General features: G+C 47.5%; 1 protein-coding gene and 1 long non-coding RNA gene across 5 annotated transcripts; both read right to left on the bottom strand.

The window, feature by feature from the left end:
* Nucleotides 1-6,080: 6,080 nt before the first annotated feature.
* On the bottom strand, nt 6,081-6,500 carry LOC138367266 (serine-rich 25 kDa antigen protein-like). The gene has a single exon (XM_069328681.1). It carries the CDS (start codon nt 6,498-6,500, stop codon nt 6,081-6,083), a length of 420 nt encoding a protein of 139 aa, XP_069184782.1.
* Nucleotides 6,501-46,854: 40,354 nt separating this feature from the next.
* LOC123760822 (uncharacterized) lies at nt 46,855-50,597 on the bottom strand. 4 transcript variants are annotated; one of them, XR_006773171.2, is made up of 6 exons: nt 48,949-49,106; nt 48,428-48,599; nt 48,110-48,273; nt 47,878-47,983; nt 47,570-47,667; nt 46,855-47,232 (listed from the first exon to the last, which is right to left on the bottom strand). It is a non-coding gene; the product is annotated as an uncharacterized lncRNA (long non-coding RNA). The 4 variants fall into 4 exon arrangements; XR_006773172.2 differs by having other exon boundaries at nt 47,575-47,667; XR_011229297.1 differs by lacking the exons at nt 46,855-47,232; nt 48,949-49,106 and adding an exon at nt 50,574-50,597 and having other exon boundaries at nt 47,476-47,667.
* Nucleotides 50,598-72,089: the final 21,492 nt, after the last annotated feature.

The following is a 72,089-nucleotide window of genomic DNA, read 5'->3' as shown; positions in this document are numbered from 1 at the left end:
AGTGGAATCATTTTTACCTTCCATGTTGACTCACGTATGGGAGCGACGCACGAATGATATTCGTTTATGCGTGTTTTGCTGATGAGTGTTCGTGGTGGAGGTACACCTCACCCGTGAGTCAGTGAGGGTGAGTCACCTCACCCGTGAGTCAGTGAGGGTGAGTCACCTCACCCGTGAGTCAGTGAGAGTGAGTCACTACACCCGTGAGTCAGTGAGAGTGAGTCACTACACCCGTTAGTCAGTGTGGGTGAGTCACCAGGCTCCCTCAGCACAAACGAGCAAGATAATCACCCAGCGAGCCGTACAAGCGGTATACGTATAATTGCCCGCGATGCTTCTCGGTCCATTAGGATCGGGCGGGCGGGCAGCGGGCACCGGTAACCGGTCTCTGAAATGTGCTCATTTGCATACCTGAAGGCCAACAGACTGGCACATGATAATATACACGCGGGAGGTGTCGGGGAGCTCCAGATGTGTCACAGTGAGCCTGTGGGTGATTTGACACCGGGGGCCCCGCTCCTAGGGTGTCAAAATATCGGGCCCCGCTCCCAGGGGTGTCAGGTTATCGGGTCCCGCTCCTAGGGTGTGTCAGGTTATCGGGTCACGCTCCTAGGGTGTGTCAGGTTATCGGGTCCCGCTCCTAGGGTGTGTCAGGTTAGTGGGCCCCGCTCCTAAGGTGTGTCAGGTTAGTGGGTCCCGCTCCTAGGGGTGTCAGGTTATCGGGTCCCGCTCCTAGGGGTGTCAGGTTATCGGGCCCCGCTCCTAGGGGTGTCAGGTTATCGGGTCCCGCTCCTAGGGGTGTCAGGTTATCGGGCCCCGCTCCTAGGGGTGTCAGGTTATCGGGCCCCGCTCCTAGGGGTGTCAGGTTATCGGGCCCCGCTCCTAGGGGTGTCAGGTTATCGGGCCCCGCTCCTAGGGTGTGTCAGGTTATCGGGTCCCGCTCCTAGGGTGTGTCAGGTTATCGGGCCCCGCTCCCAGGGGTGTCAGGTTATCGGGCCCCGCTCCCAGGGGTGTCAGGTTATCGGGCCCCGCTCCCAGGGGTGTCAGGTTATCGGGCCTCGCTCCCAGGGTGTGTCAGGTTATCGGGTCCCGCTCCTAGGGTGTGTCAGGTTATCGGGCCCCGCTCCCAGGGGTGTCAGGTTATCGGGCCCCGCTCCCAGGGTGTGTCAGGTTATCGGGTCCCGCTCCTAGGGTGTGTCAGGTTATCGGGCCCCGCTCCTAGGGTGTGTCAGGTTAGTGGGTCCCGCTCCTAGGGGTGTCAGGTTATCGGGCCCCGCTCCTAGGGGTGTGAGGTTATCGGGCCCCGCTCCTAGGGTGCTAGGTTATCGTACCCCGCTCCTAGGGTGTGTCAGGTTATCGGGCCCCGCTCCTAGGGTGCTAGGTTATCGGGCCCCGCTCCTAGGGTGCTAGGTTATCGGGCCCCGCTCCTAGGGTGCTAGGTTATCGGGCCCCGCTCCTAGGATAAAATGTCTACAACTGCGAAAACATTTTCATGAACTTTAATGTCATCGACTAAGTTTCTACTTAAAGGTAAGTCTTGTTGACATTTTCGGTCCAGTTGACCAAAGGTTACAGCAATTATCGCCACTAAAGGTGGCTGGAGGTAGAAAAGAAGAAGGGTAAGGGTGGGGGGGGGGGGTATGACAGCAGGTAGAAAGATGGTGAGGAAAAAGAATTGGAGAAGGACTGGAGGAGGAGGTGGTAGGAGGTTCTCAGGTGGTTCTCAGGTGGTTCACAGAGGTTCGCAGGAGGTCCGGCAGCCTCTCACAGGACGTTACAAAAAAGGTTCCAGACGGTAGAGGATGTGCTGTTTCTAACTAATCATTTTCTAAGGGTATTTTCATAATTAAACAGCGCAGGTAAATCAGGTGTGATATTTTTTAGATATTGACAATGTTTTCAAACCCAGACAAATATGTTAAACATAATTTTAAAAAATTAAGGGCAATTTCTTCGTACTAATTTTGTTATAATAGGTTGTGTTTTGTTACTTCAAGCTTCCAAAAAAGCTTACTGGGTAGCAAAGCTTAAACCAATTACATTAAATATTTTTAAGCTCTTCATCTAAGAACTTTCGAGTGAAAATTCGAAGAGCTCTTGAGATACTTGAAGACAAAAATAGAATGTGCTACATTATATCTGTTCACAGAGATATAATGAACATATAACAAATTTTTTGAAGCTTTCTGTAAACACTGTGTTAAAGAGAAAAATCTTCCTTAATAATTTAGATATCCAAAAATTTCCAGACATATATCATTTTCAGGCCCCATTGTGTATTTCATAGGTCACTAGATTATTATGTAATTGGTAAACAAAATCAGCTGAATTGACAATTTATGGCCAAATCAACCTATCTAAACCAGGCAATAATTTAAAGGATTTATATTAACAAACAAATTGCATATCAACAACTGCATCATGCACTTATTTGACAGCAATGGCGGTAGTGGATTTCACATTGACAGTCCAGAAGTCAGCAGGTAATACTCAAGTGTTCAAGTGCTTCTTGACCCTTTGTTATGGAGACACTGCTTTCCCCCCCTCCCTCTCCTCCCACATGTAATCTTCCTATATGTGGAAGTGTGGAAGCCTGCCTATATGTGTCTTTAAGAAGCCTTCCTAAGCCTGCCTATATGTGTGTCCTCCGCTGTACTGTACTGGTCAGTCTTCTGAAGGTGTGTTGATTGACAAGGAACTGTTCAAGTCATTTCTTATTTATTTTTTTCACTTCTTGGTTATACGATTTCACATTATTCAATACGTGTTAATGAATAATGTTGATTTGTCCGTGTTTTACACACACACACACACACACACACAAACACACACACAGTTTCGAGGTGGAAACTGAGTGCCCAAATGAGTCACAGAGATATTAGAAAGAACTTTTTTAGTGTCAGAGTGGTTGACAAATCTAATGCATTAAGCAGTGATGTGGTGGAGGCTGACTCCATACACAGTTTCAAGTGTAGATATGATAGAGCCCAATAGGCTCAGGAACCTGTACACCTGTTCATTGACAGTTGAGAGGCGGGACCAAAGAGCCAGAGCTCAACCCCCGCAAGCACAACTAGGTGAGTACAACTAGGTGAGTACACACCAGAGAGAGAGAGAGAGACAGACAGAGAGAGAGAGAGAGAGAGAGAGAGAGAGAGAGAGAGAGAGAGAGAGATAAGCAGTTACAACTCTTGCATGCAAGCTGCCCCATACTCACCAAACAAGAGAGGGAACAACAGTTACCCACTTAACTCCTTCCCCCCTCACAATATCAACAGATTAATACCAACTAAAATCATGCTAAAGTTGTAGGCAAAATTTGATTGGCTGAACCGGGAGGCAATTAACACACGACTCCTCTCGAAACACATTTTCTCCTACAAAAAAAAAAAAGACTCGTCTATACCACCCAGAAAATGACCGGTGATCAGACTAAATCCTGATTGTATTGTTGAGGGGTCACCTATATAAGCGCTTGGGGGGGGGGAGGGGCGGCGTCTGAACGGTGGCGATTGTCTGTTAGGTTTCAGGGGTAACGGACAACGGCAGAGAGGATGTTCTGTGAGCGAGGGAAAAGGGGGGGGGGATAGTTGGAGGATTTCAACGGGTGGGGGTTGGGGGGGATTCAACGATATAAAGAGTTTTACCCAGTGAGAGTTATTCTACTTTCCGGACCAGAAATTAAGAGGTCGGAGGAAGACGTGATGATGACGCTAGCATGACATGACGTGTCGTGACGCTAGCATGACGTCGTGACGTTACTTGAGTTACAGCGTGTTGAGTGCCAGAGAGTGTGCGCCACCATGTCATGGATTTCTGCGGTTTGTGTGGGAAGAAGTTAATGGAGGAACTTCGAGGCTGGAGAAGAAGTGTATGCTGGTAGAGCAGCGCTCCATAGTGAGGAGTTGAACAGTGTAGGGTAGCTACAAGTTTCTTTGTGGAGCCAGTGAAGGAGCCTCACTGATGTTGGAGTAGGACTTCGTTGTGCAGCAGATTGGGCAAACTGCAGACGTGCCTTTCCTGATTTTGGAGGACCTAGATATATGCATTGGTAGTGAGCCCCTATTAGCAGAACAGAGGATCATGTGGATACATTAATGTATGTGGAGAGTGCTTGAATGCTTATTGAACGCAGTGTAAGGTGAGAGATTGATTTCTTCTTATGTTGGGGGATACTTATGAAGATGTTCCAGGTATTTCTGCCCCAAGCAGTGAGGGTAATAGTAGGTTGTGAGCCAAGAGTTGTGCAGCCACTTGATATAAATAGTTGGTGAAGCCAGGATATGATATTGGAGTGCTACTGGAGTGCTATGATTGTGATTCTGTAAATCTTGGACAAACAGGAAAGTCCTTACAATTGTGGATGTCCCAACATGCTTATAGTATTAGAACTGCCCAAACGTCTAGTGCATTGTACCTACATACGAGTTTGTGTGATCACACTATTAAGTGGGATGGAGCGAAAAGCATTACTAATTGCGGTGGTTTCGTGGAACGGAATTTGATCGAGTCTGCCTTAATCAGTCAGTGTCCAAATTCAAATGTCTGGTGTTGACAACGGCTGTAAAACGGCCGAAACGTTCATCTTTTTTCTAATTTCTTTGTGGATTTTCCGCATATATATATATATATATATATATATATATATATATATATATATATATATATATATATATATATATATATATATATATATATATATATATATGTCGTACCTAGTAGCCAGAACGCACTTCTCAGCCTACTATACAAGGCCCGATTTGCCTAATAAGCCAAGTTTTCGTGAATTAATGTTTCTTCGACTACCTAACCTACCTAACCTAACCTAACCTAACTTTTTCGGCTACCTAACTGAACCTAACCTATAAAGATAGGTTAGGTTAGGTTAGGTAGGGTTGGTTAGGTTCGGTCATATATCTACGTTAGTTTTAACTCCAATAAAAAAAGATTGACCTCATACATAATGAAATGGGTAGCTTTATCATTTCATAAGAAAAAAATTAGAGAAAATATATTAATTCATGAAAACTTGGCTTATTAGGCAAATCGGGCCTTGCATAGTAGGCTGAGAAGCGCGTTCTGGCTACTAGGTACGACATATATATATATATATATATATATATATATATATATATATATATATATATATATATATATATATACATACATATATATATATACATACATATATATATATATATATATATATATATATATATATATATATATATATATATATATATATATATACATATATATATGTATATATATAATATATATATTATATACATAGTTCCATGATGCTCACAAGTCATGCTGGAAAGTTGGATGAAGCGTCGGGGCTCCGACCTTGGACTATCAGACATTCGTTAATTAACTGTTTAGTTAGGCCTAGAATAAGCTAGTAGGAGTGTTTGGTTAGTGTTGCCAAGTATTGGTCTGTAGTAACCCTTGGCGGCCACCCCGCCCCCAGGCAGCGGCCCGGCCTCTCCCCAAAGACACATTCATCAATTTAAACTCACTATGTATTCAGGATGTGGGTTTTGTTACAAAATATTATTATTATATAATTTCGTGTATAAATAGCCTGCGATTAGATTAGAGTAGGTGTTTATAAATAGATTATGTTGGCAATTATTTGTATATGCCAACCCGTCCTCGACTCAAGTCCATTACATCCAGCGGTCAACCCCACAGACGCATTCATAAATTTTAACATGCTGTTCATTCAAAACGGGAATTTTCTCAAGTATAAATTAATATTATAATATATTAGCATATTGTGTATATATAGGCATAGGTTAGGTTAGGTATTTAGGTTCTGTTGGCGATTATTTGTATTTGTAGTACGTGGGTGAAGCATTTACAGCGTTGTGGTTCGAACAAAAGTCGTCAGTGAAGCACTTGTTCCGGAAGTGTTCGGACGCCATCAGTTGTGTGTAAACCGTATTTCTTTCATAAACGGGGTTTGGCGGGTGCTGGGAATCGCTTTTGGCCTTTGTTGATGAGGACGGGCTGAATCCTTCCCGGCCAGGATACAAACCTGGGTCAAATCACTTGCGAAGCGCGGGGTGAGTGTGTTACTGCTGCGCCACTGGAGAGTTGTGAGGCACATGAAATATTGGAGACTCCTGGTTCAACCTGGACGAGGAGCGGACGTGTGGACGGCTCCTCCGCCTGGGAGCCCCAGGATCACCTTCTGGTTCACGATTTTGGTTTTGCTCCCCTGTGTGGGGCGGGCCGGTGCTTGTCGCCCTGGGGGACTCCTGGGGCGGGCCGGTGCTTGTCGCCCTGGGAGACTCCGGGGGCGGGCCGGTGCTTGTCGCCCTGGGGGACTCCTGGGGCGGGCCGGTGATTGTCGCCCTGGGGGACTCCTGGGGCGGGCCGGTGCTTGTCGCCCTGGGGGACTCCTGGGGCGGGCCGGTGCTTGTCGCCCTGGGGGACGCCTGGGGCGGGCCGGTGCTTGTCGCCCTGGGGGACTCCTGGGGATCCCCATTCATATGCCTGTCTGTGTGTTTAATGGCCGCGAGGCACATTACTTTCTGGTAATACGCGTCATTCGTTTCGTCATTAGGCTTTGTGATTAACCCTTTACGGGTACGGCGGGGCGCATCCGCTCCCACCAGCGTCGTCGCCCCTTAATTCACAACAATAACAATAACATGAAATGTTGTTTGTTTGTTTTAGATTCGGCTACTGGGAACAGAACGTTCCAAGTAGCACGGGTTATGGTGAGCCCGTGGTGGACATACCTGGCATAGGAACGGGGATGTATGTTCTGTCATGTGAAAAAGTTTTATATTCTTAAACAAAAGGGAGCGACTGTGTGGATTGTTGGCTTCACCATCACTAGTCACCACCAGACCAGCTCTCCCTGGCTTCACCATCACTAGTCACCACCAGACCAGCTCTCCCTGGATTCACCATCACTAGTCACCACCAGACCAGCTCTCCCTGGCCTCACAATCACTAGTCACCACCAGACCAGCTCTCCCTGGCTTCACAATCACTAGTCACCACCAGACCAGCTCTCCCTGGCTTCACCATCACTAGTCACCACCAGACCAGCTCTCCCTAGCTTCACCATCACTAGTCACCACCAGACCAGCTCTCCCTAGCTTCACAATCACTAGTCACCACCAGACCAGCTCTCCCTGGCTTCACAATCACTAGTCACCACCAGACCAGCTCTCCCTGGATTCACAATCACTAGTCACCACCAGACCAGCTCTCCCTAGCTTCACAATCACTAGTCACCACCAGACCAGCTCTCCCCGGCTTCACCATTACTAGTCACCACCAGACCAGCTCTGGGACTGGTTCTCTCCCCAGTCACAACACCACCTGACCAGTGTGAGGATGGGTGAGCAACACCACCTGACCACCAGGTGGTGCGAGGTCTCCCCCAGGGACCACCTGGGAGAGTTATACGCTCACTCTCAGGCGTCACTCTCTCTCTCTCTCTCTTTATTTCCACGCTTAAACGCTCTTTATCTGAAACCTTTTTCTTCACTGTGTCTAGGGGGAGGGAGGGAGGGAGGGGAGGGATGTACAGCTATGCTTAAAACAATGAATTACTATTTTTTTAAATAAATTCACAGTAAATCGTATATAATACCAAAAAAAGGAATATAATTTGTGAGATACGTGATAAAATTTATCAAGCATCTACCAGTACGTGGATGAACCATGGTCTTGTCTGCAGCTCTGATGAAATCATTCATCTCTAATCCACTTCCAATCATCCACATTTTGGCCTTAATGACTTACTTGCGTTTTCAGGGGTTGAGTCTTAGCTCAAAGGCCCCGCCTTTTAAGCTGTCGATTACTTATTGCAATGTGTTCGGTCTCTCTCTCTCTCTCTTGTCCTTTATCTTATCTGTATTTAAAGGAGTGTGTGTGTGTGTGTGTGTGTGTGTGTGTGTGTGTGTGTGTGTGTGTGTGTGTGTGTGTGTGTGTGTGTGTGTGTGTGTGTGTGTGTGTGTGTGTGTGTGTCTTCACTCACCCATAAATGTGCGTGTGCGCATATCTACTTACTCTTGGACAATGCACATGCATGTATACGCATCCACACACCTGTACACATGCGCTCACCTGTGTATGTGCGTGCATGGAGGCGCATGCACGTGCGAGAGCAGCAGCCGCCCCCTAGCGCCCGCCCACCACTCCTAGACACATCGTCATTCTTTCCATTGGCCAGTTAGGTTAATGGACCAGACCTGGCCACGACTCAATGACCTGATGCTCCTGTTTCCCAAACCTCGCCTCCCTTACATGCTCCACTCACCTAGTTGTGCTTGCAGGGGGTTGAGCTTTGGCTCTTTGGTCCCGCCTCTCAACCGTCAATCAACTGGTGTACAGATTCCTGAGCCTACTGGGCTCTCCTGAGCCTACTGGGCTCTCCTGAGCCTACTGGGCTGTGTGTGTGTGTGTGTGTGTGTGTGTGTGTGTGTGTGTGTGTGTGTGTGTGTAATCACCTAGTTGTGCTTGCGGGGGTTGGCTCTTTGTGTGTGTGTGTGTGTGTGTGTGTGTGTGTGTGCAATCACCTAGTTGTGCTTGCGGGGGTTGAGCTAGGGGCCTAGTAGCCTGGTGGATAGCGCGCAGGGCTCGTAATTCTGTGGCGCGGGTTCGATTCCCGCACCAGGCAGAAACAAATGGGCACAGTTTCTTTCACCCTGAATGCCCCTGTTAACTAGCAGTAAATTGGTACCTGGGAGTTAGTCAGCTGTCACGGGCTGCTTCCTGGGGTGTGTGTGTGTGTGTGGCGTGGAAAAAAAAGTCGTTAGTAAACAGTTGACTGACAGTTGAGAGGCGGGCCGAAAGAGCAAAGCTCAACCCCTGCAAACACAACTAGGTGAATACACACACACACACACACACACTGTGTGTGTGTGTGTGAGGAACAAAGACAAACTCTTTAACACGGGTGGAACACTCACAATGGGACACAGGTGGAAACTGAGTACCTAAATGAGCCACAGGGACGTTAGAAATTTTTTTTTCCAGTGTCAGAGTACACATAAATGGAATGCATTAGGCAGTGATGTGGTGGAGGCTGACTCCATACACAGTTTCAAATGTAGATATGATAGAGCCCAGTAGGCTCAGGAATCTACACACCAGTTGATTAACGGTTGAGAGGCGGGACCAAAGAGCTGAAGCTGTACCCCGTCAATCACAATTAGGTGAGTATACACAGTTGAAGAGGCAAGATCACTAAGAACACTTGCCCCGCCCCGTGGATCTGACATTTTAGGAATAGAACCCAGATTTACATATTTTTAAAACTGAAATAATTAACTGCTACAGAATTGGAAACTGGCGGGAAAAAAGCACCAGGGTGGTGTGTGTGTTTTTAAGAGTACGTTCACACTTTTGTTGACTCCATGAAAAAGATGGACTGGAAAATATTGGAATCAGTTATCTCGTGCGTGTGTGGGGGTGTGGGGTATTTTGAGTGCGTGTGTGGGGGTGTGGGGTATTTTGAGTGCGTGTGGGGGGTGGGGGATTCTTGAGTGTGGGAGATTGTTGGATGGGGGGGGGGATGTTGGGTGTGTGAGGGGGGTTGTTCTGTGTGGGTGGGGTTTAAGGGGGGGGGAGTTCTGGGTGGTGTATTTTTGGGGGGGTTTTAGGTGCCGGGGTTATGGGTGTGTAGGTTGTTGGGTCTGGGACGGGTGCGTCACAAGACATATGTAATAGTGAGCTTCTCTGGGTTGTACTCATGTGGGATCGAATTCATGGGTTTATGGGATTGTGGTCGTGTGTGGGTGTGGTCCCGCGGGGGGGTGGGGGGGAGGGTTATACGAGGGGAAACAAGGCGAGAATTCGATGCATTTTGTTAAGAATGATTCACAAGGTGACCTTTTACAATGATCTCGGTCATGATGTGTTTACCAGTCAGCTGATAATACTGTGAATGGGAGATATTGTGTATAACATCTGTTTTGTTGTGGTTATAATTACCTGTGGCTGACGCCCCTCTGAGAGAACATGATTGTGGCTGACGCTCCTCTGAGAGAACATGATTGTGGCTGACGCTCCTCTGAGAGAACATGATTGTGGCTGACGCTCCTGAGAGAACATGATTGTGGCTGACGCTCCTCTGAGAGAACATGATTGTGGCTGACGCTCCTGAGAGAACATGATTGTGGCTGACGCTCCTCTGAGAGAACATGATTGTGGCTGACGCTCCTCTGAGAGAACATGATTGTGGCTGACGCCCCTCTGAGAGAACATGATTGTGGCTGACGCCCCTCTGAGAGAACATGATTGTGGCTGACGCTCCTGAGAGAACATGATTGTGGCTGACGCTCCTCTGAGAGAACATGATTGTGGCTGACGCTCCTCTGAGAGAACATGATTGTGGCTGACGCTCCTCTGAGAGAACATGATTGTGGCTGACGCTCCTGAGAGAACATGATTGTGGCTGACGCTCCTGAGAGAACATGATTGTGGCTGACGCTCCTCTGAGAGAACATGATTGTGGCTGACGCTCCTGAGAGAACATGGTTGTGGCTGACGCTCCTGAGAGAACATGATTGTGGCTGACGCTCCTCTGAGAGAACATGCTTGTGGCTGACGCTCCTCTGAGAGAACATGATTGTGGCTGACGCTCCTCTGAGAGAACATGATTGTGGCTGACGCTCCTCTGAGAGAACATGATTGTGGCTGACGCTCCTCTGAGAGAACATGATTGTGGCTGACGCTCCTCTGAGAGAACATGATTGTGGCTGACGCTCCTGAGAGAACATGATTGTGGCTGACGCTCCTCTGAGAGAACATGATTGTGGCTGACGCTCCTCTGAGAGAACATGATTGTGGCTGACGCTCCTCTGAGAGAACATGATTGTGGCTGACGCTCCTCTGAGAGAACATGATTGTGGCTGACGCTCCTGAGAGAACATGATTGTGGCTGACGCTCCTCTGAGAGAACATGATTGTGGCTGACGCTCCTCTGAGAGAACATGATTGTGGCTGACGCTCCTCTGAGAGAACATGATTGTGGCTGACGCTCCTGAGAGAACATGATTGTGGCTGACGCTCCTCTGAGAGAACATGATTGTGGCTGACGCTCCTCTGAGAGAACATGATTGTGGCTGACGCTCCTCTGAGAGAACATGATTGTGGCTGACGCTCCTCTGAGAGAACATGATTGTGGCTGACGCTCCTGAGAGAACATGATTGTGGCTGACGCTCCTCTGAGAGAACATGATTGTGGCTGACGCTCCTCTGAGAGAACATGATTGAGGCTGACGCTCCTGAGAGAACATAATTGTGGCTGACGCTCCTCTGAGAGAACATGATTGTGGCTGACGCTCCTCTGAGAGGACATGATTGTGGCTGACGCTCCTCTGAGAGAACATGATTGTGGCTGACGCTCCTGAGAGAACATGATTGTGGCTGACGCTCCTCTGAGAGAACATGATTGTGGCTGACGCTCCTCTGAGAGAACATGATTGTGGCTGACGCTCCTCTGAGAGAACATGATTGTGGCTGACGCTCCTCTGAGAGAACATGATTGTGGCTGACGCTCTGGTGTCATACCGTCAGCAATTTAAAATCGTTGGTTTAAAATATAAAAAGTGTATGTTGAAAAAGTTTGGGGGCCTTGACGGCTGAGTGGACAGCGCTCGGGGTTCGTAGTCCTAAGGGTCCAGGTTCGATCCCCGGTGGAGGCGGAAATAAATGGGCAGAGTTTCTTTCACTCTGATGCATCTGTTTACCTAGCAGTAAATAGGTACATGGGAGTTAAACAGGTGCTACGGGCTGGTTCCTGGGGATGTGTGTGTGTGTGTGTGTGTGTGTGTGTGTGTGTGTGTGTGTGTGTGTGTGTGTGTGTGTGTGTGTGTGTGTGTGTGTGTGCGTGCGTGTGTGCGTGTGTGTGTGTGTGTGTGTAAATTAGGATTAAGGACTTGCCTGAAACGCTATGCGTACTAGTGACTGTAAACGAATGTTAGAACTCTTGTATATATAAATAAATTAAAAAATATAGTTTTCTTTGAAAAATTAGATTTTCTGTAAACGGAATTCGCGGGCAAATTGAAATAGTTTTCGAATTCCACATTTCACAGCATCGTCAATAGTACACCTATATTAAAGTAACAAAACATGATGAAACGTTACGTAATCTAATCAAACTTTAACCTAACCTAACCATGAATCGAGAGTAGATAATAGCACTAATTATGTAGTCATTCCCAATCCATTCCCTTGAGTGGCTCGCCTCCCAGAGGAGAGGTTGCAGGTATATACCTGTATATGTATCTCTGTACCTGTATATGTATCTCTGTACCTGTATATGTATCTCTGTACCTGTATATGTATCTCTGTACCTGTATATGTATCTCTGTACCTGTATATGTGTTAGTTTTAATACATTCCCATAGCATTCTGTGTACTGCTACACGACCAAAATGTACTTGGTATTATTTAACATTATCCATTGGGATTGCAGCTGTCCACTGTTTACCGTTGCAAATAAAGATTGATGGATTGGCTGGTTTTACAGCTCGTTTTTGCCCCATTTCGTGTTCCCATTTTCTTTTACAACATTTTGTCAAAATGCAAATAGCATTTCATACGTCGTTTCAGAATTTCATACAACGTTACAATAGCATTTCAGAAACGTTGATCACAACAGACAGACACAGACACAAAGTACTAATTACGTCCATAAGGGAGGGGGGTTAATTAATGGTAAATAATAATATATCATATTGAATTAGAGATTTGATTGAAAAATATTGTTTCGATGTTCCTATGGAAGCTTTGGTTAGTAATAGTACTTTGGTTGTGTGTCTGAAGAAGTCCTCTTGGCAAATAACTGTTCAATATACTTGAGAAGAATTTAATGCAAAATTAGAAGAAAAAGCATCCTAGTCCGGAAATATTTTGGATATTTAAAAAAAAATCCTGATGCGGAAATTATATAAAACAGCAGCCCGTAATTTTCTGATTAAGAAAATAATTTGGTGTAATATATATATAAAAAACTCAAAGATACCAGTTTAACCGAGAAATGTGAGTAAGAGCATTGTTGAGTATGTTGGTGAGGCAGTAATTTGACGTGCGCGCGGTTCATCCTTGACGACGGGCGTGTGGTTCATCCTTGACGACGGGCGTGTGGTTCATCCTTGACGACGGGCGTGTGGTTCATCCTTGACGACGGGCGTGTGGTTCATCCTTGACGACGGGCGTCTGGTTCATCCTTGACGACGTGCGCGCGGTTCATCCTTGACGACGGGCGTCAGAACACTTCAGGCATTTATCACCCGGGGTCACAGGTAAGTTGACAGGTTTTTTTTATCAGTTTTCCGTTTGGATCTTCTGGGGGACTGTGTCTAGCGCCAGCTTGCCCGACCACTGGGCGGGTGTCTAGCGCCAGCTTGCCCGACCACTGGGCGGGTGTCTAGCGCCAGCTTGCCCGACCACTGGGCGGGTGGTGGTTGACTCTTGGTGTGGTGGGCATCTGGCTCCGGCTCTAAGCGTCGCCGGAAGACAATTTTACCGTTTTTGCTCGACTGGGCTTGAGTTCAGAGGAAGTGAGATCATCGCGATTCTGTCGTTCGGCCGAGACGTGGTTCGACTGCTCAAGAATTCCCAAGACGCCCGACACCCTGTCGTGTGGGGTCTCTGGGTGTCGGTGGGCATCCGCCACACATGTTTCTCTGCCGGAAGACCTTGCGTTTTCCCCTTCACCTTCAGATTGAAAATCTGAAGGTGAAGATGGTGAAAATCTTCACCATCTTCATGTTTTGCTTGAGGGAAAGTTCTGTTAAGAGAATAATTTGTGTACGTGGAGGTGGTCAGGGTGGGCATGACATTACCCAGGGTGGGCATGACCTTACCCAGGGTGGGCATGACCTTACCCAGGGTGGGCATGACCTTACCCAGGGTGGGCATGACCTTACCCAGGGTGGGCATGACCTTACCCAGGGTGGGCATGACCTTACCCAGGGTGGGCGGGGCGGGCGGTGGATCAGCATGGGTGGAGGAGCGCCTCACCAGCAAGGTCTGGGGCGGGCGTGTTGTTGTTCCAGTGGAAATTAAAGATGAGGATATTGATGCGTGTCTCCACAGAGCAGCGTTGCGCAGGGCGCTCCAAGCATGGCTAGCAGGGAAGAGCTTGATTTATGCAGGGTTCGATTCTCTCCATGACTCCGCGTCACGCTGGATGGTTGGGGGGGGGGGGAGGGCAGAACGAATAATATTCTCTCAGGTCGCGTGTAGTAATTTGAATTATTTTCGCGCGTCATTCTCTAATGCGTTCCGTTGGATCTGCGTGTTCGGGACGTCACATTGCCTCCTGTTACGGGTTCGGTTCCCGGAGTTTGTCTCTTACGCGTTTCTAGCTGCCTTGGTCAATTACGGTTTCTTCTCGGGTTAGTCGATTCCCCGCTGGCCAATAGGAGTATCGAACGGGTGATCTAACTTCTTTTCCCGGGCTTCAAAATTAAATTTAGCCGTAACCGTTCTTTTTAGGTAACTTTAAATCTTGATTGTCAATATTCTTGGATTCAAAGTCTAATTCAGGTTACGCTAAATTGTCCAGTACTTTGACTTACAATTAAACGAGGTCGTGAGCACTCTCGGCAGCCACCAGTACTCTGTGCAGCCTCCAGTACTCTGGGCAGCCTCCAGTACTCTGGGCAGCCACCAGTACTCTGTGCAGCCTCCAGTACTCTGGGCAGCCTCCAGTACTCTGGGCAGCCTCCAGTACTCTGTGCAGCCTCCAGTACTCTGGGCAGCCTCCAGTACTCTGGGCAGTCCCCAGTACTCAATGCAGCCTCCAATGCTCTGGGAAGGCTCCAGTACTCTGGGCAGCCACCAGTACTCTGTGCAGCCTCCAGTACTCTGGGCAGCCACCAGTACTCTGTGCAGCCTCCAGTACTCTTAGCAGCCTCTAGTACTCTGGGCAGCCTCCAGTACTCTGGGCAGCCTCCAGTACTCTTAGCAGCCTCTAGTACTCTGGGCAGCCTCCAGTACTCTGGGCATCCACCAGTACTCTGAGCAGCCACCAGTACTCTGGGCAGTCCCCAGTACTCAATGCAGCCTCCAATGCTCTGGGAAGGCTCCAGTACTCTGGGCATCCACCAGTACTCCTAGCAACCTCCAGTACTCTGTGCAGCCTCCAGTACTCTGTGCAGCCTCCAGTACTCTGGGCATCCACCAGTACTCTGAGCAGCCACCAGTACTCTGGGCAGTCCCCAGTACTCAATGCAGCCTCCAGTACTCTGGGCAGCCTCCAGTACTCTGGGCAGCCTCCAGTACTCTGGACAGCCTCCAGTACTCTGTGCAGCCTCCACTACTCTGTGCAGCCTCCAGTACTCGGGGCAGCCCCCACTACTCTGGACAGCCCCCAGTACTCTAGGCAGCCCCAGTATTCTGGGCAGCCTCCAGTACTCTGGGCAGCCACCAGTACTCTCGGCAGCCACAAGTACTCTGGGCAGCCTCCAGTACTCTGGGCAGCCACCAGTACTCTCGGCAGCCACAAGTACTCTGGGCAGCCTCCAGTACTCTGGGCAGCCACCAGTACTCTGGGCAGCCTCCAGTACTCTGTGCAGCCTCCAGTACTCTGTGCAGCCTCCAGTACTCTGGGCAGCCACCAGTACTTTGGGCAGCCATCAGTACTCTGGGCAACCACCAGTTCTCTGTGCAGCCTCCAGTTCTCTGTGCAGCCTCCAGTACTCTGGGCAGCCTCCGGTACTCTGGGCAGCCTCCAGTACTCTGGGCAGTCACCAGTACTCTGGGCAGCTACCAGTACTCTGGGCAGCCTACAGTACTCTGTGCAGCCTCCAGTATTCTGGGCAGCCTCCAGTACTCTGGCCAGCGTCCAGTACTCTGGCCAGCCTCCAGTACTCTGGGCAGCCACCAGTACTCTGGGCAGCCTCCAGTACTCTGGGCAGCCACCAGTACTCTGGGCAGCCTCCAGTATTCTGGGCAGCCACCAGTACTCTGGGCAGCCACCAGTACTCTGGGCAGCCTCCAGTATTCTGGGCAGCCTCCAGTACTCTGGCCAGCGTCCAGTACTCTGGCCAGCCTCCAGTACTCTGGGCAGCCACCAGTACTCTGGGCAGCCCCCAGTACTCTGGGCAGCCACCAGTACTCTCGGGCAGCCACTAGTACTCTGGGCAGCCTCCAGTACTCTGGGCAGCCTCCAGTACTCTGGGCAGCCACCAGTACTCTGGGCAGCCACCAGTAATGTGGGCAGCCTCCAGTACTCTGTGCAGCCTCCAGTACTCTGGGCAGCCACCTGTACTCTGGGCAGCCACCTGTACTCTGTGCAGTCACCAGTACTCTGGGCAGCCACCTGTACTCTGGGCAGCCACCAGTACTCTGGGCAGCCACCAGTACTCTGTGCTGAACCATTACTCTGGGCAGCCACCAGTACTCTGGGCAGCCTCCAGTACTCTGTGCAGCCACCAGTACTCTGGGCAGTCACCAGTACTACGGGCAGCCTACAGTACTCCGTGCAGCCTCCAATACTCTGGGCAGCCACCAATATTCTGGGCAGCCTCCAGTACTCTGGGCAGCCTCCAGTACTTTGGGCAGCCTCTAGTACTCTGGGCAGTCTCTAGTACTCTGGGCAGCCTCCAGTACTCTGGGCAGCCTCCAGTACTCTGGGCAGCCTCCAGTACTCTGGGTAGCCTCCACTATTCTGGGCCGCCACAAGTACTCTGGGCAGCTACTATTACTCTGGGCAGCCTTCAGTATTTTGGGCAGAATCCAGTACTCTCGGCACTCTCCAGTACTCTGAGCATCCTCCAGAACTCTGAGCTGCCTCCAGTACTCCTGACAGCTATCAGTACTCTGGGCAGCCTCCAGTACTCTCGGCAGTCCCCAGTACGTTGGGCAGCCTTCAGTACTCTGGGCAGCCACCAGTACTCTGGGCAGCCTCCAGTACTCTGGGCAGCCACCAGTACTCTGGGCAGGCTCCAGTACTCTGGGCAGCCACCTGTACTCTGGGCAGGCTGCAGTATTCTGGGCAGCCTCCAGTACTCTGGCCAGCCTCCAGTACTCTGGGCAGCCCCAATAATCTGGGTAGGTCACAGTACTCTGGGCAGCCTCCAGTACTCTGTGCAGCCTCCAGTACTCTGTGCAGCCTAAAATACTCTGGGCAGACACAAGTACTCTGGCCAGCCTCCAGTACTCTAGGCAGCCCCAATAATCTGGGTAGGTCACAGTACTCTGGGCAGGCTCCAGTACTCTGTGCAGCCTCCAGTACTCTGTGCAGCCTCCAGTACTCTGGCCAGCCACCAGTACTCTGGCCAGCCACCAGTACTCTGGCCAGCCACCAGTCTTCTGGGCAGCCTCCAGTACTCTGGGCAGCCTCCAGTACTCTGGGCAGCCTCAGGTACTCTGGGCAGCCTCCAGTACTCTGGCCAGCCACCAGTCTTCTGGGCAGCCTCTAGTACTCTAGGCAGCCTCCAGTACTCTGGGCAGCCTCTTGTACTCTGCGCAGTCTCTAGTACTCTGGGCAGCCACTAATACTCAATTCTGCCTCCAGTACTCCTGCCAGCCATCAGTATTCTGGGCAGCTTTCAGTACTCTGAGCAGCCTTCAGTACTCTGGGCAGCCTCCAGTAATCTGGGCAGTCACCAGTACTCTGGGCAGCTTTCAGTACTCTGGGCAGCCTCCAGTACTCTGGGCAGCCTCCATTATTCTGGGCAGCCTCCAGTACTCTGGGCAGCTTTCAGTACTCTGGGCAGCCTCCAGTACTCTGGGCAGCCTCCAGTACTCTGGGCAGCCTCCAGTACTCTAGGCTGCCCCCCTCCCCCCCCCCCCCCCCCCCCCCGCGTATTCTGGGCAGCCACCAGTACTCTGTGCAGCTCCCAGCACTCTGAGCAGTGTCTAGTACTCTGGGCAGCCCCCTGTACTCTGTGCACCCTCCAGTACTCTGGGCAGCCAAAATACTCTGGGCATCCTCCAGTACTCTGGGCGGCCCCCAGTACTCCTGGTAGTCATCAGTACTCTGTGCAGCCTCCTGTACTCTAGGCAGCCACTAGTATTCTGGGTAGCCTCCAGTACTCTGGGCAGCCACCAGTACTCTGGTCAGCTACCAGTACTCTGGGGAACCTGAAGTACTCTAGGCAGCCCCTAGTACTCTGGGCATCCCCTAGTACTCTGGGCAGAAAATAGGCGCAGAGAGTCAGAATTCGGCTCAAAAATCACGCTCAGGAGTCAAATTTCCGACATTTCGGACATTTTGAAAACTGCATGGGGGGTTGGGCAAAATATGACCCATCGCCGTTTACAGTAATTAGCATATTTTCGGTATGAAACGTCGTAATTTGAAACTGAAAATAGGTGCAGAGAGTCAGAATTCGGCTCAAAAATCACGCTTAGGAGTCAAATTTCCGACATTTCAGACATTTTGAAAACTGCAGGGGGGTTTGGGCAAAATATGACCCATCGCCGTTTACAGTAATTGGCATATTTTCGGTATGAAACGTCGTAATTTGAAACTGAAAATAGGCGCAGAGAGTCAGAATTCGGCTCAAAAATCTCGCTCAGGAGTCAAATTTCCGACATTTCGGACATTTTGAAAACTGCATGGGGGGTTGGGCAAAATATGACCCATCGCCGTTTACAGTAATTAGCATATTTTCGGTATGAAACGTCGTAATTTGAAACTGAAAATAGGTGCAGAGAGTCAGAATTCGGCTCAAAAATCACGCTTAGGAGTCAAATTTCCGACATTTCAGACATTTTGAAAACTGCAGGGGGGTTTGGGCAAAATATGACCCATCGCCGTTTACAGTAATTGGCATATTTTCGGTATGAAACGTAATTTGAAACTGAAAATAGGCGCAGAGAGTCAGAATTCGGCTCAAAAATCTCGCTCAGGAGTCAAATTTCCGACATTTCAGACATTTTGAAAACTGCAGGGGGGTTTGGGCAAAATATGACCCATCGCCGTTTACAGTAATTGGTATATTTTCGGTATGAAACGTCGTAATTTGAAACTGAAAATAGGCGCAGAGAGTCAGAATTCGGCTCAAAAATCACGCTCAGGAGTCAAATTGCCGACATTTCGGACATTTTGAAAACTGCAGGGGGGGTTGGGCAAAATATGACCCATCGCCGTTTACAGTAATTAGCATATTTTCGGTATGAAACGTCGTAATTTGAAACTGAAAATAAGCGCAGAGAGTCAGAATTCGGCTCAAAAATCACGCTCAGGAGTCAAATTTCCGACATTTCGGACATTTTGAAAACTGCAGGGGGGTTTGGGCAAAATCTGACCCATCGCCGTTTAGAGTAATTGGCATATTTTCGGTATGAAACGTCGTAATTTGAAACTGAAAATAGACGCAGAGAGTCAGAATACGGCTCAAAAATCACGCTCAGGAGTCAAATTTCCGACATTTCAGACATTTTGAAAACTGCATGGGGGTTTGGGCAAAATATGACCCATCGCCGTTTTCAGTAATTGGCATATTTTCGGTATGAAACGTCGTAATTTGAAACTGAAAATAGGTGCAGAGAGTCAGAATTCGGCTCAAAAATCACGCTTAGGAGTCAAATTTCCGACATTTCAGACATTTTGAAAACTGCAGGGGGGTTTGGGCAAAATATGACCCATCGCCGTTTACAGTAATTGGCATATTTTCGGTATGAAACGTCGTAATTTGAAACTGAAAATAGGCGCAGAGAGTCAGAATACGGCTCAAAAATCACGCTCAGGAGTCAAATTTCAGACATTTCAGACATTTTGAAAACTGCAGGGGGGTTTGGGCAAAATATGACCCATCGCCGTTTACAGTAATTGGTATATTTTCGGTATGAAACGTCGTAATTTGAAACTGAAAATAGGCGCAGAGAGTCAGAATTCGGCTCAAAAATCACGCTCAGGAGTCAAATTTCCGACATTTCGGACATTTTGAAAACTGCAGGGGGGTTTGGGCAAAATATGACCCATCGCCGTTTACAGTAATTGGCATATTTTCGGTATGAAACGTCGTAATTTGAAACTGAAAATAGGCGCAGAGAGTCAGAATACGGCTCAAAAAATCACGCTCAGGAGTCAAATTTCAGACATTTCAGACATTTTGAAAACTGTAGGGGGGTTTGGGCAAAATATGACCCATCGCCGTTTTCAGTAATTGGCATATTTTCGGTATGAAACGTCGTAATTTGAAACTGAAAATAGGTGCAGAGAGTCAGAATTCGGCTCAAAAATCACGCTTAGGAGTCAAATTTCCGACATTTCAGACATTTTGAAAACTGCAGGGGGGTTTGGGCAAAATATGACCCATCGCCGTTTACAGTAATTGGCATATTTTCGGTATGAAACGTCGTAATTTGAAACTGAAAATAGGCGCAGAGAGTCAGAATACGGCTCAAAAATCACGCTCAGGAGTCAAATTTCAGACATTTCAGACATTTTGAAAACTGTAGGGGGGTTTGGGCAAAATATGACCCATCGCCGTTTTCAGTAATTGGCATATTTTCGGTATGAAACGTCGTAATTTGAAACTGAAAATAGGTGCAGAGAGTCAGAATTCGGCTCAAAAATCACGCTCAGGAGTCAAATTTCCGACATTTCGGACATTTTGAAAACTGCAGGGGGGTTTGGGCAAAATATGACCCATCGCCGTTTACAGTAATTGGCATATTTTCGGTATGAAACGTCGTAATTTGAAACTGAAAATAGGCGCAGAGAGTCAGAATACGGCTCAAAAATCACGCTCAGGAGTCAAATTTCAGACATTTCAGACATTTTGAAAACTGCAGGGGGGTTTGGGCAAAATATGACCCATCGCCGTTTTCAGTAATTGGCATATTTTCGGTATGAAACGTCGTAATTTGAAACTGAAAATAGGTGCAGAGAGTCAGAATTCGGCTCAAAAATCACGCTCAGGAGTCAAATTTCCGACATTTCGGACATTTTGAAAACTGCAGGGGGGTTTGGGCAAAATCTGACCCATCGCCGTTTAGAGTAATTGGCATATTTTCGGTATGAAACGTCGTAATTTGAAACTGAAAATAGGCGCAGAGAGTCAGAATACGGCTCAAAAATCACGCTCAGAAGTCAAATTTCCGACATTTCAGACATTTTGAAAACTGCATGGGGGTTTGGGCAAAATATGACCCATCGCCGTTTTCAGTAATTGGCATATTTTCGGTATGAAACGTCGTAATTTGAAACTGAAAATAGGTGCAGAGAGTCAGAATTCGGCTCAAAAATCACGCTTAGGAGTCAAATTTCCGACATTTCAGACATTTTGAAAACTGCAGGGGGGTTTGGGCAAAATATGACCCATCGCCGTTTACAGTAATTGGCATATTTTCGGTATGAAACGTCGTAATTTGAAACTGAAAATAGGCGCAGAGAGTCAGAATTCGGCTCAAAAATCACGCTCAGGAGTCAAATTTCCGACATTTCAGACATTTTGAAAACTGCAGGGGGGTTTGGGCAAAATATGACCCATCGCCGTTTACAGTAATTGGTATATTTTCGGTATGAAACGTCGTAATTTGAAACTGAAAATAGGCGCAGAGAGTCAGAATTCGGCTCAAAAATCACGCTCAGGAGTCAAATTTCCGACATTTCGGACATTTTGAAAACTGCAGGGGGGTTTGGGCAAAATATGACCCATCGCCGTTTACAGTAATTGGCATATTTTCGGTATGAAACGTCGTAATTTGAAACTGAAAATAGGCGCAGAGAGTCAGAATACGGCTCAAAAATCACGCTCAGGAGTCAAATTTCAGACATTTCAGACATTTTGAAAACTGTAGGGGGGTTTGGGCAAAATATGACCCATCGCCGTTTTCAGTAATTGGCATATTTTCGGTATGAAACGTCGTAATTTGAAACTGAAAATAGGTGCAGAGAGTCAGAATTCGGCTCAAAAATCACGCTCAGGAGTCAAATTTCCGACATTTCGGACATTTTGAAAACTGCAGGGGGGTTTGGGCAAAATATGACCCATCGCCGTTTACAGTAATTGGCATATTTTCGGTATGAAACGTCGTAATTTGAAACTGAAAATAGGCGCAGAGAGTCAGAATACGGCTCAAAAATCACGCTCAGGAGTCAAATTTCAGACATTTCAGACATTTTGAAAACTGCAGGGGGGTTTGGGCAAAATATGACCCATCGCCGTTTTCAGTAATTGGCATATTTTCGGTATGAAACGTCGTAATTTGAAACTGAAAATAGGTGCAGAGAGTCAGAATTCGGCTCAAAAATCACGCTCAGGAGTCAAATTTCCGACATTTCGGACATTTTGAAAACTGCAGGGGGGTTTGGGCAAAATCTGACCCATCGCCGTTTACAGTAATTGGCATATTTTCGGTATGAAACGTCGTAATTTGAAACTGAAAATAGGCGCAGAGAGTCAGAATACGGCTCAAAAATCACGCTCGGAAGTCAAATTTCCGACATTTCAGACATTTTGAAAACTGCATGGGGGTTTGGGCAAAATATGACCCATCGCCGTTTTCAGTAATTGGCATATTTTCGGTATGAAACGTCGTAATTTGAAACTGAAAATAGGTGCAGAGAGTCAGAATTCGACTCAAAAATCACGCTTAGGAGTCAAATTTCTGACATTTCAGACATTTTGAAAACTGCAGGGGGGTTTGGGCAAAATATGACCCATCGCCGTTTACAGTAATTGGCATATTTTCGGTATGAAACGTCGTAATTTGAAACTGAAAATAGGCGCAGAGAGTCAGAATTCGGCTCAAAAATCACGCTCAGGAGTCAAATTTCCGACATTTCGGACATTTTGATAACTGCAGGGGGATTTGGGCAAAATATGACCCATCGCCGTTTACAGTAATTGGCATATTTTCGGTATGAAACGTCGTAATTTGAAACTGAAAATAGGCGCAGAAAGTCAGAATACGACTCAAAAATCACGCTCAGGAGTCAAATTTCCGACATTTCAGACATTTTGAAAACTGCAGGGGGGTTTGGGCAAAATATGACCCATCGCCGTTTTCGGTAATTGGCATATTTTCGGTATGAAACGTCGTAATTTGAAACTGAAAATAGGTGCAGAGAGTCAGAATTCGGCTCAAAAATCACGCTCAGGAGTCAAATTTCCGACATTTCGGACATTTTGAAAACTGCAGGGGGGTTTGGGCAAAATATGACCCATCGCCGTTTACAGTAATTGGCATATTTTCGGTATGAAACGTCGTAATTTGAAACTGAAAATAGGCGCAGAGAGTCAGAATACGGCTCAAAAATCACGCTCAGGAGTCAAATTTCAGACATTTCAGACATTTTGAAAACTGTAGGGGGGTTTGGGCAAAATATGACCCATCGCCGTTTTCAGTAATTGGCATATTTTCGGTATGAAACGTCGTAATTTGAAACTGAAAATAGGTGCAGAGAGTCAGAATTCGGCTCAAAAATCACGCTCAGGAGTCAAATTTCCGACATTTCGGACATTTTGAAAACTGCAGGGGGGTTTGGGCAAAATATGACCCATCGCCGTTTACAGTAATTGGTATATTTTCGGTATGAAACGTCGTAATTTGAAACTGAAAATAGGCGCAGAAAGTCAGAATACGGCTCAAAAATCACGCTCAGGAGTCAAATTTCCGACATTTCAGACATTTTGAAAACTGCAGGGGGGTTTGGGCAAAATATGACCCATCGCCGTTTTCAGTAATTGGCATATTTTCGGTATGAAACTTCGTAATTTGAAACTGAAAATAGGTGCAGAGAATCAGAATTCGGCTCAAAAATCACGCTCAGGAGTCAAATTTCCGACATTTCGAACATTTTGAAAACTGCAGAGGGGTTTGGGCAAAATATGACCCATCGCCGTTTACAGTAATTGGCATATTTTCGGTATGAAACGTCGTAATTTGAAACTGAAAATAGACGCAGAGAGTCAGAATACGGCTCAAAAATCACGCTCAGGAGTCAAATTTCCGACATTTCAGACATTTTGAAAACTGCAGGGGGGTTTGGGCAAAATATGACCCATCGCCGTTTCCAGTAATTGGCATATTTTCGGTATGAAACGTCGTAATTTGAAACTGAAAATAGGTGCAGAGAGTCAGAATTCGGCTCAAAAATCACGCTTAGGAGTCAAATTTCCGACATTTCAGACATTTTGAAAACTGCAGGGGGGTTTGGGCAAAATATGACCCATCGCCGTTTACAGTAATTGGCATATTTTCGGTATGAAACGTCGTAATTTGAAACTGAAAATAGGCGCAGAGAGTCAGAATTCGGCTCAAAAATCACGCTCAGGAGTCAAATTTCCGACATTTCAGACATTTTGAAAACTGCAGGGGGGTTTGGGCAAAATATGACCCATCGCCGTTTACAGTAATTGGTATATTTTCGGTATGAAACGTCGTAATTTGAAACTGAAAATAGGCGCAGAGAGTCAGAATTCGGCTCAAAAATCACGCTCAGGAGTCAAATTTCCGACATTTCGGACATTTTGATAACTGCAGGGGGATTTGGGCAAAATATGACCCATCGCCGTTGACAGTAATTGGCATATTTTCGGTATGAAACGTCGTAATTTGAAACTGAAAATAGGCGCAGAAAGTCAGAATACGACTCAAAAATCACGCTCAGAAGTCAAATTTCCGACATTTCAGACATTTTGAAAACTGCAGGGGGGTTTGGGCAAAATATGACCCATCGCCGTTTTCAGTAATTGGCATATTTTCGGTATGAAACGTCGTAATTTGAAACTGAAAATAGGTGCAGAGAGTCAGAATTCGGCTCAAAAATCACGCTCAGGAGTCAAATTTCCGACATTTCGGACATTTTGAAAACTGCAGGGGGGTTTGGGCAAAATATGACCCATCGCCGTTTACAGTAATTGGCATATTTTCGGTATGAAACGTCGTAATTTGAAACTGAAAATAGGCGCAGAGAGTCAGAATACGGCTCAAAAATCACGCTCAGGAGTCAAATTTCAGACATTTCAGACATTTTGAAAACTGTAGGGGGGTTTGGGCAAAATATGACCCATTGTGTTTTCAGTAATTGGCATATTTTCGGTATGAAACGTCGTAATTTGAAACTGAAAATAGGTGCAGAGAGTCAGAATTCGGCTCAAAAATCACGCTCAGGAGTCAAATTTCCGACATTTCGGACATTTTGAAAACTGCAGGGGGGTTTGGGCAAAATATGACCCATCGCCGTTTACAGTAATTGGCATATTTTCGGTATGAAACGTCGTAATTTGAAACTGAAAATAGGCGCAGAGAGTCAGAATACGGCTCAAAAATCACGCTCAGGAGTCAAATTTCTGACATTTCAGACATTTTGAGAACTGCAGGGGGGTTTGGGCAAAATATGACCCATCGCCGTTTTCAGTAATTGGCATATTTTCGGTATGAAACGTCGTAATTTGAAACTGAAAATAGGTGCAGAGAGTCAGAATTCGGCTCAAAAATCACGCTCAGGAGTCAAATTTCCGACATTTCGGACATTTTGAAAACTGCAGGGGGGTTTGGGCAAAATATGACCCATCGCCGTTTACAGTAATTGGTATATTTTCGGTATGAAACGTCGTAATTTGAAACTGAAAATAGGCGCAGAAAGTCAGAATACGGCTCAAAAATCACGCTCAGGAGTCAAATTTCCGACATTTCAGACATTTTGAAAACTGCAGGGGGGTTTGGGCAAAATATGACCCATCGCCGTTTTCAGTAATTGGCATATTTTCGGTATGAAACGTCGTAATTTGAAACTGAAAATAGGTGCAGAGAATCAGAATTCGGCTCAAAAATCACGCTCAGGAGTCAAATTTCAGACATTTCGAACATTTTGAAAACTGCAGAGGGGTTTGGGCAAAATATGACCCATCGCCGTTTACAGTAATTGGCATATTTTCGGTATGAAACGTCGTAATTTGAAACTGAAAATAGACGCAGAGAGTCAGAATACGGCCCAAAAATCACGCTCAGGAGTCAAATTTCCGACATTTCAGACATTTTGAAAACTGCAGGGGGTTTGGGCAAAATATGACCCATCGCCGTTTTCAGTAATTGGCATATTTTCGGTATGAAACGTCGTAATTTGAAACTGAAAATAGGTGCAGAGAGTCAGAATTCGGCTCAAAAATCACGCTTAGGAGTCAAATTTCCGACATTTCAGACATTTTGAAAACTGCAGGGGGGTTTGGGCAAAATATGACCCATCGCCGTTTACAGTAATTGGCATATTTTCGGTATGAAACGTCGTAATTTGAAACTGAAAATAGGCGCAGAGAGTCAGAATTCGGCTCAAAAATCACGCTCAGGAGTCAAATTTCCGACATTTCAGACATTTTGAAAACTGCAGGGGGGTTTGGGCAAAATATGACCCATCGCCGTTTACAGTAATTGGTATATTTTCGGTATGAAACGTCGTAATTTGAAACTGAAAATAGGCGCAGAGAGTCAGAATTCGGCTCAAAAATCACGCTCAGGAGTCAAATTTCCGACATTTCGGACATTTTGATAACTGCAGGGGGATTTGGGCAAAATATGACCCATCGCCGTTGACAGTAATTGGCATATTTTCGGTATGAAACGTCGTAATTTGAAACTGAAAATAGGCGCAGAAAGTCAGAATACGACTCAAAAATCACGCTCAGAAGTCAAATTTCAGACATTTTGAAAACTGCAGGGGGGTTTGGGCAAAATATGACCCATCGCCGTTTTCAGTAATTGGCATATTTTCGGTATGAAACGTCGTAATTTGAAACTGAAAATAGGTGCAGAGAGTCAGAATTCGGCTCAAAAATCACGCTCAGGAGTCAAATTTCCGACATTTCGGACATTTTGAAAACTGCAGGGGGGTTTGGGCAAAATATGACCCATCGCCGTTTACAGTAATTGGCATATTTTCGGTATGAAACGTCGTAATTTGAAACTGAAAATAGGCGCAGAGAGTCAGAATACGGCTCAAAAATCACGCTCAGGAGTCAAATTTCAGACATTTCAGACATTTTGAAAACTGTAGGGGGGTTTGGGCAAAATATGACCCATCGCTGTTTTCAGTAATTGGCATATTTTCGGTATGAAACGTCGTAATTTGAAACTGAAAATAGGTGCAGAGAGTCAGAATTCGGCTCAAAAATCACGCTCAGGAGTCAAATTTCCGACATTTCGGACATTTTGAAAACTGCAGAGGGGTTTGCGCAAAATATGACCCATCGCCGTTTACAGTAATTGGCATATTTTCGGTATGAAACGTCGTAAATTGAAACTGAAAATAGGCGCAGAGAGTCAGAATACGGCTCAAAAATCACGCTCAGGAATCAAATTTCTGACATTTCAGACATTTTGAAAACTGCAGGGGGGTTTGGGCAAAATATGACCCATCGCCGTTTTCAGTAATTGGCATATTTTCGGTATGAAACGTCGTAATTTGAAACTGAAAATAGGTGCAGAGAGTCAGAATTCGGCTCAAAAATCACGCTCAGGAGTCAAATTTCCGACATTTCGGACATTTTGAAAACTGCAGGGGGGTTTGGGCAAAATATGACCCATCGCCGTTTACAGTAATTGGTATATTTTCGGTATGAAACGTCGTAATTTGAAACTGAAAATAGGCGCAGAAAGTCAGAATACGGCTCAAAAATCACGCTCAGGAGTCAAATTTCCGACATTTCAGACATTTTGAAAACTGCAGGGGGGTTTGGGCAAAATATGACCCATCGCCGTTTTCAGTAATTGACATATTTTCGGTATGAAACGTCGTAATTTGAAACTGAAAATAGGTGCAGAGAATCAGAATTCGGCTCAAAAATCACGCTCAGGAGTCAAATTTCCGACATTTCGAACATTTTGAAAACTGCAGAGGGGTTTGGGCAAAATATGACCCATCGGCGTTTACAGTAATTGGCATATTTTCGGTATGAAACGTCGTAATTTGAAACTGAAAATAGACGCAGAGAGTCAGAATACGGCTCAAAAATCACGCTCAGTAGTCAAATTCCCGACATTTCAGACATTTTGAAAACTGCAGGGGGGTTTGGGCAAAATATGACCCATCGCCGTTTTTAGTAATTAGCATATTTTCGGTATGAAACGTCGTAATTTGAAACTGAAAATAGGTGCAGAGAGTCAGAATTCGGCTCAAAAATCACGCTCAAAAGTCAAATTTCCGACATTTCGGACATTTTGAAAACTGTAGGGGGGTTTTGGCAAAATATGACCCATCGCCGTTGACAGTAATTGGCATATTTTCGGTATGAAACGTCGTAATTTGAAACTGAAAATAGGCGCAGAGAGTCAGAATACGGCTCAAAAATCACGCTCAGGAGTCAAATTTCCAACATTTCAGACATTTTGAAAACTGCAGGGGGGTTTGGGCAAAATATGACCCATCGCCGTTTTCATTAATTGGCATATTTTCGGTATGAAACGTCGTAATTTGAAACTGAAAATAGGTGCAGAGAGTCAGAATTCGGCTCAAAAATCACGCTCAGGTGTCAAATTTCCGACATTTCAGACATTTTGAAAACTACAGGGGGGTTTGGGCAAAATATGACCCATCACCGTTTACAGTAATTGGCGTATTTTCGGTATGAAACGTCGTAATTTGAAACTGAAAATAGGCGCAGAGAGTCAGAATTCGGCTCAAAAATCACGCTCAGGAGTCAAATTTCCGACATTTCAGACATTTTGAAAACTGCAGGGGGGTTTGGGCAAAATATGACCCATCGCCGTTTACAGTAATTGGCATATTTTCGGTATGAAACGTCGTAATTTGAAACTGAAAATAGGCGCAGAGAGTCAGAATACGACTCAAAAATCACGCTCAGGAGTCAAATTTCCGACATTTCGGACATTTTGAAAACTGCAGGGGGGTTTGGGCAAAATATGACCCATCGCCGTTTTCAGTAATTAGCATATTTTCGGTATGAAACGTCTTAATTTGAAACTGAAAATAGGTGCAGAGAGTCAGAATTCGGCTCAAAAATCACGCTCAGGAGTCATATTTCCGACATTTCGGACATTTTGAAAATTGCAGGGGGGTTTGGGCAAAATATGACCCTTCGCCGTTTACAGTAATTGGCATATTTTCGGTATGAAACGTCGTAATTTGAAACTGAAAATAGGCGCAGAGAGTCAGAATACGGCTCAAAAATCACGCTCAGGAGTCAAATTTCCGATATTTCAGACATTTTGAAAACTGCAGAGGGGTTTGGGCAAAATATGACCCATCGCCGTTTTCAGTAATTGGCATATTTTCGGTATGAAACGTCGTAATTTGAAACTGAAAATAGGTGCAGAAAGTCAGAATTCGGCTAAAAAATCACGCTCAGGAGTCAAATTTCCGACATTTCGGACATTTTGAAAACTGCAGAGGGGTTTACGCAAAATATGACCCATCGCCGTTTACAGTAATTGGCATATTTTCGGTATGAAACTTCGTAATTTGAAACTGAAAATAGGCGCAGAGAGTCAGAATACGGCTCAAAAATCACGCTCAGGAGTCAAATTTCCGACATTTCAGACATTTTGAAAACTGCAGGGGGGTTTGGGCAAAATATGACACATCGCCTTTTTCAGTAATTGGCATATTTTCGGTATGAAACGTCGTAATTTGAAACTGAAAATAGGCGCAGAGAGTCAGAATTCGGCTCAAAAATCACGCTCAGGAGTCAAATTTCCGACATTTCGGACATTTTGAAAACTGCAGAGGGGTTTGTGCAAAATATGACCCTTCGCCGTCTACAGTAATTGGCATATTTTCGGTATGAAACGTCGTAATTTGAAACTGAAAATAGGCGCAGAGAGTCAGAATACGGCTCAAAAATCACGCTCAGGAGTCAAATTTCCGACATTTCAGACATTTTGAAAACTGCAGGGGGGTTTGGGCAAAATATGACCCATCGCCGTTTTCAGTAATTGGCATATTTTCGGTATGAAACTTCGTAATTTGAAACTGAAAATAGGTGCAGAGAATCAGAATTCGGCTCAAAAATCACGCTCAGGAGTCAAATTTCCGACATTTCGAACATTTTGAAAACTGCAGAGGGGTTTGGGCAAAATATGACCCATCGCCGTTTACAGTAATTGGCATATTTTCGGTATGAAACGTCGTAATTTGAAACTGAAAATAGACGCAGAGAGTCAGAATACGGCTCAAAAATCACGCTCAGGAGTCAAATTTCCGACATTTCAGACATTTTGAAAACTGCAGGGGGGTTTGGGCAAAATATGACCCATCGCCGTTTCCAGTAATTGGCATATTTTCGGTATGAAACGTCGTAATTTGAAACTGAAAATAGGTGCAGAGAGTCAGAATTCGGCTCAAAAATCACGCTTAGGAGTCAAATTTCCGACATTTCAGACATTTTGAAAACTGCAGGGGGGTTTGGGCAAAATATGACCCATCGCCGTTTACAGTAATTGGCATATTTTCGGTATGAAACGTCGTAATTTGAAACTGAAAATAGGCGCAGAGAGTCAGAATTCGGCTCAAAAATCACGCTCAGGAGTCAAATTTCCGACATTTCAGACATTTTGAAAACTGCAGGGGGGTTTGGGCAAAATATGACCCATCGCCGTTTACAGTAATTGGTATATTTTCGGTATGAAACGTCGTAATTTGAAACTGAAAATAGGCGCAGAGAGTCAGAATTCGGCTCAAAAATCACGCTCAGGAGTCAAATTTCCGACATTTCGGACATTTTGATAACTGCAGGGGGATTTGGGCAAAATATGACCCATCGCCGTTGACAGTAATTGGCATATTTTCGGTATGAAACGTCGTAATTTGAAACTGAAAATAGGCGCAGAAAGTCAGAATACGACTCAAAAATCACGCTCAGAAGTCAAATTTCCGACATTTCAGACATTTTGAAAACTGCAGGGGGGTTTGGGCAAAATATGACCCATCGCCGTTTTCAGTAATTGGCATATTTTCGGTATGAAACGTCGTAATTTGAAACTGAAAATAGGCGCAGAGAGTCAGAATACGGCTCAAAAATCACGCTCAGGAGTCAAATTTCAGACATTTCAGACATTTTGAAAACTGTAGGGGGGTTTGGGCAAAATATGACCCATTGTGTTTTCAGTAATTGGCATATTTTCGGTATGAAACGTCGTAATTTGAAACTGAAAATAGGTGCAGAGAGTCAGAATTCGGCTCAAAAATCACGCTCAGGAGTCAAATTTCCGACATTTCGGACATTTTGAAAACTGCAGGGGGGTTTGGGCAAAATATGACCCATCGCCGTTTACAGTAATTGGCATATTTTCGGTATGAAACGTCGTAATTTGAAACTGAAAATAGGCGCAGAGAGTCAGAATACGGCTCAAAAATCACGCTCAGGAGTCAAATTTCTGACATTTCAGACATTTTGAGAACTGCAGGGGGGTTTGGGCAAAATATGACCCATCGCCGTTTTCAGTAATTGGCATATTTTCGGTATGAAACGTCGTAATTTGAAACTGAAAATAGGTGCAGAGAGTCAGATTTCGGCTCAAAAATCACGCTCAGGAGTCAAATTTCCGACATTTCGGACATTTTGAAAACTGCAGGGGGGTTTGGGCAAAATATGACCCATCGCCGTTTACAGTAATTGGTATATTTTCGGTATGAAACGTCGTAATTTGAAACTGAAAATAGGCGCAGAAAGTCAGAATACGGCTCAAAAATCACGCTCAGGAGTCAAATTTCCGACATTTCAGACATTTTGAAAACTGCAGGGGGGTTTGGGCAAAATATGACCCATCGCCGTTTTCAGTAATTGGCATATTTTCGGTATGAAACGTCGTAATTTGAAACTGAAAATAGGTGCAGAGAATCAGAATTCGGCTCAAAAATCACGCTCAGTGGTCAAATTTCAGACATTTCGAACATTTTGAAAACTGCAGAGGGGTTTGGGCAAAATATGACCCATCGCCGTTTACAGTAATTGGCATATTTTCGGTATGAAACGTCGTAATTTGAAACTGAAAATAGACGCAGAGAGTCAGAATACGGCTCAAAAATCACGCTCAGGAGTCAAATTTCCGACATTTCAGACATTTTGAAAACTGCAGGGGGTTTGGGCAAAATATGACCCATCGCCGTTTTCAGTAATTGGCATATTTTCGGTATGAAACGTCGTAATTTGAAACTGAAAATAGGTGCAGAGAGTCAGAATTCGGCTCAAAAATCACGCTTAGGAGTCAAATTTCCGACATTTCAGACATTTTGAAAACTGCAGGGGGGTTTGGGCAAAATATGACCCATCGCCGTTTACAGTAATTGGCATATTTTCGGTATGAAACGTCGTAATTTGAAACTGAAAATAGGCGCAGAGAGTCAGAATTCGGCTCAAAAATCACGCTCAGGAGTCAAATTTCCGACATTTCAGACATTTTGAAAACTGCAGGGGGGTTTGGGCAAAATATGACCCATCGCCGTTTACAGTAATTGGTATATTTTCGGTATGAAACGTCGTAATTTGAAACTGAAAATAGGCGCAGAGAGTCAGAATTCGGCTCAAAAATCACGCTCAGGAGTCAAATTTCCGACATTTCGGACATTTTGATAACTGCAGGGGGATTTGGGCAAAATATGACCCATCGCCGTTGACAGTAATTGGCATATTTTCGGTATGAAACGTCGTAATTTGAAACTGAAAATAGGCGCAGAAAGTCAGAATACGACTCAAAAATCACGCTCAGAAGTCAAATTTCAGACATTTTGAAAACTGCAGGGGGGTTTGGGCAAAATATGACCCATCGCCGTTTTCAGTAATTGGCATATTTTCGGTATGAAACGTCGTAATTTGAAACTGAAAATAGGTGCAGAGAGTCAGTATTCGGCTCAAAAATCACGCTCAGGAGTCAAATTTCCGACATTTCGGACATTTTGAAAACTGCAGGGGGGTTTTGGCAAAATATGACCCATCGCCGTTTACAGTAATTGGCATATTTTCGGTATGAAACGTCGTAATTTGAAACTGAAAATAGGCGCAGAGAGTCAGAATACGGCTCAAAAATCACGCTCAGGAGTCAAATTTCAGACATTTCAGACATTTTGAAAACTGTAGGGGGGTTTGGGCAAAATATGACCCATCGCTGTTTTCAGTAATTGGCATATTTTCGGTATGAAACGTCGTAATTTGAAACTGAAAATAGGTGCAGAGAGTCAGAATTCGGCTCAAAAATCACGCTCAGGAGTCAAATTTCCGACATTTCGGACATTTTGAAAACTGCAGAGGGGTTTGGGCAAAATATGACCCATCGCCGTTTACAGTAATTGGCATATTTTCGGTATGAAACGTCGTAAATTGAAACTGAAAATAGGCGCAGAGAGTCAGAATACGGCTCAAAAATCACGCTCAGGAATCAAATTTCTGACATTTCAGACATTTTGAAAACTGCAGGGGGGTTTGGGCAAAATATGACCCATCGCCGTTTTCAGTAATTGGCATATTTTCGGTATGAAACGTCGTAATTTGAAACTGAAAATAGGTGCAGAGAGTCAGAATTCGGCTCAAAAATCACGCTCAGGAGTCAAATTTCCGACATTTCGGACATTTTGAAAACTGCAGGGGGGTTTGGGCAAAATATGACCCATCGCCGTTTACAGTAATTGGTATATTTTCGGTATGAAACGTCGTAATTTGAAACTGAAAATAGGCGCAGAAAGTCAGAATACGGCTCAAAAATCACGCTCAGGAGTCAAATTTCCGACATTTCAGACATTTTGAAAACTGCAGGGGGGTTTGGGCAAAATATGACCCATCGCCGTTTTCAGTAATTGACATATTTTCGGTATGAAACGTCGTAATTTGAAACTGAAAATAGGTGCAGAGAATCAGAATTCGGCTCAAAAATCACGCTCAGGAGTCAAATTTCCGACATTTCAGACATTTTGAAAACTGCAGGGGGGTTTGAGCAAAATATGACCCATCGCCGTTTTCAGTAATTGACATATTTTCGGTATGAAACGTCGTAATTTGAAACTGAAAATAGGTGCAGAGAATCAGAATTCGGCTCAAAAATCACGCTCAGGAGTCAAATTCCCGACATTTCAGACATTTTGAAAACTGCAGGGGGGTTTGGGCAAAATATGACCCATCGCCGTTTTTAGTAATTAGCATATTTTCGGTATGAAACGTCGTAATTTGAAACTGAAAATAGGTGCAGAGAGTCAGAATTCGGCTCAAAAATCATGCTCAAAAGTCAAATTTCCGACATTTCGGACATTTTGAAAACTGTAGGGGGGTTTTGGCAAAATATGACCCATCGCCGTTGACAGTAATTGGCATATTTTCGGTATGAAACGTCGTAATTTGAAACTGAAAATAGGCGCAGAGAGTCAGAATACGGCTCAAAAATCACGCTCAGGAGTCAAATTTCCGATATTTCAGACATTTTGAAAACTGCAGAGGGGTTTGGGCAAAATATGACCCATCGCCGTTTTCAGTAATTGGCATATTTTCGGTATGAAACGTCGTAATTTGAAACTGAAAATAGGTGCAGAAAGTCAGAATTCGGCTAAAAAATCACGCTCAGGAGTCAAATTTCCGACATTTCGGACATTTTGAAAACTGCAGAGGGGTTTACGCAAAATATGACCCATCGCCGTTTACAGTAATTGGCATATTTTCGGTATGAAACTTCGTAATTTGAAACTGAAAATAGGCGCAGAGAGTCAGAATACGGCTCAAAAATCACGCTCAGGAGTCAAATTTCCGACATTTCAGACATTTTGAAAACTGCAGGGGGGTTTGGGCAAAATATGACACATCGCCTTTTTCAGTAATTGGCATATTTTCGGTATGAAACGTCGTAATTTGAAACTGAAAATAGGCGCAGAGAGTCAGAATTCGGCTCAAAAATCACGCTCAGGAGTCAAATTTCCGACATTTCGGACATTTTGAAAACTGCAGAGGGGTTTGTGCAAAATATGACCCTTCGCCGTCTACAGTAATTGGCATATTTTCGGTATGAAACGTCGTAATTTGAAACTGAAAATAGGCGCAGAGAGTCAGAATACGGCTCAAAAATCACGCTCAGGAGTCAAATTTCCGACATTTCAGACATTTTGAAAACTGCAGGGGGGTTTGGGCAAAATATGACCCATCGCCGTTTTCAGTAATTGGCATATTTTCGGTATGAAACGTTGTAATTTGAAACTGAAAATAGGTGCAGAGAGTCAGAATACGGCTCAAAAATCACGCTCAGGAGTCAAATTTCCGACATTTCAGACATTTTGAAAACTGCAGGGGGGTTTGGGCAAAATATGACCCATCGCCGTTTTCAGTAACTGGCATATTTTCGGTATGAAACGTCGTAATTTGAAACTGAAAATAGGTGCAGAGAGTCAGAATTCGGCTCAAAAATCACGCTCAGGAGTCAAATTTCCGACATTTCGGACATTTTGAAAACTGCAGGGGGGTTTGGGCAAAATATGACCCATCGCCGTTTACAGTATTTGGCATATTTTTGGTATGAAACGTCGTAATTTGAAACTGAAAATAGGCGCAGAGAGTCAGAATACGGCTAGTACTCTAGCCAGCCACCAGTACTCTGGGCAGCCTCGAGTACTCTGGACATCCTCCAGTTCTCTGGACAGCCTCCAATACTATGGGCAGCCTTCAGTACTCTGGCAAGCCACCAGTACTTTGGGCAGCCTCCAGTACTCTGGGCAGCCACCAGTACTCTGGGCAGCCCCGCAGTACTCTGGGCAGCCCCCCAGTACTCTGGGCCGCCCCCAATACTCTGGGCAGCCCCCCAGTACTTTGGGCAGCCACCAGTATGTTGGGCAGCCACCCAGTTCTCTGGGCAGCCACCAGTACTCTGGGCAGCCTCCCGTATTGTAGCCTGCCACCAGTACTCTGGGCAGCCTGCAGTACTCTAGCCAGCTAACAGTACTCTGGGCATCCTCCAGTATTCTGGGCAGCCTCCAGTACTCTAGGCAGTCACCAGTATCCTGGGCAGCTTCCAGTACTCTGGGCAGCCTCCAGTACTCTTGGCAGCCACCAGTACTCTGGGCAGCCACCAGTACTCTGGGCAGCCACCAGTACTCCTAGCAGCCTCCAGTACTCTGGGCAGCCACCAGTACTCTGGGCAGCCACCAGTACTCTGGGCAGCCACCAGTACTCCTAGCAGCCTCCAGTACTCTGGGCAGCCACCAGTACTCTGGGCAGCCACCAGTACTCCTAGCAGCCTCCAGTACTCTGGGCAGCCTTTAGTACTCTGGACAGCCTCCAGTACTCTTGGCAGCCACCAGTACTCTGGGCAGCCACCAGTACTCTGGGCAGCCACCAGTACTCTGGGCAGCCACCAGTACTCCTAGCAGCCTCCAGTACTCTGGGCAGCCTTTAGTACTCTGGGCAGCCTCCAGTACTCTTGGCAGCCACCAGTACTCTGGGCAGCCACCAGTACTTTGGGCAGCCACCAGTACTCTGGGCAGCCACCAGTACTCTGGGCAGCCACCAGTACTCCTAGCAGCCTCCAGTATTCTGGGCAGCCTTTAGTACTCTGGACAGCCTCCAGTACTCTTGGCAGCCACCAGTACTCTGGGCAGCCACCAGTACTCTGGGCAGCCACCAGTACTCTGGGCAGCCACCAGTACTCCTAGCAGCCTCCAGTACTCTGGGCAGCCACCAGTACTCTGGGCAGCCACCAGTACTCCTAGCAGCCTCCAGTACTCTGGGCAGCCTTTAGTACTCTGGACAGCCTCCAGTACTCTTGGCAGCCACCAGTACTCTGGGCAGCCTCCAGTACTCTGGGCAGCCACCAGTACTCTGGGCAGCCACCAGTACTCCTAGCAGCCTCCAGTACTCTGGGCAGCCACCAGTACTCTGGACAGCCTCCAGTACTCTTGGCAGCCTTTAGTACTCTGGGCAGCCTCCAGTACTCTTGGCAGCCACCAGTACTCTGGGCAGCCACCAGTACTCTGGGCAGCCACTAGTACTCCTAGCAGCCACCAGTACTCTGGGCAGCCACCAGTACTCTGGGCAGCCACCAGTACTCCTAGCAGCCTCCAGTACTCTGGGCAGCCTTTAGTACTCTGGACAGCCTCCAGTACTCTCAGCAGCCGCCATTATTCTGGGCAGCTTCCAGTACTCTGGGCAGCTTCCAGTACTCTGGGCAGCTTCCAGTACTCTGGGCAGCCTCCAGTACTCTGGGCAGTTTCCGGTACGCTGGGCAGCCTCCAGTACTCTGGGCATCCACTAGTACTTTGGGCAGCCTCCAGTAATATGGACAGCCCCCAGATCTCTGGGCAGCCACCAGTACTTTTGGCAGCCTCTAGTACTCTGGGCAGTCTCCAGTACTCTGGGCAGCCACCAGTACTCTGGGCAGCCTTCTGTACTCTGGGCAGCCTCCAGTACTCTGGGCAGCCTCCAGTACTCTGGGCAGCCTCCAGTACTCTGGGCAGCCTTCTGTACTCTGGGCAGCCTCCAGTACTCTGGGCAGCCTTCTGTACTCTGGGCAGCCTCCATTACTCTGGGCAGCCTTCTGTACTCTGGGCAGCCTCCAGTACTCTGGGCAGCACCAATACTCTGGGTAACCTCCAGTACTCTGGGCAGCCACCAGTACTCGGGACAGCCCCTAGTACTCTGGGCAGTCCCCAGTACTCTGGGCAGCCACCAGTACTCTGGGAAGCCACCAGTACCCTGGGCAGCCACCAGTACCCTGGGCAGCCACCAGTACCCTGGGCAGCCACCTGTACCCTGGGCAGCCACCAGTACCCTGGGCAGCCACCAGTACTCTGGGAAGCCACCAGTACCCTGGGCAGCCACCAGTACCCTGGGCAACCACCAGTACCCTGGGCAGCCACCAGTACCCTGGGCAGCCACCAGTACTCTGAGCAGCCACCAGTACTCTGGGCAGCCTCCTGTAGTCTGGGAAGCCTCAGGTACTCTTGGCAGCCTCCAGTACTCTGGGCAGCCTCCAGTACTCTGGACACCCTCCAGTACTCTGGACACCCTCCAGTACTCTGGGCAGCTGCCAGTATTCTGGGCAGCCTCCAGTACTCTGGGCAGCCTCCAGTAATTTGGGCAGCCGCCAGTATTCTGGGCAGCCTCCAATACTCTGGGCAGCCCCCCCCCCCCCGTATTTTCGGCAGTATCTAGTACTCTGGGCAGCCACCAGTATTCTGTGCAGCTCCCAGTACTCTGGGCGGCCCCCTGTACTCTGCGCAGCCTCCAGTACTCCTGACAGCCATCAGTACTCTGGGTAGCCCCCTGTACTCTGCGCAGCCTCCAGTACTCTGGGCAACCACCAATACTCTGGGCTGCCCCCAGTACTCCTGGCAGCCATCAGTACTCTGGTCAGCTACCAATACTCTGGGCCACCTGAAGTACTCTGGGAAGCCTGAAGTACTTTGTGCAGTCACCAGTATTTTGGGCATTCACCAGTACTCTTGGTAGCTTTTAGTACTCTGGCCAGCCTCCAGTATTCTGGGCAGTATCCAATACTCCGGGCAGTCACCAGTATTCTGGGCAGCCTCCAGTACTCTGGGCTGCCGTCAGTACTCTGGGCAGCCCCCAGTACTCTGTGCAGCCCCCAGTTCACGGGGGACCCACCAGTACTCCTAGCAGCCGCTAGTATACTGGGCAGCCTCCAGTACACTCAGCAGCCCCCAGTACTGTGGGCAGCCCCCAGTAGTCTGGGCACCCACCAGTACTCCTAGCAGCCACCAGTACTCTGGGCAGCCTCCAGTACTCTGGGCGGACTCCAGTACTCTGGGCGGACTCCAGTACTCTGGGAAGCCACCCGTACTCTGTGTAGTCTCCAGAACTCTGGGTAGCCTCCAGTAGTCGGGGCAGCCACCAGTTCTCTGGGCAGCCTCCAGTACTCTGGGCAGCTCCCAATACTCTGGGCAGCCTCCAGTACTCTGGGCAGCCACCAGTGTTTTGGGCAGCCACCAGTATTCTGGGCAGCCATCAGTACTCTGGGCATCCTCCAGTACTCTGGGCAGCCTCCAGTACTCTGGGCAGCCCCCAATACTTTAGGCAGCCACCAGTATTCTTGGCAGCCACCAGTACTCTGGGCAGCCCCGCAGTACTCTGGGCAGCTCCCCAGTACTTTGGGCAGCCACCATTATTCTGGGCAGCCACCCAGTTCTCTGGGCAGCCACCAGTACTCTGGACAGCCTCCAGTACTCTTGCCTGCCACCAGTACTCTGAGCAGCCTGCAGTACTCTAGCCAGCTACCAGTACTCTGGGCAGCCTCGAGTACTCTGGGCATCCTCCAGTATTCTGGGCAGCCTCCAGTACTCTAGGCAGTCACCAGTATCCTGGGCAGCCTTCAGTACTCTGGGCAGCCTCCAGTACTCTTGGCAGCCACCAGTACTCCTAGCAGCCTCCAGTACTCTGGGCAGCCTTCAGTACTCTGGACAGCCTCCAGTACTCTGAGCAGCCGCCATTATTCTGGGCAGCTTCCAGTACTCTGGGCAGCTTCCAGTACTCTGGGCAGCCTCCAGTACTCTGGGCAGCCTCCAGTACTCTGGGCAGCCTCCAGTACTCTGGGCAGCCTCCAGTACTCTGGGCAGCCTCCAGTACTCTGGGCAGCCTCCAGTACTCTGGGCAGCCGCCAGTACTCTGGGCAGCCGCTAGTACTCTGGGCAGTCCACCAGTACTCTGGGCAGCCACCAGTACTCTGGGCAGCCACCAGTACTCTGGGCAGCCTCCAGTACTCTGGGCAGCCTATAGTACTCTGTGCAGCCACCAGTACTCTGGGCAGCCACCAGTACTCTGGGCAGCCGCTAGTACTCTGTGCAGCCACCAGTACTCTGGGCATCCTCCAGTGTTCTGGGGAGCCACCAGTGCTTTGGGCAACTATAAGTACTCTGGGCAGCCACCAGTACTCTGCGGAGCCTCCATTGTTCTGGGCAGCCGCTAGTACTCTGTGCAGCCACCAGTACTCTGGGCAGCCTATAGTACTCTGGGCAGCCACCAGTGTTCTGGGCAGCCTCTAGTACTCTGGGCAGTCTCCAGTACTCTGGGCAGTCTCCAGTACTCTGGGCAGCCTCCAGTACTCTGGGCAGCCTCCAGTACCCTGGGTAGCCACCAGTACTCTGGGCAGCCACCAGTACTCTGGGCAGCCACCAGTACTCTGGGCAGCCACCAGTACTCTGGGCAGCCACCAGTACTCTGGGCAGCCACCAGTACTCTGGGCAGCCGCTAGTACTCTGTGCAGCCACCAGTGTTCTGGGCAGCCACCAGTACTCTGGGCAGCCTATAGTACTCTGGGCAGCCTCCAGTGTTCTGGGGAGCCACCAGTACTCTGGGCAGCCACCAGTACTCTGGGCAGCCACCAGTACTCTGGGCAGCCACCAGTACTCTGGGCAGCCACCAGTACTCTGGGCAGCCGCTAGTACTCTGTGCAGCCACCAGTGTTCTGGGCAGCCACCAGTACTCTGGGCAGCCTATAGTACTCTGGGCAGCCTCCAGTGTTCTGGGGAGCCACCAGTACTCTGGGCAACTATAAGTACTCTGGGCAGCCTCCAGTACTCTGGGCAGCCTCCAGTACTCTGGGCAGCCACCAGTACCCTGGGTAGCCACCAGTACTCTGGGCAGCCACCAGTACCCTGGGTAGCCACCAGTACTCTGGGCAGCCACCAGTACTCTGGGCAGCCACCAGTACTCTGGGCAGCCACCAGTACTCTGGGCAGCCACCAGTACTCTGGGCAGCCACCAGTACTCTGGGCAGCCGCTAGTACTCTGTGCAGCCACCAGTGTTCTGGGCAGCCACCAGTACTCTGGGTAGCCACCCGTACTCTGGGCAGCCACCAGTACTCTGGGCAGCCGCTGGTACTCTGTGCAGCCACCAGTACTCTGGGCAGCCACCAGTGTTCTGGGGAGCCACCAGTACTCTGGGCAGCCACCAGTACTCTGGGCAGCCGCTGGTACTCTGTGCAGCCACCAGTACTCTGGGCAGCCTATAGTACTCTGGGCAGCCTATAGTACTCTGGGCAGCCTCCAGTGTTCTGGGGAGCCACCAGTACTCTGGGCAACTATAAGTACTCTGGGCAGCCGCCAGTACTCTGGGCAGCCGCCAGTACTCTGGGCAACTATAAGTACTCTGGACAGCCACCAGTACTCCGGGCAGCCACCAGTACTCTGGGCAGCCACCAGTACTCTGGGCAGCCTCCAGTACTCTGGGCAGCCACCAGTACTCTGGGCTGCCACCAGTACTCTGGGCAGCCTCCAGTACTCTGGGCAGCCTCCAGTACTCTGGGCAGCCACCAGTACTCTGGGCAGCCTCCAGTACTCTGGGGAGCCTCCAGTACTCTGGGCAGCCACAAGTACTCGTGGCAGCCACCAGTGTTCTGGGCAGCCACCAGTATTCTGGGCTGCCAGCAGTACACTGGGAAGTCTAGTTCTCGTGATTGGCCAAGAGTTCTCGGAAAGCAATTACCCAATTCGTGGCAGTTTTTACTGAATCGACCACAGCGTTAAAAATGCGACGTGATAGCAAAAATTAAACCACCAGATATATATCTTGTCCTGATATCCCAGCTTCGTGTCCTCGTATCCCAGCTCCGTGTCCACGTATCCCAGATCCGTGTCCTCGTATCCTTTCCAAATGCAATATAGTCATTGTGGCTTAGCAGTTTCTCCTGATAATTACCTCACTACAACACTAAGATATACAAAATAATATATACAGATTTGGGGACATACATTGGGGGTTATCAGAGAATATAGAAAATAAGTTGAATTAACATTCTTTTAAGCCACTAGCACGCATAGCGTTTCGATTAAAGCGTTCTGATTGATTGGTGTTGAGTAACTGTGGCTCAGGTGGGGTCGAGTGGTGGAACCCCAAGTCAAGATGCCGTAGGTGAAAGGCAGAAATAAATGAATGAATAATGAACTAATCAGTGTGAAGCGAGGTGGGGAGTTTAGGGAGTATGGCAACACTCGCAGTACTCTCCAGGGGGGACTCGTACAGCCTTGTCTGATAGACACAAACACCTGCGTACGTTTGTCAAGTAGTCCCAAATACCTGCACAGACTTGTTAAGTAGCAACAGACACCTGTACAAGCTTGTCAAGAAGGAATTAAGCTGCTCCCTGAGAGCCTCATTAGTCCCTGCTCGATTAATAGTTCACCGTCGCCCATCAGTAAAACATTGTATCCAGCAGCAACTGACTGTAACGCTTAACAAAACACTGATTACTTCCATGTATCTGATTGTGATTAAAAAAAAAAAAAGTGCCGATAAAGAAAACGAGAGACGTGCGTTGGAAAGCGTTCTGACGATAACGTTTTAGAGAGAATAACTAAAAAAAAAAAAATGGGAAGATTCACACGCTTGAAATTCTTTTTCCCGGGTAAAAACAGACACGGAGCAGTTTGTTCTAATGAGCAAACAAGCCGCTGTAAATGTATATGTTCCGTTTATTAAGAGTGTAGCCCAGTGTTGGGTGAAGGACTGCGGTGGTTGGCGAGAGGGTACACATTATACCTCCACAGCCACAGCCTTCTCATTCATTATTCATTTGTTTACACGTTCCCGCTTGTGACGTCACGCGGGAAACACCACACCTATTCCCCCCCCCCCTCTTCCATCCCTGCAGCTGTAACACACACACACACACACACACACACACACACACACACACACACACACACACACACACACACAAGCGCGCGCGCGCATGGGGGTCTGGTAGCTGAGTGGACAGCGCGCAGGACTCTTAATTCTGTGACCAGGGTTCAATTCCCGGACCAGGCAGGAACAAATAGGCAGAGTTTCTTTCACCTTGAATGCCCCCGTTACCTAGCAGTAAATAGGTACCTGGGAGTTAGACAGCTGTTACGGAGCCGCTTCCTCTGTGTGTACTCACCTAGTTGTACTCACTTAGTTGTGTTTGCGGGGGGTTGAGCTCTGGTACTTTGGTCCTGCCTCTCAACCGTCAATCAACTGATTGTGTGTGTGTGTGTGTGTGTGTGTGTGTGTGTAATTACCTAAGTGTAGTTACAGGATGAGAGCTACGCTCGTGGTGTCCCGTCTTCCCAGCACTATAAAAGTTCGAACTCGAGACCACGTAAACACTGGATCCGACCTCCCCGTCTGACCACGAGGCTTCCTAAGTGAACAAATCCACAAGGGCCGTAACGAGGGGTTCGAACCTACATCCGAGAGGATCCCAGACGCTGCCTTAATCGACTGAGCTACGACATGGTCAAAAAAAGGTGTGTGTGTGTGTGTGTGTGTGTGTGTGTGTGTGTGGACGACAAAGCATGTGCTCTATTAAACGTTAGTTCTCCTCTCATTATTATTATGGGATCTCCCCCTAAGGTGTTACTTTCTATAAGGCCTGTATCAAGTGTCCGCTGTTGAGTAAAAGTAACACACACACAACGCCAAAGTAATTGGAATTTGTCGACGTTGAACGTCGTGTTGTTGTTGTCCACTCCCAATTGGAAGAGTTTGTTGATATCTGATTTTAATTATTTTGTGTCTTCCACTCAGGCAATTTTTTTCATATCTTTCGCCGATAAGAACAACAAAAAATAAGAAATTGTTGTGTGTGTCTTTTACTGTTTCTGTCGTCTACGAGGACGCGACTCTCAATGTCCCGTGGGGGACAGTGTCCCGTGGGGGACAGTGTCCCGTGGGGGACAGTGTCCCGTGGGGGACAGTGTTATTTCTCTAACTATCCCTTTCCATTTTTTTATATTAAACCTTCCCTCCATCTATTTTTTCCCCCACTCTTCAGTCTTCCCCATCCACTGCCTCTCCCCTTTCCCAGTCCCATCCCATCTCCCCCATATCTTCCCTTCCACTGCTCCCCCTCCTGCTGGCGTGAAACAGTCGACTTGTGCCTACCCAGAGGAAGGGGGCCATGACCCGGCAGGGCCGTCCTTACCGCCACAACAGCTAATGTCCCGAGGCAAATTCATCGCTCTCTCTCTGCCTCCCCTCACTCCCTCTCACATCCTTTCATTTCCCTCTCCTTCCCTCTCACTAACTCTCACTCCACATATACACTACAATTTCTCTCTCGGACTGTATGTCTCTCTCTCTCTCTGAACACTATCTTTTCTATACGCACATGAGCAGTTGCTCGCTCACTCACACACAGTACCTTTGAGACAGTGCCCACATAAGCGACTAGTGCACAAGCAAGAAATGCAGACAGGCGTGAAAGGAAAGTAAGTAATTATCAAAAGAAGGCTACCAAACCGGGAAGGCTATGTAGCACCATCAAATGTGCGGAATAATCAGAGGGCGCTAAATATCACCAAGGATGCCAATACGAGAACAAAAACGCATAAGGCGAACGATATCAAAAGTATCCGAGTCACCAAGAATTCTATTGAGGGACAGGTGACCGCGAGGGACGGTCGGAAAGCAAAACACGCTCGTCCTGGAAGTCAGGACATTCAACAAGGATATGCACGACCGTAAGAGGGACAATGAAATTTGGACATTAAAGAGCAGGGTGGCGCTCCATCAAGTGACCACGAGTTAATCGAGTATGGCCAATATGCAACCTCGCCAGAGCCGTTTCCCATCGCCGGTTACGGTGATTGGACGACGGCCACGAAGACGCACAACTCCTAAGAGTACGCAGTTTGTTACCAGTAACAGAAGACCAACAAGTCTGCCAACGGGTAAGGATGGAGGAATGGATAACCGGGTAAAAGTCGGAATAATGAATACCTTTACGAGAGATGGGACTAGAGCGGACAGCTTCCCTGGTGGCAGCATCTGCACGCTCATTTAAGAGACACCAATATGGCTGGGAACCCAACAAAACTCAACCGACTTAAATTTACTGTGAACAAGAAACGGCCAATGCTGGATCTCGACAACTACTGGATGAACCGGATTAAAGGACCCGAGAGCCATGAGGGCACTAAGTCAACAACAACAACAACGGAAGACTGACAACGAGAAAGCAGGAGACGAAAAGCAGAGAGAATAGCATAAAGTTCTGCTGTGAAGATGCTAGTCTCCGGAGGCAAGCGACACACATAAGTGCAATCAGGAAAATCAACAGTAGTCCACACCGTCAGCAGCCTTAGACCCATCGGTGAAGACAGAAACTGAGCGGGAGTGAGAAGAAAAGTGCTCAAGGAAAAGGCATTTTAGAACCGTAGGAAGGGGTAAAAGCTTTAGTGATGCGGGTCAAGGATGTACAAAACTGCGGAAGAGGGACTCTCCACGGGGTCAAAGAAGGAACAACACGGAGAAATATTAGAAATACGAACTGAAAGAATCCTGTAAGCGAGATAACCGGACAAATAGGAAGGTGGTGAAGAGGAACAGGAACTGCAGGATGGGCAAAAGTTAAAGCACGACAGAGGCGAGAGGAAGGATGTTGCAAGGACCGCGCAAGATAGCGAAGACAGTAGCACTTGCAGAAACCAAATTAAGAAGGGGGAAGAGGTGGTGATGGTGTTCTAAGAACCACATCAGACGAACGTTAACCATACATTCAAAGAGTTTGCAGACAACTTCAGGTCAATAGGGCGAAAGTCCTTAGGGGAGGTTCCCAGAGACTCTGGTTTGCGAACAGGGAGGACAACGGCATCAAGCCAGTCCTCAGGGACTGACGACGACTCCCAGACCCGATTATACAGACTAAGTAAATATCGAGACGTGCACGGAGGGAGATGGCGAAGCATTTTTTTTTTTTTTTTTTTTTTTTTATATACAAGAGTTGTTACATTCTTGTACAGCCACTAGTACGCGTAGCGTTTCGGGCAGGTCCCTGGAATACGATCCCCGCCGCGAAGAATCGTTTTTTCATCCAAGTACACATTTTACTGTTGCGTTAAACAGAGGCTACAGTTAAGGAATTGCGCCCAGTAAATCCTCCCCGGCCAGGATACGAACCCATGACATAGCGCTCGCGGAACGCCAGGCAAGTGTCTTTACCACTACACCACGGAGACTGTTAAATGAATGCCATCGGTGCCCGCCGCCGTAGAACCGCCGAGGGCCGAGGCAGACCGAAGTTCAGAGAGAGAAAGGATCGTTATAGGGAAGTCGAAGACGAGTGCAGAAATCTAAAGGACGAGATTCAAGGACAGGTTTACGAAGGGAAGATTAAAACCAGAGCTAACAAAAGATAAGTGGGAACCCAGTTCGGTAGCGACCTGCAACGGGTCCGCCACAAGAGTACCACGGAGGTGAAGGACCGGTGAAACATCGGGAACGAACTTACCCGCCATCTTGCAGATACGCTTCCAGAACTGCGGCAGAGGAGTTTCGGACGTAATGGTGGATAGAGCTCTAGAAGCTGAGGAATCTGTGCACCAGTAGATTGACAGTTGAGAGGCGGAACCAAAGAGCCAGAGCTCAATCCCCGCAAGCCCAACTAGGCGAGTACACACACAGGACCTCGCGGCTGCAACCTGTCATCAGGATACCATAGTGTCACATAATGCTCATAGTACCTATGCTGCCAATGTTCAGTTTCCCTGAGGTAGATTGTCAAATCAACTGTCAAACGTTGACCAGACCACACTAGAAGGTGAAGGGACGACGACGTTTCTGTCCGTCCTGGATCATTCTCAAGAAAATCTACTTGAGAATGGTCCAGGACGGACCGAAACGTCGTCGTCCCTTCACCTTCTAGTGTGTGGTCTCGTCAACATACTTTAGCCACGTTATTGGGACTTATCGCCTGCAACTGTCAAACATTAGGATTAAGGACTTGCCCGAAACGCTATTCGTGCTAGTGGCTGTACAAGAATGTAAGAACTTTTATAAAAAAAAAAAAAAAAAAAATTAAATAAATAATTATACATTAGGCTTATATCGAGGTCTCCCCCCCCCCCCTCCAAGACCGAATTAATTATTCTGTATTATATAGAATTATATTTATTCTGTATTAACTAATGGTTCAACCCATGATTTAAACCACCATTATACAGTGCATCCTGTTAAAGGTTAGCACTTAGGGAGTAATCTTTGTGCTTCTCGGTAAATTATAATAAGCACTCAAATTATTACATATAATAAGGGTTCGTTCGCCAAACATTATATACAATAGTGTAAGCGTTGAAAAACAAACAGAATGGATTGTAGGAACGTCAACAGAAAACAATATAACATTGGAATGTTTATGGGGGTCCACTACTCCTCACAGGATGTGTACGAGGTTCACAACCGCCCACTGGATGAGACGCATTACCATCCACCGGATTCACAGTCTCTACCAGTCTCACAATCTACTTGACAATGGTCCAGGACGGACCGAAACGACGTCGTCCCTTCACTTTCTAGTGTGGTCTGGTCAACGTCATTCGTCGTAGATACCTCGCGAGGACCAAAAATCGTGCCACAACCAGGTTTTACACTTAGTCCACCTACACTGGCCTGTTGGGGGAAGGGGAGGTTTACAAGGTATACATATAATGGTTCACACATTGTGAATCTATTGTCAATGTCATGGCATTTAAGTCACAAGCCATTAATATTTTCCTTAACTGAAGAGTCAAGGATTTAATTTTTCCTAAAAAAAAAAAAAAAAAATAACTACACTTCAGGTCCTTAGTGACAAGTCTTGTAGACACGAAACATTGAGAGATCTCCTGGCTAAGGTATTCAAGAAGATTATGATCTACTTCAAAATTTAATATTTTACAACTTCATTCAGGAACCTAGGTTATTTTCTGGCAAAAATATAACAAAGGCGGCGTCTGAGACGACAGACTTCACTTTGTGACGGGCCATGGTGCGGCTATAGATGTTCTTCGGTACCCGAGACAGTCCTCTTTGCCTTCCCCGTTGTCTGGCTGTGGTCGCCCGAGCCTGGGGACGGGAACCGTCATATTAGAACCATTATATTTTTTTTTTTAATAAAATTTAAATTTTGCGATAGGTTAAGATTAACTTTTACAGACCTTTACAGCCGTTGAAGCCTGTAAGAGTAACCTGCACTTGATATACGGGGTGTTTGGTACATCTTTTATGACAATTTGAGCTGTATGACAAATTAATAAAGTAAAGAGAAATACAGACCCTCCAGTGAGAGACCAGTTGGTGTAGGAGGAAGTGTGCCCGGATGACCACCTCCAGGTCGTCCTGCCTCGCTCGTTGCCGCTTCTCCATATGAACTGGATCCAACCTGATGAAAATATTACGTAGTTTTTTTTTTAAATTCTTGGCCATAATCTTAGTCCATCAGGATGACTATATTTAAAGTTGTCCACGTGCATTTCTAACCATGTTAAACACTAATAAGTAAACTCACCTCTGGCAATAACGCTCTTTAGGAAGTCTTCTTTACCCTTGTCTTTGATACTAACAAGCTGGAAGCCTCTGCCAAGACTAGCAGTAAGAGTTTGCTTGATCCCAGTTGTATATATTATTCACGCACCATATGAAGTGGCAGTTCTACCACCCCTCTTTAGGTATCTGAAACCATTTGAGAATTAAATCAATAAATTAACTAAAGGAGACAATAAGAGCCATGTTGAGAACTCTAACCTGCATCTTTGGTACTAAGTATATTACTGGTTTGATCTATGGGATTTAAAGTTAAGCCAAATAAAACTATCATTTTACTTACTATGTTACCAGGTATTCCAGAGGACGGAGTGTCGAGTTGGTTGTGACCTTGAAGGCCGAGAGACTTAAGCTGGGGTTGTGGGACCAAAGGAAGCCGAGGTATCTTAATGCAGGAAGGGGTTGGAAGAACAAGGGTGCCGCTTGAAGAGTGAACTGTTAGACGTTATATGGAACTGAAAAGCAAGTAGTTTGAAACCTGTTAGTATCTTTGGGGAACTGTAAAGACTTTCCTGAAGGAGAACTTTAGGGAAGGGATACGAGCCAAGGTAAAAATTATATTTAAGAGTTTTTACTATCTTTTGTAATAATTACACGAAAAGGTCAAGCAGGATATTCGTTTAAAAGTTAAATTAGTAGTTATCTTAAATTACTACTATCCAAGATACTCTAAAAACCATTTGTCAAGCCTCTAGGCTCAGGTTGTAGATAGCCTAGAAGTTTGTAAGACGACTCAAAATCAAAAGACGGAAACTAGAAAATACCCGAGCAAAAAAAATTATACAAGAAGCATTAATGCCAAACCTTAACATTATTATCCTCTTCAATGTGTCGCGGCTCCCAGCATCTATCCTGGTGCAGTCATCGGGAGGGTAAACCCTTCATGTAAACTACACCTACTCTCAAGGAGAAGAAAGTCATTTAGTTTACTACACTAAGTAAAAAGCTTATCAACCGTCTATATTTAACAGAAAAAAATTTAACGTTGTTCTCCTAAGTAACGAATAAACACAGTCAACTTACATGACTACTGTACGTTACCAAACAAACATTTTGAACTGCTAGAGCAATCCTGTGTGTGTGTGTGTGTGTGTGTGTGTGTGTGTGGGGGGGGGGGGGGGAGTGTCCGGAGACTAACATCAGAATTTTACTTCAGGCGAGTTTGTCAAGCGTGTGACTGCCTTGCTTAGACCCCGGGGGGCGCTGGTAATTACACTACTATGAACGAGTAGTTATCTATCGTTCAGGTGCAATGGTCATGAATTATTAACGTTAAGTTGTTAGATTAGAGAAAAATTTACATACCTACACTGATATCATGAATGATATCAATCTACCGACATGCTACTCTACTTTAAGCCAATATTGCGATTAATATGTCAAGAAGTTTAATAATTATCGTTGATGGGTGTTAAAAACCATGGATGGACATCCTAAAGATTAACATCCTGGTTCATGGTTTAGAACATTTAACTAAATTTCCCATTACTTTAACTATATATCCAGCCTGCTGACTACAGTAGTCATGTTATTAAAACATTTTAAATTTAGGCTTTGAATTTGTAGTTTTTACCTCTTAAAGACTAGTAACCCCATTGTAAAGTCACAAATGTATAATGTTTATTTAACGTTTTTTTTAAGGTTGAAGACCAGACGTCAAGGGCTAGCCTCTCTCATGATACAAGTGGGGTCGAGGAGAGTCACAAGCCAGTTTGGGTCAGCTATAGTGCCACACGCAGCATTATGCGCACTTTAACCCCAACCTTCAATTCGTCAAGGCAAGTATGAAATAATGATAGTGCCCCCCCCCATACACTTCACTAGTTCCAGTACAGGGAACCAGGGGAAAGGGAGGACGCAACAAGGGGCAGGGGAGGGACGCAACAAGGGGGCAGGAGAAAGGGGGGACGCAACAAGGGTCCAGGAGAAAGGGGGGGGGACGCAACAAGGGTCCAGGAGAAAGGGGGGGGGACGCAACAAGGGTCAGGAGAAAGGGGGGGGACGCAACAAGGGTCAGGAGAAAGGGGGGGGACGCAACAAGGGTCAGGAGAAAGGGGGGGGACGCAACAAGGGTCAGGAGAAAGGGGGGGACGCAACAAGGGTCAGGAGAAAGGGGGGGGGACGCAACAAGGGTCAGGAGAAAGGGGGGGGACGCAACAAGGGTCAGGAGAAAGGGGGGGGGACGCAACAAGGGGCAGGAGAAGGGGGGGGACGCAACAAGGGGCAGGAGAAGGGGGGAGGACGCAACAAGGGGGCAGGAGAAGGGAGGGGACGCAACAAGGGGCAGGAGAAGGGGGTGGGGACGCAACAAGGGGCAGGAGAAGGGGGGACGCAACAAGGGGCAGGAGAAGGGGGGGACGCAACAAGGGGGCAGGAGAAGGGAAAGGGAGGGAGAGCCTCCACATACAACTAAGCTTCAAGACACGAACCTGGAACTGTATACCAAAAGTGAGGTAAAACAAGACTGAAGTGCTCCTTGTCTTATCCTCCCTTTTATAACCAGCAGCCAACCAAACCCGGCCGCTGATTGGGTGACATTCACCCTAAGACTCACCCTATTGGTTAATATTTTGCGAGTCTGAAGTGTCAATTATCAATGGCCAACAGCCACTCCTTCACTTCCCCAAATACGAACGAGTCTCTAATGAACCAATAAAAATCCCCAGCTTGAACGTTTGGAGTTGTTAATTTCAAAATTTAATTCACAAACTAATTAAAACATTCTATTGTAAATGTTCCAAAAGAACAATAGGTAGAACAAAGCAACATTTGCAACAGAACCGGCAGTGAATTAGTAATGGTCCGCCAGTCAAGAACTGTTAATGGCCGCTCAACAACTACAATATATGCGATAACAGACTAAGAAACTCAATAGCCCAACGTTCCTGACACAACACTGGATGATGTTAAATTATTGGTTTCAACTGACTTAAGATATTGCTCGTTAATGACAAAAGGAGTAATTTTAACTTATTGAAGTGTGAACATTTATGCTTTATGATAACTATTAACGTCCAGGATGACATTGTTCAGAATATTATTCTGCACAAGTGGCGTCCTTAATGATCACTTCCTGACGGGTCCTCGGCGCTCCTCTCGTCTTCAACACAAGACTTCCCGCCACCTTCCTCGCTCTTCCTGTCTCCGTCTCCCCAAGGTACTCCTCGAGCGTCTGGAGTAGAAGTCTCAAGATGAGTCTTATAGGACGTCAGGCAGTTCCCAGTTCCTTCCTACCCGCCCTCTACAGCGCCAACCTCTTCAGTTCTGTCTGTTAGAGCTGTTTACCTTGAGGTTTATAAGCTTATAACTGTCCTGTCGTAACCGACGACCACAGCCAGACAGTAAGGAAGGCAAGCAAGACCGTCTCCGGGGTACTATAGAACATCTACAACAACAGGATAACATTACACGACATTGCCTCTCACCACGTCAAGTCTGTCACGTGACACCAGCCTCTGATGTTGATGCTTCTCGTCGGTCTTGCCTCTCAAGTCTTCCTACTTGGGAACCTGTACACTGAACATTACTGCCTTTAACACTGCCAGTGTATCCTCAGGATGGATATAGGGTCCACAACTATAGTCACTCGATGTATATGGGGTCCACTACCACCCGTAGGATGGGTATGGGGTCCACTACCACCCGTAGGATGGGTATGGGTCCACTACCACCCGTAGGATGTTTATGGGGGTCCACTACCACCCGTAGGATGGGTATGGGGTCCACTACCACCCGTAGGATGGGTATGGGGTCCACTACCACCCGTAGGATGGGTATGGGGTCCACTACCACCCGTAGGATGGGTATGGGGTCCACTACCACCCGTAGGATGGGTATGGGGTCCACTACCACCCGTAGGATGGGTATGGGTCCACTACCACCCGTAGGATGGGTATGGGGTCCACTACCACCCGTAGGATGGGTATGGGGTCCACTACCACCCGTAGGATGGGTATGGGGTCCACTACCACCCGTAGGATAGGTATGGGGTCCACTACCACCTGTAGGATGGGTATGGGGTACACTACCACCCGTAGGATGTTTATGGGGGTCCACTACCAACTGTTGGATGTGCATGGGTTCCACTACCGCCCACAGGATGGGTATAGGGTCCATTGCCGCTCACAGGATAGGTATAGGGTCCACTACCGCCCAGTTGTGCGCGGTAGTGGACCCTATACCAATCCTTTGGATGGTAGTGGGGTCCACTACAACTGTTGGATGAGTATGGGGCCCACTATACCGCCCACAGGATGGGTATGGGGTCCAGTACTGCCCACAGGATGGGTATGGGGTCCAGTACCGCCCACAGGATGAGTATGGTGTTCACTACCGCCCACATCTGTGCGGTAGTGGACCCCATCCCAATCCTGTGGATGATATTGGACCCCATAACCATCCAATGGGCGGTTGTAGACCCCATACCTATCCTACAGGTGGTAGTGGACCTCTTACTCATCCTGTGGATGGTACTGGACCCCATACCCATCCTCTTGGCGGTAGTGGACCCCATACCCATCCTCTTGGCGGTAGTGGACCCCATACCCATCCAACAGGGTCCTGGTAGTACAGTCGGGTTCGTTCTCGACGCACAATCAAGAATTCCGGGTTCGAATCCGTAATTAACCTTAAATGATTGGGCACATTTCCTTTCACCTAAGGAAATTTACCTTTCAGTGAGCACTCAGTACTCACTGCTAGGTACTCGGGAGTTAGTCAGCTTGTTGTGGGGTTGCATCCTGGCCGGGGTCAGTAATTCGACCTCGAAAAAAGCCGAACGTGTATGAATTCACTCTTTCTTCCTGTCCCCCGACACTGTGAATTAACAGGTGGTAGTGAGCCCCATATACCCATGCAGTGGGCTGTAGTGAACCCCGTACCCATCCTGTGGGCAGTAGTGGACCCATTATCCAGTATCTATATTTGTCAAATATAGATACTGCTATTAAAAGATTCCCCCCATTTTCCACCAGCACGATGACTTAAGACTTTAAGGGTTGACAAATGTTAATCTTCCTGTTTGAAGGGCTGTTCACTTGAGACAGTTAAGCAAGTCCCAGCTGTGTCTGGGTACAGGTGACCCAGCGGGGTTTCTTCCTATTGGGGAGTGTTGTACATGCTGCTATGGCGGTGTGTCCACTCACAGGATGAGTGGCGCTGCCCAATAAACTCGCCCCTCGGGGCAAAATTTAAAAAAAAAAAAAATAAACCCCCTGGATGGAGGTGGGGGGGGGGGTCTAGGTAGAGGACGGTTTGAGGGAGTGTCTGGGGGGAAGGAGGTGGTGGGAGTGGGTGTCTGGAGTCCCCCCTTAACCGTTGACAAGCATCTAACATTGAGCGCTGCCTCAAATGTCAGTTTAGGTATTTGGCCGGTGGAGCTGCATGATATTTAAGAGGATAATTTGGATGTAAATGTCATAGTGGAGAGGCAGAGGCCGCGGACCTGCATAATGTGACTCACATTGTTAATAATGCCGGGGGGGGGGGGGTGAGGGGGAGTGGTGGGGGGATGGGGCGGGTGGGGGGCGCATCACTCCCCTTCGATTCCCAGTAGCTGTTAGTCATGCTCTCAGTCTGAGGTACACATGACCATCACGCAATTAGAGTAAATGAGCAGACGAGAGGACGAGGGGCACAGAAGACTGTCTTTAGCATCTTTAGCACAACAGCGGAGAGCATTTTTGCCTGTAGTGTTGATGATCTACACACTTCTCTCATGTGCTCCGGGAGAACTCATTGTTTAAATGCATTATTAAAAGAAAATATTCATCATTTACTCTCTGTGAGACTTTAGTCGCTGCACCAACGATGACTCACTCACTCTCGTTCTGATTAAACTAATTAGCTACACGAGCTTGACCTATGATCTTCTAGGCCTAAAAACCTAACATGTTTAGAAATGTCAAGGTTTAAATTTTCTGAACATCCATATATTTACTTATGTTGCAGGTTGTCACTATGACAGTCAGTCAGCCATTCAGAAAGCCAGACAGACAGACCCACGAAGACTGAAAGGCACACATAAATAAGTAAACTGAGGCAGTACATGGGAGGAGAGCCCGGGAGTGCCCCGTCACCCACCGTGGGAGGCGTAAGGGCTTCAAGGACTCTGGGATCACTGCGTTATGTTGCGCCTCTGAACGTTCACATTTATATAAAAGAGAACAGAACAAGAAAAAACGTTCCTATATAGAGTGGAAACTGTCAAGAAATGCCTCGACTTGCGTAATAGTGTTTGTGTATAGCGTAAATAAAATATTCATGTCGATAGCCCCTAAGAAAAATATATATTTACATTAATATCCGACAAAGTAATATATTTACGTTAATAACCGCTAAATAAATTAATATATTTGTATTAATATCCGCCAAGGTGAATTTTGTAATGTAAGGTATGTGAAGGCAAGAAAGCGAGGAAGCAGGGATTCTGGTGGGTGTGTGGAGGTGGAACTAGTGTGTGTTGAGCTTCACGCTGAACGAGCAGTGTACAGTGTGGTAAATGAGGCGGCATGAGTCTGTGTTAGTGGCCGGGGGTGAGGGGTGAGCAGAAGAGCGGGGAAGGGGTGGGGAGGAGATACGTAGAAACGAGCGGGAGGGCTTCAGTGGTTAAGTAATGGCGAAAACAGGATCTTCCCGCTTGAAGATCATTTTTCTCCATACTACACTGAGCTCTTCTGCTATTAGCACTTTACATTTATTTATAAATGTGGAATTATGAGTCGGGACCAGGAGCTGAGTGTTTGGGGGCATGAGTCAGGACGATGGGCTGAGTGCTTGAGGGCATGAGTCAGGACCAAAGGCTGAGTGCTTGGGGGGCATGAGTCAGGACCAAGGGCTGAGTGCTTGGGGGCATGAGTCAGGACCAAGGGCTGAGTGATTGGGGGCATGAGTCAGGACCAAGGGCTGAGTGCTTGGGGGCATGAGTCAGGACCAAGGGCTGAGTGCTTGGGGGCATAAGTCAGAACCAAGGGCTGAGTGCTTGGGGGCATAAGTCAGAACCAAGGGTTGAGTGCTTGGGGGCATAAGTCAGAACCAAGGGCTGAGTGCTTGGGGGCATAAGTCAGAACCAAGGGCTGAGTGCTTGGGGGTATAAGTCGGGACCAGGGGCTGAGTACTCATCTAGTTATACTCACCTACTCACAGAAATCACAATAGCGTGATATATGGTCCCTCTGAATTGTCCCGCTGTGGTTTATCCTTTCTTCCTTTGCTGATTGGTGTTTTATATTGCCCTGTAGACCATTATTTACATCACTTGTTCGCAAACTGTATTTCCTCTCACTCAAGCTTATATTCTGGCAAAATCTGAATGACTGGTGATAACCTAACGCCTTAAAAAAAATAGAGCGCATAGGGCTTACTGGGTACGTGCTTTTCTTCTGGCGCCAATTAAACTGTCTCACAGTAAAATTAACGTTAGAGCCAGAAAATTGGCGCACAAGGCCAAACTTGTGCGACAGTTTTCTGTCATTCCACAATGGATCATTGTGGAAATTATACATACTGCCTTTTCACAGCTACTTTGCCTAACTGGTAAGTAAGTAAGTAATTATCAAAAGAAGGCACCAAACCGGGAAGGCTATGTAGCACCATCAAATACGCAAAATAATCAGAGGGCGCTAAATATCACCAAGGATGCCAATACGAGAACAAAAACGCATAAGGCGAACGATATCAAAAGTATCCGAGTCACCAAGAATTCTATCGAGGGATAGGTGACCGCGAGGGGCGGTCGGAAAGCAAGACACACGCTCGTCCTGGAAGTCAGGACATTCAAGAAGGACATGCACGACCGTAAGAGGGACAATGCAACTAGGACAATAAGGAGCAGGGCGGCGCTCCATCAAGTGACCATGGGTTAAGCGAGTATGGCCAATACGCAACCTCGCCAGAGCTGTTTCCCACCGCCGGTTACGGTGGAAGGAGGACGGCCACGAGGAAACACAACATTTAAGAGTACGTAGCTTGTTACCAGTAACAGACAACCAAGAAGCCTGCCAACGGGTAAGGACTGAGGAATGGATAACCGGGTAAAAGTCGGAATACGGAATGCCTTTACGAGAGATGGGACAAGAGCGGACAGCTTCCTTAGCGGCAGCATCCGCACGCTCATTTAAAGACACGCCAATATGGCTGGGAACCCAACAAAACTCAACCGACTTAAATTTACTGTGAACGAGAAACAGCCAATGCTGGATCTCGACAACTACTGGATGAACTGGATTAAAGCACCCGAGAGCCATGAGGGCACTACGAGAGTCAACAACAACCACAAAGGAAGACTGACAACGAGAAAGCAGGAGACGAAGAGCATAGAGAATAGCATAAAGTTCCGCTGTAAAGATGCTAGTCTCCGGAGGCAAGCGACACATATAAGTGCGATCAGGAAAAACAACAGAGTAGCCAACACCGTCCGCTGACTTAGACCCATCGGTGAAGACAGAAACGGAGCGGGAGTGAGAAGAAAAGTGCTCGAGGAAAAGGCGTTTTAGAACCGTAGGAGGGGTAAAAGCTTTAGTGATACGAATCAAGGATGTACAAAACCGCGGAAGAGGGACCCTCCACGGGGGCAAAGAAGGAACAACACGAGGAGAAACATCAGAAATACGAACGGAAAGAGAATCCTGTAGGCGAGATAACCGGACAGAAAGAGGGAGGTGGCGAAGAGGAACAGGAACCGCAGGAGGGGTAAAAGTTAAAGCACGACAGAGGCGAGAGGAAGGATGTTGCAAGGACCGCGCAAGATAGCGAAGACAGTAGCGATCACGGCGGTCCTGGAGAGACAGGAAGCCAGTGTCAACATACAAGCTAAGGACGGGAGTCGAACGAAAGGCACCAGAACTGAGGCGCAACCCAGTATGGTGCAAAGCATCAAGACGGCGAAGAGTAGAAGGAGAAGCAGACGAGTAAGCAGGGCAACCATAATCGAGCTTAGACAGGACGAGAGAGGAATGTAAAGCAAGGAGAGTGCGCCTATCTGCCCCCCAAGAAGTATGGGACAAGACCCGAAGGAGGGTAAGGGCCTTAGAGCACTCAACACGGAGGTAAGAGATATGGGGAGACCAAGACAAACGAGTGTCAAGGAATAACCCCAAAAGCTTCGCGGAATCTTTGTATTCAAGGGGATGACCATAAAGTGACAAAGAGGGACGAAGAACAACCCGTTTCCGCGTAAAAGTCATGGCACAAGTCTTAGAAGTAGAGAACTTGAAGCCATGACCTGTGGCCCAAGACGACACGGCATCAATTGCAAGTTGAAGCCGGCGTTGAAGGAGAGGCGAATCATCACCCTGACAACAAAGGGTAAGATCATCGACATAGAGAGCGGAGAAGACACCAGAAGGAAGAGAGGAAAGAAGACCATTGAGGGCAACCAGAAAAAGAGTAGTGCTCAGAACACTACCCTGGGGCACACCTTCGTATTGCTGAAAAGAGGGAGAGAGAGAGCGGTACCAAGGCGCACCCGAAAGGAACGACGAGAGAGGAAGCTGCGGAGAAAGAGAGGGAGATGACCACGAAGGCCAAAAGAATGAAGTTGAGATAGGATATGATAACGCCAAGTGGTGTCGTAAGCCTTTTCTAGGTCAAAAAGGACGGCAACAACGGAGGTCTTCGCAGCAAAAGCAGTACGAATATAGACCTCCAAGTTCACCAGGACATCTGTCGTGCTGCGGCACTTGCGGAAACCAAATTGAGAAGGGGAGAGGAGGTGATGGTGTTCCAGGAACCACATCAGACGAACGTTAACCATACGTTCAAAGAGTTTGCAGACACAACTTGTGAGAGCAATAGGGCGAAAGTCCTTAGGGGAAGTACCCAGAGACCCCGGTTTGCGAACAGGGAGGACAACGGCATCGAGCCAGTCCTCAGGGACTGACGACGACTCCCAGATCCGATTATACAGACTCAGTAAATACTGAGACGTGCTCGGAGGGAGATGGCGAAGCATCTCATAATGAATACCATCGGAGCCCGCCGCCGTAGAACCGCAGAGGGCCAGGGCAGAACGAAGTTCAGAGAGAGAGAAGGGATCATTATAGGGAAGCTGAAGATGAGTGCAGAAATCTAAAGGACGAGACTCAAGGACAGGTTTACGAAGAAGGAAAGATTGGGGAAGATGAAGACCAGAGCTAACAGAAGAAAAGTGGGAACCCAGTTCGGAAGCGACCTGCAACGGGTCCGCCACAAGAGTATCATGGAGGTGAAGGACCGGTGAAACATCGGGAACGAACTTACCCGCTATCTTGCGGATACGCTTCCAGATCTGGGCCAGAGGGGTTTCGGACGTAATTGTCGAGACATAAGATGCCCAACATTCACGTTTAGCCGTACGGATGGCCCTACGGGCCACCGCACTCGCTTTCCGAAAGAAAAGAAAAGAATCGGTCGTCTGCCTACGGCGGTGCTTCTTCCAGGCTGCACGCTTACAGCGGACAGCCCGAGCACAGTCCGCATTCCACCAGGGAACGCACTTCCGTGGACCCCGAGAGGAAGAGCGAGGAATAGAGCGGAGGGCAGCGTCGAAGACAGTGTCATGAAAAAGGAGGAGAGCGCGAGAGAGGGGCAGAAGGGAGAGGTCAGAGAGAGTAGCACTGAGGGAAAATAGGGTCCAGTCCGCCTTAGCAAACTGCCACCTAGGGAAAGAGAGGGAAGGGCGAAAAGAGAAAAAGGAAACAAGGATGGGGAAATGATCACTTCCATGGAGGTCATCAAGAACCTGCCACGTGAAATCTAAGTAAAGAGAAGAAGAGCAGAGAGAAAGATCAAGACAAGAAAGGGTGCGAGTTCGAGAGTCCAAATGAGTGGGCTCACCAGAATTCAGAAGAGACAGGGAAGAAGAGAGGAGAAACGGCTCAAGGAGGCGACCCCGGGTATTCGTCAGAACGTCACCCCAAAGAGAATGACGACAATTGAAGTCACCCAGCAGGAGCACAGGCTCCGGCAAGGAGTCTAGGAGGTGTTTCAAATCAGGAAGAGAGAGCGGGACACTCGGGGGGAGATAAATGGAACAAACTGTGTACCATTTCCCCACAAAGATACGAGCAGCAGAACAATGGAGAGGCGAAGGAAAAAGTAAAGGAACAAAGGGAACATCAGCCCGAATCAAGAGAGCAGAAGAATTAGAAGCCCCAGCAATGGCTGGGGGGGGGGAGAGAAAGGAATAGCCACGAAAACGACCAGGACGAGCACCAAGCATTGGCTCCTGGAGACAGACACAAAGGGGCGAAAACCGCGAAACCAGAAGTTGGAGTTCGAGGAAATTGGCGTAATAACCTCGAACGTTCCATTGAAGAATGGACAACGACGAGAAGAGAAAGGACAAAAACAAAGAACAAGGAAGAAACAAAGGCGAAAGACCAACAGAGCACGTTAAAGAATATCAGGGTCGGGATCAGGGTCAGCAAAGTCAGGGTTAGGGGGCATGGGTAAACTGAGCAAAGACGGAGGGAAGGAAACGGGAGAACAGATCAGAGGTGGGCGGGCAGGGTCCGGAGGAGAAGGAGGAAGAGGAGGAGACAACGGAGAGGAGCAGTCAAGGACAGCAGCAGGAAGAGGGGGAGTAGAAAGAGGGGAGCGCACCCCAGCAAGAGCAGCAACCGAAAGGGAAGCAGGGGCCAAAGAAACCTCCATAGCAGGAACAGGGGGCGCAAGCACCGAAACGGGAGGGGAAGGAGCAACAGAGCCAGAAGGAGGAGCTGAGGAAGAAAGCGAAGCCTTCTTACCCGCCGGGGAAGAGGAAGGAGAGGAGCCAGGCTTACGCTTCTGACTTAAAGAGACCGGTGTCCCAGCAACTACGTACCGGGCAACGGATTCCAGTGTCTCAACCGGAGAAGCCGAACGAGAGCACACACGACGGCCGTTAGGAGAGCGATGGACATCCGCCTGCTCCGACAGGCGGCGGGGAGAGCCGATAGATGGAGGAAGAGGATGGGAAGGAGGATCGGAGGGGGACGAGGAAGAAGACACAGGAGACATGACAGACCGGGTTGAAAGAAGGGGAACCCCAGACAGAGGACCAGGAGGGGGACCCCTCGGGAAAGAACTCAAAGGAACTGAGGAGGGGGCAGTGGGAGTATCAGGGTCCAAGGCCCGGAAACGGTTGAGAGTCTGAGGAAGGGGGGAAGGACGAGGAGAGGAAGAGCGCAACACGCGAGCATAAGAGATGTTAGTATAAGGCGGGAGCCGGCGAACCTGGCGCCTCGCCTCAGGAAAAGACAAACGCTCCCGGTGCTTCAGGTTAAGGACGGCCGCCTCAAGCTTGTAATGTACACAGGCACGGGAGAACGTAGGATGGGCCTCACCGCAGTTGAGGCAGCGAGCTTGGGGAGAAGTGCACTCCGACTTAGAGTGACCTTCACTCCCACACAAAGGACAGAGAGAGACAGTCCCAGAGCAGCGGAGGGCACCATGCCCAAACCTCCAGCACTTATTACAAAGTCGAGGAGAAGGAATATACTCCTGGACAGAGCACCTAGCACCCGCAAGAATGACAGAGGATGGAAGGGTCCTACCATCAAAGGTGATCTTCACAACGCGAAGGGGTTGACGGCGACGACCACGAGGGGGACGAGTAAACGAGTCGACCTGGAGGACAGAATGGCCTTGGGCATCAAGGATATGCCGAATATCATCGTGGCAATCCTGCAGATTCCGAACACCGGTTGCAACATGGGGTGGGAGGAGAATAGTGCCAACACTGGAATTCATCTGAACGTTCTTGGAGACCCGAACAGGGATCTCGCCAAGGCAAGATAAGGCAGCCAAGCGGGAAGCCGCATCCTGAGAAGGAGCAGCAACGACACGTGTACCGAGACGAGTGGGGTTGAAAGTAACACACGCATCCACGGAATCTACAAGATGCCGATGGAGGGAGAAATCGTCAGGAGGCGCAGAATCAAGAGGGAGGAGATCAAAGTATTTGGCCCATGAAGCAGGACCAAACAAGGCCTGATACGCATCAGCACGGGAAGGAATCGAGCGAGTGCGGTTGGGGCGCGAACGGCGTTGAGAACCCCTAGAGAGAGAGGGGTCAAAAGGCGCAGTAGTCACAACGAAAGACTTAGCCACACCAGGGGACGAAGTGGTCACCACCGGGGGCTGGAGGCTCGACCCAACCTCAGAGGAGGGAGGGGAGCTGGGGGAAGAAGTCAGGACGGTCAAAGGAGGAGCAAGGTCGGGGCCCAACGCAGCGGGAGCTACAGAGCCTGGTCTTCCAATACAGGCCGACTCGGGGGCTTGGTCGCCCACCCCACGAGCCTGAGAGGGTACAACGGAAACATTCAACGACATAGAGACGAAAAGTGAAAAATTCATCCACGAATGTGCCCCCATACCCACCATGGAGCCACAATTAGAGGCAGGACACCCAACAGGAAGCTATCGCCGATCATGCCGGGGCCCCCTAGGGGTGCATCGTGAGTATACGCCCCACAAACGCCACCTTAAGAACCGTCAGTCCGTCGAGATCGGGTTCAGCGACGAAAGGGGGATTGACAATAAAAGGTTCCCCTCGCTCGAGACGTCGGGTACTACAGTTCTACGGGTGCAAGAGTATGCCTTCTCAAGCACCCGGGCGTCAAAATAGAAGAAGTCCAAAGAAATAATCCAAAACAAGCAAAAGGTCGGCAGGAAACGACAAGCAGATAGGAGAAGAGGGGGGAGAAAAACGAAACATAAGGAAAAGGAAAAGCGATCCGGCACAATTGGAGAAGACAGCAGCAGGAGTGCAAGGCCAGAAAAGGACAGAGGACTGCCCAACGGAGCATCACACTCCGGCAGCCGTCCACCAAGCCCCCTCACGACGCCAACGGGCCGGAAGGGGAGGGGGTGCCTAACTGGTAAGAAATATATATATATATAGGTATCTATTAAAATACATGCTTTCTGCTAAGCGGTTGCAACTGCCAGATTCACTTATGTTGACCTAGTGAACTACCAGTACAGCTTCAAGATCGTGTGAAGCAGAGACTTGTGTGTAATAGTAATAAGCGTCACTTAGGGGAAGATTTAGTATTTTAGTGATTTCAGCTGAGAGCTGTATCACCTCGTGAGATTATATACACGCGCGCGCACCCTCCAGTCACTGTCCTCCCGCCAGACCTCTTATCGCCGTCAGCCAAGGCATATTAAAGGAACACACGAAGGATCAATACTAAATTATCGGGTAAACAAGTAACATTGCGAACTGAACCATCCAAGCAATTAATAGTGTTTACCTAGTTATGTGTATTTACATTACTTTGGATTGTTAATGAGCTCTGCGCTCAGGAATAGACGATGGCTTGAGAAACAAAGGAAAGACGACTGGCTCTATCCTGTATCCCCACCCTCCCCACCCGCCTACCTAAACCCAGGAACATTGGGTCCTCTCCCCTTTGGGTCTTTGTCGGGGCCTTAATACTGCACGAGATTTATTCTAAAGTAGGTGTGTTTGCTCGTCTTTGAGCGCAAGATCAAATTATATGATATCCGAGTCCTATTGTTTGGCTCGGTTGAGGGGACGGGGTAAGGGTGGGTATGAGCGGGGGCGAACACTGGCGTGGGCGTCCGTGTGTGTGTGTGTGTGTGTGTGTGTGTGTGTGTGTGTGTGTGTGTGTGTGTGTGTGTGTGTGTGAACGGGTATGTGTGGGTGTGAACATGGGTATGAAAAGGGTTGAGGTTTAGCTTACACCTGACTGGCAGAGCTGATCTACAATACTTGCTTTCAACACTGTATATGAACTCTGTTTCCTTTACCGTTCCTGCTGACCGGTTGTGAGTGTACTGGAGGCGGGTGTAGGTGTAATTAGAGCCAGAGGGGTCTATAGTGGCTATGGTGAGGGTGGGTGTGATGAGTTTGGGGGGATGTTCTCTCGTCACTGGCTCAGCCTCCCCATCACTATTTACAAAGACCTGAAAGTTGTAGCATTAAATATTATGATAGATATCGTGAGGAGACATTAACATATGGGACTAATAGAACAAGAACCTGGCAATGTGATGTTATAGTGGCCAGAATACGCCTGGGATATAGACGTATCTGGCAGCTTTCTCAAAACACAAATGTCGAGTACACAATGTGTCAACTGTGTGAAAGAGAAAACATGCACTCTCTTGAACATTATATTGTAGAATGTCCCATATTGACTGACTTTCGCCCTCCTGGGCTAAGGTATGCTGAACTGTGTAATTACTATACGAGTACTGGAACACTTGATACATTGGACTTGTACCCAAGACTGACCATGTATCAATTATACAATGTATGTATGTGATTTAACTATATAATCTGAGCTTGTAAAAGCATGTTAATCACCTTCAGTGGTTAAGTGCTTAATTACACACTAGTTTCTCTATCAGCCATCTCACCCTGTCAAAGTAGAAGAGACAAATGTATGTGTATGTATGTGTGTGTATATGTGCACGTTTCAATTCTTCCTCCGTGGTCGTGGCTGCCTATAGTTCCTGGGCTGCCTATAGATGGCGACATGGGGAAGGGTTCAGGAATGGATGGGGGGGGGGGGTGGAAGGGTCACGGATGTTGGGGGCTGGTTTGAGGGAGGGATTGGCGGCCACCAGGTGGGGGGAAGGCCGGAGGTGCGGGGCAGGTGGTGTGGGGGAAGGAGGTGGGGGGGGGGAGGGTGGCCGTAGGTGGGGGGGGGGAGATGGTGGGGGGGGGAGGCAGTCTACAAGAACACAGGGATTTAACTGCTGGGATTGGAAGGTGGTGGTGAGAAAGTCTCGAGTTATATGAAGCAACTTCAATAATCCATAATCTATGGAGTGTCGAAGCTGTTGAATATCTATGGACCATAGATATTATTTATACTTAAAAAGCAGGGCAAAATATCTACAGGTAAACAGACCTTGCAGTGAATCTTTGTTCATGGGGGAAGTATAAGAAATAATATTATGATTAAACTGATAATTCACTTGAGGTTCTTCTGCCGGCGCTAGGCATCCCCACAACACCTTGTTGACAGAGTGCCGGCTCTCCCGCCAAAGGCTTCTTCTCGTACCGTCACACAAGTATTCCTCATTTATTTATCCTCTCATTGTCCGTTACTGCTGTCACTTTGTCATGTCAGCGAACACTATTCACAAGCGAATGGACCCCGAGTTCGATTTTCGGGCAGGTCAAGACGAATTAGAGGTGGAATATCCGGCGGTGCCCAGGTCGACTTGGGCACCCTCAGATCTGCCTCTTGTTTTTATGTTTACCTTTGTTAGTGAGAGAGAGAGAGAGACAGAAAGAGAGAGAGAGTGTGAGAGTGTGAGAGAGTGAGAGAGTGAGTGAGTGAGTGAGTGTGTGTGTGTGTGTGTGTGTGTGTGTGTGTGTGTGTGTGTGTGTGTGTGTGTGTGTGTGTGTGTGTACGTACTCTCCAAGTCGTGCTTGCGGGAGTTGAGTTCTGGCTCTTTGGTCCCGCCTCTCAACTGTCAATCAACTGGTGGAAAGATTCCTGAGCCTACTGGGCTCTATCATATCTACATTTGAAACTGTGTATGGAGTCAGCCTCCACGAAGTGACAAGGGAGCCGGTCGGCCGAGCGGACAGCACACTGGACTTGTGATCCTGTGGTCCCGGGTTCGATCCCGGGCACCGGCGAAAAACAATGGGCAGAGTTTCTTTCACCCTATGCTCCTGTTACCTAGCAGTAAAATAGGTACCTGGGTGTTAGTCAGCTGTCACGGGCTGCTTCCTGGGGGTGGAGGCCTGGTCGAGGACCGGGCCGCGGGGACACTAATAAAAAAAAGCCCCGAAATCATCTCAAGATAACCACCACATCACTGCCTAATGCATTCCACCTGTTAACTACTCTGACACTGAAAAAGTTCTTTCTCATGTGGGTACTCAGTTTCCACCTGTGTCCCCTTGTTCGCGTACCACCCGTGTTAAACTGTTTATCTACCCTGTCAATTCCTCTGAGAATTTTGTAGGTAGTGATCATGTCACTACCTACTATGTACGTATGTACCACCATCTTCTTAATTACATACAAAAAGTCATTTGTTCAGATCTATACAGTATCAGCAAGCGGAACAAATATACAGCTTACGTACTGCCAAGCCTAAACCGAGCAGTACAGTGCTGGTTTTATTGGATTATTCATTGATACGTACCTCTTCTTGCATGCTAGTACGAGCGATGAAATAACAATATATATTAACAAATACGAACAAAAACAAAGTTTACGACAAGAAATATATAAAAAGAAGTCACTGCGAAGTTATAATTGTCAAAAGGGGAACATAAACAACAGGTGGTCAGTATCGGCAGTTTAAAATCATTGAAAAACACATTGACAGCCACGGTTAACTCCCCCTACATGACAAAATACTCCGCACCACCACTGAAGTGACGTGTTGACAACTGTGCAAATAGTGACCGATGTTCATTTGTTTTAGCTCACGGATTCGAGTGGGTAGCTGCGGGTTTTCACCTTTAAAAGTAGCATTTATTTTTATTATATATATATTATATTTTATTATTTCCTTTCGCTGAAAAAAGGATCTCAGTTCGAGTTTATATAAAAATGAGTAAAACTATTAATATTTTATTAACATATTTACGTACACTTGCATTTATTAGGGTCCCGGTAGTACATTCGGGTTCATCCTCGATGCACAATTGATAATTCCGGGTTCGAATCCCGGGCGGGACAGAAATGGTTGGGCACATTTTCTCTCACCTAATTCCGCTGTTCACCTAGCAGTGAGTAGGTATTCACTACTCACAAGCTGAGGTAGTCAGCATGTTGTGGGGTTGCATCCTGGGCGGGGTCAGTAATTTGGCCTTGGAGGGGTAAAAGCCATATTTATTTATTTATTTATTTATATACAAGAAGGTACATTGGGTTTATGAGAGTACATAGCATTGATGTTTTAACATTCTTGTAAAGCCACTAACACGCATAGCATTTCGGGCAGGTCCTTAATCTAACAGATCATTTTAGTAGGTAATTTCTAGCAAAATTTAAAAAATGTTTACAGGTACATTAAGAAAATTTGACAAAGATTAGTAGGTACATTAAAGTAAAATTTGAGGATTATCAACTGGTACATTGTAGCATAATTTGAGGATTATTTAAAGGTATAATTAAATGCAGTAAAAGTGCGGGATAATCAGAGGGCGCTAAATATCACCAAGGATGCCAATACGAGAACAGAAACGCATAAGGCGAACGATATAAAAAGTATCCGAGTCTCCAAGAATTCTATCGAGGGACAAGCGACCGCGGGGGACGGTCGGAAAACAAGACACACGCTCGTCCTGGAAGTCAGGACATTCAACAATTAAAGGATATGCACGACCGTAAGAGGGACAATGCAATTTGGACAATAAGGAGCAGGGCGGCGCTCCATTAAGTGACCGTATCGTCATCTCACCCCTTTCGCAGGCGTCTCCTATGCTCGCGTGTTGCGTTCTACCTCTCCTCGTCCTTCCCGTCTTCCTCAGTCTCACAACCGTTTCCAGGCCTTAAACCCGACCACACCCCACCACCTCCTCCCCTATTCCTTTGCCTCCTGTCCCGGATGGTCTCCCTCCCGGTTCTCCATCTGGGGTTTCCCCCCTTCCTACCCAGTCCACCATATCTCCTTTGTCTTCTTCCCCGTCTCCCCCCCCCCACTCTTTCTTCCCGACCCTTCCCCCAGTCTCTTGACCCTCCACGCCACCTGTCTGTCCAGGCTGATATCCATCATCCTCCCAGCAATCTTCGTGTTATTCGCTCCCGTTCCTCTTCTCCTGCCGAGACCATTGAGTCTGTCGCCCGGTATGTTGTTACTGGAACGCCTGTCTCTTCGAGTCAGAAACGTAAGCCTGGCTCCTCTCCAGCGGGTAAGAAGGTTTCGCTATCTCGCCCCCTCCCTCTGACTCTGTCACTATATCCCCTCCCATGTCAGTGGTCGAACCCCGTCCCAGATATGGAGGTTTCTTTCGCCCCCGATTCCCTCTCGGTTGCTGCCTTTGTTAAGGTGCACTCCCTGACTCCTGCCCCCTCTCCTCCATCTGTCCTTGCCTGCCCCTCATGCAGTTGTCTCCTCCTCCGGACCCCGTCAGTCCGCCTCTGGTCTGGCCTCTCGCTCCCTTTCCTCTATCCTTACTAAGTTTACCCATGCCCCCTAACCCTGATTTTGCCGACCCTGCGCCTGAGATTCTTTAATAAACTGTGTTCTTCTATACCTTTATTTCTTTCTTATTCTCTGTTACTGTCCTTTCTCTTTGATAATGTCTATCCTTCAGTAGAATATACGTGAATTTTATGCCTACTTCCATGAACTCCAACTTCTAATTACACAGTTTTCACCACTTTGTGTTTGTCTCCAGGAACCAATGCTTGGTGCTCGTCCTGGTCACTTTCGTGGTTATTCCTTTCTTTCTCTCCCTCCCTCCCCCCCCCCCCCAGCTCTTGCTGGGGCCCATAACTCTACTGCTCTCTTAATTCGTTCCGATAATCCCTTCGTCCCCCTACTTCTTACGTCACCTATCCATTGTTCTGCTGCCCATGTTTTTGTGGGTAAATGGTATACAGTCTGTTCCATTTATCTCCCCCCCAAATGTCCCACTTTCCCTTCCTGATCTTAAGCACCTCCTGGACTCCTTGCCAGAGCCGGTGCTCCTTTTGGGCGATTTCAACTGTCGACATTTCCTCTGGGGTGATGTTCTGAAACACCCGAGGCCGTCTTCTCGAACCGTTCGTCCTCACTTCTTCTCTATCTCTTCTGAATTCTGGTGAGCCCACTCATGTGGACTCTCGAACTCGCACCCTTTCCTGTCTTGATCTTTCTCTCTGCTCGTCGTCCCTTTACTTAGTTTTCACAACTGATGTCCTGGTGAACTTGGAGGTCTATATCCGTACTGCTTTTGCTGCGAAGACCTCCGTTATTGCTGTCCTTTTTGACCTGGAAAAGGCTTATGACACGACTTTGAGATACCATATTCTGTCCCAACTTCGTTCTTTGGGCCTTCGTGGTAATCTCCCTCTCTCGTCGTACCTTTCGAGTCAGGCATGGTACCACTCTCTCTGCCTCTTTTCGGCAGTATGAAGGTGTGCCCCAAGGTAGTGTTCTTAGTACTACTCTTTCTGGTCGCCCTCAATGGTCTTCATTCCTCCCTTCCTTCTGGCATCTTCTCCGCTCTTTATGTTGACAATCTTACTCTTTGCTGTCAGGGTGATGATTCGCCTCTCCAACGGCGGCTTCAACTTGCGATTGATGCAGGTATAATTAAATTATCTTTGGCCACCAATCATGGACTGTCGCGATCACGGCGGTCCTGGAGAGACAGGAAGCCAGTGTCAGCGTACAAGCTGAGGGTAGGAGTTGAACGAAAAGCACCAGAGCTGAGGTGCAACCAAGTTTTGCTCATTATGCTCAATTAGTATTAAGCTTGTCATTTAAGTTTATCATGCCCGAAACGCTTTGCGTAATAGTGGCTTTAGGCATCGTATGTACTAGCTCTACCTATAAGTCAACCAATCTTTGTAAAAATTTATTGTATGTACCTTACCTAAATAAAAATTATTATTATTATTATTATTATTATTATTATTATTATTATAAGTATGGTGCAAAGGATCAAGACGGCAAAGAGTAGGAGGAGAAGCAGAAGAGTATGCAGGGCAACCATAATTGAGTTTAGACAGGACGAGAGAGGAATGCAAATAGAGGAGCGTGCACCTATCTGCTCCCCAAGAAGTATGGGACAAAACCTTAAGGAGGTTAAGGGCCTTAGAGCATTCAACACAGAGGTAAGAGATATGGGGCAACCAAGACAAACGGGTATCAAAGAATAACCCCAAAAGCTTTGAGGAATCTTTGTACTCAAGGGGATGACCATAAAGTGACAAAGAGGGACGAAGAACAACTCGCTTCCGAATAAAAGTCATGGCACCAGTCTTAGTAGTAGAGAATTTGAAGCCATGATTGATGGCCTAAGATGACACGGCATCAATCGCAAATTGAAGCCGTCGTTGAATGTTAGGTGAATCACCACCTCGACAGTAAAGAGTAAGATCGTCAACATAAAGAGCGGAGAAGATGCCAGAAGGGAGGATAGAAGACCATTGAGGGCAACCAGAAAAAGAGTAGTGCTCAGAACACTATCTTGGGGTACACCGTCATACTGCCGAAAGGTACACAGCCCGACTCGAAAGGTACGACGAGAGAGAAAGCTTTGAAGGAAGAGAGGGAGATTACCACAAAGGCCAAAAGAACGAAGTTGGAACAGTGAAAGGGTGGAGACGGCAGACTTGGTGACTAGCCTCAGGAAAAGTCAAACGATCCCGGTTTTTCAAGTCGAGGACTGCTTCCTCAAGCTTGTAATGGATACACGTCTGGGAGAAGGTAGTGTGGGCCTCACCGCAATTGAGGCAGCGAGCCTGGGGAGATGAGCAATCTGTCTTAGAGTGGCTATCGTCCATAGTGGTAAGATGGCCATAGCTATCGGATGGCCATAGCTATCGGATGGCCATAGCTATCGGATGGCCATAGCTATCGGATGGCCATAGCTATTGGATGGCCATAGCTATTGGATGGCCATAGCTATCGGATGGCCATAGCTATCTGATAGCTATCGCTATCTAGATCAGTGTATTGATCTTTGAGTACCTAGTAGAGCTAGGAATTCTCTCTCCACAAAAAGAACTGGGAAACAAAGGGCTCCAAAAGGAAAATTATGAGATGAGAAAATTCCTAGGGGATATACCATGGGACACAGAACTCACAACCAAGTCCGTACAAGACATGATGGACTATGTCACCCAAAAGTCTCAGAAGGCAGTAAACAGGTTTATGCTGGCCCGACAGGAAAAAAACCAAGAAGCAAAAGAAGTATTCGTGGTTTAATAGGGCATGTATGAAAGCAAAGGAACTGAACAAAAGGGCGTGGAGGAACTTCCGAAATAACAGAACACCAGACAGTAGAGAGAGATACCAGAGAACCAGGAACGAGTAAGTTAGTGTGAGAAGAGAAGCCGAGAAAAAGTATGAAAATGATATAGCTAATAAAGCCAAGACTGAACCAAAGCTACTACACAGTCACATCAGGAAGAAAACCACAGTGAAGGAACAGGTGATGAAACTTAGAACAAGTGAGGACAGGTACACAGAATGACAAAGAGGTGTGTAAAGAACAACACAAGAGGTTCCGGGAGGTCTTCACAATAGAACAAGGAAAGGTCACTGTATTACGAAAGGTGGCAGTAAACCAATGCGGCCTTGGAAGGGTTCGAAATTACAAGAGATGAGGTTAAGAGGCACCTGTTAGATCTGGACGTGAGAAAGGCTGTTGGCTCTGACAGAATCTCACCATGGGTATTGAAAGAGTGCAGGAGTGCTTTGCATGCCACTCTCCATAGTGTATAGTGGGTCACTGGAAATGGGAGACCTACCTGAAATATGGAAGACAGCTAATGTAGTCCCAATATACAAAAAGGGTGACAGACAAGAGGCACTGAACTACAGGCCAGTGTCCTTAACTTGTATACCATCCAAGGTGATGGAGAAGATCGTGAGAAAAAACTAGTAACACATCTGGAGAGAAGGGACTTTGTGACAACCTATCAACATGGGTTCAGGGAAGGTAAATCTTGCCTTGCAGGCTTAATAGAATTCTACGATCAGGTGACAAAGATTAAGCAAGAAAGAAGGATGGGTGGACTGCATTTTTTTTTGGACTGTTGGAAAGCCTTTGACATAGTACCCCCTAAAAGGCTGATGCATAAGCAGGAGGAACAGGCAGGAGTAACTGGTAGGGCACTCCAGTGGATAAGGAAGTACCTAAGCAATAGGAATGCAGAGAGTTACAGTGAGGGGCGAGATGACAGATTGGCGTGAAGTCACCAGTGGAGTCCCACAGGGTTCTTGTACTCGGATCTATCCTGTTTCTGATATACGTAAATGATCTCCCTAGAGGGTATAGACTGCGCCAACCGAGAAAACTTTTTTCGTACCCATTCTAAATATGCAAGCGCTTGGTTGTCCAAAATGGCCTCAACTGTCAATCAACTGGTGTACAAATTCCTGAGCCTACTGGGCTCTATCATATCTACATTTGAAACTGTGTATTGAGTCAGTCTCCACGAGTCAGCCACCATGAAGTGACAAGGGAGCTGGTCGGCCGGGCGGACAGCATGCTGGACTTGTGATCCTGTGGTCCCAGGTTCGATCCCGGGTGCCGGCGAGAAACAATGTGCAGAGTTTCTTTCACCCTATGCCCCTGTTACCTAGCAGTAAAATAGGTACCTGGATGTTAGTCAGCTGTCACAGGCTGCTTCCTGGGGGTGGAGGCCTGGTCAAGGACCGGGCTGCAGGGACACTAAAGCCCCGAAATCATCAAGAGAAGATCTCAAGATAACGATACAGCAAGCATATCGAGTTGTAGCTCAGCTCCACTCTTGCCCACCTATGCCCTCTCCAATTTATATAGATGATACATAGATGAATAGATGAGGCATGATGATGCATCCGATAAAAGTAGCATAGATGAACAGTGTTAGCGGCTTCCATGGTGGCGTTTTCCATAGATATTTCAAGAATAGCTGAATCTCCTCTTGACTGAATGACACTCTGAGGCTGGCTGAATCTCTTCCAGACTGACTGACTCTTCAAGGGTGGCTGAATCTCTTCCCGTGTGGGACCTTACACAGCAATCTTTTCAAGACTACCTTACAAATTTATATTTTCCTATAATCTTTTCAAGACTACCTTACGCTTTACGAGCTTGACTACATACCACCTACAGGGACTTAAGCCAAGGGTGTATGCAAGTGTGTTATTTGCAAGCACACAGAACAAAAACTGGAAGCAAAAATCTATCTGTACCTGGTGCAACAAGAGTGAAGTCGCACTGTGTACCATGGACTACTTCGTTGATTATTACTTGCTTCTGAAGTACTGAGTGTGTAATACAGTGCGTTACTTGTGTAAATAGTGTGTGAAACTGTACATATTGTAATTTTAGTGAA

This window comes from Procambarus clarkii, chromosome 21 (genome assembly GCF_040958095.1).
Source record: "Procambarus clarkii isolate CNS0578487 chromosome 21, FALCON_Pclarkii_2.0, whole genome shotgun sequence".
In the NCBI taxonomy this organism is placed as follows: domain Eukaryota; kingdom Metazoa; phylum Arthropoda; class Malacostraca; order Decapoda; family Cambaridae; genus Procambarus; species Procambarus clarkii.
The sequence above is the reverse complement of the archived record's forward strand: the minus strand, read 5'-3'. Positions and strand labels throughout refer to the sequence as shown.

Coding starts and splice junctions, on each gene's coding strand:
- LOC138367266 (XM_069328681.1), bottom strand. CDS start 6,500: ATGAATGGGGATCCCCAGGAGTCCCCCAGGGCGACAAGCACCGGCCCG.